General features: G+C 53.0%; 2 protein-coding genes across 2 annotated transcripts; both read right to left on the bottom strand.

Moving 5' to 3' along the window:
* Nucleotides 1-223: 223 nt before the first annotated feature.
* Nucleotides 224-30,173, bottom strand: NPTXR (neuronal pentraxin receptor). The gene is made up of 6 exons (XM_057508343.1): nt 30,126-30,173; nt 19,940-20,971; nt 9,742-9,967; nt 7,452-7,699; nt 4,752-4,931; nt 224-4,471 (listed from the first exon to the last, which is right to left on the bottom strand). Exons 1-6 carry the CDS (start codon nt 30,171-30,173, stop codon nt 4,247-4,249), a joined length of 1,959 nt encoding a protein of 652 aa, XP_057364326.1. The 3' UTR covers nt 224-4,246.
* Nucleotides 30,174-35,239: 5,066 nt separating this feature from the next.
* CBX6 (chromobox 6) lies at nt 35,240-45,999 on the bottom strand. The gene is made up of 5 exons (XM_036891500.2): nt 45,814-45,999; nt 45,592-45,635; nt 45,374-45,439; nt 45,166-45,232; nt 35,240-40,916 (listed from the first exon to the last, which is right to left on the bottom strand). Exons 1-5 carry the CDS (start codon nt 45,880-45,882, stop codon nt 39,915-39,917), a joined length of 1,248 nt encoding a protein of 415 aa, XP_036747395.2. The 5' UTR covers nt 45,883-45,999; the 3' UTR covers nt 35,240-39,914.
* Nucleotides 46,000-60,948: the final 14,949 nt, after the last annotated feature.

The following is a 60,948-nucleotide window of genomic DNA, read 5'->3' as shown; positions in this document are numbered from 1 at the left end:
TGTTCTTTATGTCCTTCCAGCATAAACCCTGGGCAATGGGCGGGTCCACATCTGAGACACGGCAGGACTTGGCAGGTTTGGGAGTGGGCACAGGTGGGGTTGGTGAGGCTTTGGGGCACCGTGGCTGCACCTCGTCCATCTTTGCCTACTTCCCCGACCTAGGCAGCCACCTCCCTTCCTGCCCGGCGCCCCCCAGGGTAGCACCACCCTTACAAGAAGAGCCTCAGAGTAAACATCATTTATTTTGAACATTCAAATTTACAAAAACAGAAAAGTAACAAAAACTATGACATATATCACACGCGCGCACACACACACATACGCACATGTTGCATCTCACGTCACTTTATGTACAAAATTGGGAAAGGAGAAGGAAGGGGGTTTGCCAGTAGGGTGCACTAATTTCACAGTGTCCGACAGCCTGAACATGCTCACTCACTCGTCAGCCTGGGCCCACGTGAGCCCCTTCCCCACCCAGCAGGGCCAGGGGGAGCGGGGAGGTGGGGGTTGGGGTGGCAGGCAGCTCAGACAAAGCAGGTAATGAGAATGACCTCATCTCTGGGAGGGAGCCCGTTCCCCAATTTGCTCAGGGCGAGGGTGCTGGGAAATGTAGGACAGGAGGGACCCAGTTCTGGGGGGAGAGGCCACTGCATCTTGGAGAGCACTGGGCACAGAGTCCGAGAGCTGGGTACAGGTCACCCGGCTGGGTGGCCCTACGGGCTGACCACCCTCCATGGCCCCGGTATCCTCATCTGTAAATCGAGGGCTTCAGCGCTCCCCAAGAGCCCTTCCTGCCCAAATCTGTGGTTCTAGGTCATCACAGTTGTGGCAGAGTGATCTGTGCCCTTGGGATGTTGACTGGAGCACAGCAGGCCACAGAGGTGGGAGGACCTGGCAGGTAAGAGCTGTGATGCACCTGGAGCAGGGTTTGGCCCAAAGCAGGAGTCTGAGAAATGTCAGTGTCCCTCCCTTGTCCCTCCTGGGGCTCTTGGGAGACATGGGGCTCCCTCTTCCCTCTCAGCTCTCTGGGAACTCCAGCTGGTTAGAGGAGCTGAGGCAGTGAGCACAGGTAGAGGGACGCGGTCCCTGAGGGGCTGAGACCCCTCCCACTCCCTCACCCAAGGGGTCCCTGGCCCTGGGGCTGGCCTGTCCTATGCCTGTTTCCCCACCTCAAACCCCATGAAGGTGGTGAATGGGGTCAGGCGCATCCCTTCAAGCCCAAACCCTCCAGGAGCAAAGATGCTCAAATCGCACTCCATAGAGAGTGAGGGGTAGGCTCAGGATATAATCTGTCTGGATTTGAACTCTGGGCTCTGTCACTTGCTGGCTGACAGACATTGGGCAGTTTACTTAACCTCTCTGTGCTGGTTTCCTCACTTGTATAATGGGGCTAAGGATTGTCCTAGCTTACAACTTTGTTGTGAGGATAAATGAGATGACTGATGCTCATAAGGTGCCCAGCACAGTGCCTGACACTTAAAAAGGATGAAACACACACAGGCTCCAGCATATTATCAGCCAGGAGCAGCTCGGAGCCACGACCGAGCGCCACAGCTCCCCTTCCCCTCTCACTGGCTGTGCCTGAGAGCAGCCGAGGAAGGTCAAAGCTGGAGTCTAAATGGCAGGTATTCGGCAAACATACAAGGAAGATCAATGGATGGAGGAGGGGTGGGGACTCTGGGGTTTCATCTTACTGGAATGGAAACGGCCCAGACTCCCGAGCCGACACCCCAACATCTCTAGTTTGTGCCTGTTTCCTCTGGAGGGCTGCCCAGGGTGACTCAGCACAGGAACCAGGCTGGGAGGTCAGACGTCTCATCATTACCATGACAAAGCATAAAGGACTTGGAGTGGTGCCTGGGTGGGCTCCAATGATCAGACAGGTTCTGTCACCTCCCTCCTGAGACACTTTCTTTTCCTCAAGGCCTCCATAAAACCTGCTTCCTTCAAAACAATAGCAGAAACCCAATTAAGCCCAGTGTCCCCGAAATCTAAGTTCCGAATTCTGCCGTCACCCCAGCAACAGCCTATGTCATTATGAGACGCTTTGACCCAGCACTTGGGCTGATGTCATTGGCTGTTACCAGGGCAACCTTGATCTCAGCAGGTTCGGGCTGAAGCACGCCATCACTCCTTCTAGGGGGAGTTGAGCCTGAGGTGCTGAATGGTCTATTTGTGCTCTCGAAATGGAGCCAGAGATCTGGGAGCAGGAGGCAACAAGTCTTGGAGACACCCCACGGCATGGGGCCCACGGACTGGGCTCTGCGTCATGTGCCGGGTTAAGGGGCCACGGTGGGTGGGGAGAGGGAGTAAAAAGGGAGGCAAAAGGCACCAGTACCCACTCGAGTCAGGTAGCCTCAGCTGCCTGGACACCTTGTAGGTGACTGGGTGGGGGGATGCCTGCGTTCTTAGTTCTCCATCCCTGCCAGAGGGACTGGGGCTCACACTTCTCCCCTGACCCCCTGGGGTCGGGGGATGCCAAGATGTTTGCATGTTTCATAAAGGAAGATGTTCCGGTGGTCATGTTGGAAAGCACTGTGACCTCTCAAATATCCATCCTCTTAGGTGTAGGTTGGACTCAAAACCTTCATGACCAGACAGTAGGGTGGGTAGGGTGGTGGGGAAGAGCACTAAAGAGGAAGTCGGGAGCCCTGGGTCCTAGTCCTGACTCTGCCTCATTATGCCATGTGACCCTGTGCAAGTCACTTGCCCTCTCTGAGCTCTTCCCCATCTGTGTAAGCAAGGGGTCGGACTGGGTGGCTTTTCTAGGCTCTGACATTCTTGCACTCTCTTGGGGAAGCTGGTGAGGACTCAAGGGTAGTGACCAGGAAGCTACCAGCCCTTTGAGACACCTTCAGACAGGCAAGAGTACCAGGATGAAGGGATCTAGAAGAGCTGATTTTTATAATCTGTGCATAAGGTTGATCTGCCTTGACCCTTGCCCTTGCCCTTCACCTATGCCAAGACAGATCCCAACTGCTGTCCAGTCCCAGGACCCGTGCCCCTTGGTCAACCGGCCAGGTTCTCAGGCTTGCCCCACCCTACCCACTGGGGATCACAGACCATCTTAAGTTAGATCTGGAGAGCTCTCAGAAAGGACCAAAACAAGGGCTTCCCCTCCTAAATGGGTAAGGGCAGCCCAGAGAGGGCAGGGACTTACCGAAGGCCACAGAGCAGCTTAGGGGCAGGGCTGGCCAGGACCCGAGGGCCGCTCCTCCTCACCCAGTGCTCTGCACACTGCCCCACACTTCTCCCTGCCCTCTCAGTCTCTCCCTTCCTCAGAGGCTGCAGGGGCATGCAGAGGGGATAGGTAATGTGCCTAGGTCAGAGCCTGGGTCTCTGGGGGCACCGAGGGCCTGAGCGGCTCCCAGCCCAGGCTAAAGTTGGCCCAGGCCCTACCCTGGGCATGGAGGAGAGGTGACCATGCCAGTGGGCACAGCTGTGGGTGGGCACAAGAGGTGACACAGCCCTTTAGCCTCCCAGGGTATTGATTCCTAACCCTCTAAGCTGGAGCCGGGAAGGGACTGTCCTGGGAGTTGAGGTGGGGTTGGGCCAGGCACGGAGCCAACATTCAAACCATTGTACACAAAGAAACGAGGAAAGAGGAGGGACAGAGAGGGTGTGGGCTGGCGGGGGACAGCGTGGCGGCTGGGAGAGGCCCCATCGGGATCCCGCTGCCCTCCCCGGCAGCTGGTGGAAAGGTGGAGGAGGGAGTCTGTGCCACCTCCGTCTGTTACCCCCTCCCCAGCCTGGGGGCTGGCTCTATAGCCTGCTGTGGCCCGGAATGGGCAGGGGCCAGGCCTGCTGCACGGTGGTGGGCACGGGCACCACCCCTGCCACTGAGACAGTGGGCCTTTCCCCGAACACACAACTCCGTGGGAGATGCTGTTGAGATTAGTAGAATCAGACATGGTTGGTGGGACAGGGTGGGGTTGGGAAGATAGACGGCTCCAACGTAATGCCAGCAGGGTGGTCAAGCTGTGGGTACTGCTACCTACCCACCAGCAGACCCTGGACTCACCCCAGGCTTGACCTGTTACTTGAGCTCCTTGTCCCCTTCCAAGTGCGGTCAGGGGACAACGTTCTGGAGGTACGGGTATAGGTGGCGGGGAAACAGGAGGCATGGCCAGGAGTGGGGCAGGAAGGGAGGGCAGCATGTGGGTCGGCTGAGGAGGGAATGTGAAGCCCCTCCCGATAAGGTCCCCAGGATGGCAGGCAAGGGAGGGGCCCTGGAGGAGGGGGCTCCTCACGCCTTGGTCTTCCCCTTGCAGACATCAAAGGTAGCCTTTGTCGCACCCCCAAAGGCCTCCACCAGCTTGTCTTCCCAGGGAAGGACGTTGCCCAGCAGCGGCCCAGTGCAGTTGGCAATGCTCAGGACCTGGGCAGGTGTCAGAGCGTGGTCCCACAGGTTAAACTGGGCAATGTCGCCCACAAAGGCTTGGGTGGCATCGAACCGGCCACCCAGGGTATCCTGGGCCGAGAGCAGCAGAGAAAAGAGAGAGACACAGAGTGAGGGAGCAGAACAGACAGGCAGATAGGTCCAGTCAGGCCGTCCCCCACGCCTGCTGGAGCCCCACCCCTGTGCAGGCCTCGGCTCTCGCTGGCTCTCAGTTCACTCATCTGGAATGGCTGGGTTGGACTGAGCGATCGCTGCTGTGCTTTCAGGGGCCCCCTGCCCCACCCCTCCTCCTCAGGGGCTTGGGCGGGGGCGGTATTCACTTGGGCCGCGGCCCCGTACACCTATGCCTTACCTGCTCCTGGCCCAGAATGAGGATCCCATGAGGCTTGATGGGGTGCCAGGCGGCCAGGTTTTCTCCGGAGCCCCGCAGCGTCCCATCCTGGTAGGCAGACCACAGGCCGTCCCTTGTGGTCCAAGCGATGCAGATGTGGTGCCAGGCATGGTCCTTTAGGCTCAGAGGCAGCTGGGCCACCTGGACACAGGTCCCCCAACCCCAGGTCAGAGCACCTCGAAGCCCACAGCTGGGACAGTGGGGTGGGGGACAGAGAGACCCACGTCCTTCCCTCCAGGAGCGGATCAAGGCTTTGGCCCTGCCCTTCCTCCCAGCCCAGTGCCTTTCTGACCACCCTCTCCTCTTTCCCTACAGCCTGACCAGGCAGTTTCACTCAGATCGCAGGACCATTCAGGGCTGGTTTCCAGCAGCTTCCAAGTCGTTTATTCACTCTCTAACAGGCCTTTAAGGTCATATGGGGCAGGAGCTGTCTCTCACAGTCCCCGAAGACCTCACATAGTGCCCGGCATACGACTGAGTTCAAGAAGTGCTGGCAGTGGTGGAGCAAGCCTTGGGCTCAGTGGCGAGGCCCTGGCTCTGGTTCTGCCAACCGTCTGTGGGGCACTGGGGAGGCTGCTTTTCCCTCCCTGGGCTCCAGTTTCTTCATCTGTAAAGTGAGGAGGGCAGGCAAGGGATGGCAAACACACAGCCACTTCTGCTTTCTCCATCCAAGGCAGACATGGCTAATCAGTCACGAGCCTGGGCTCAGCCTCAGAATCTTTCCCATCACCTTGCTCTGGGAAGCCGCTGCTGATCGATTATAGAGTTATAGCCTGTGAGACGAAAGGCACTTGCTGTCTGTGGATCTGGGACTCTCAAAGGGCTCTTTCATCTCCTAAGTTTTCTGAGATCACAATTTAATGCAACATTCTCTGAAACCTACTTGGCACCAGGCCTTGTTTAGGACACTGGGGATACACATCTAGTCTTGCCTTAAATTAGCTGAGTCTGCACAGGAGAGGAAGACTTTAAGGACAATATCACAAGACAAAATAACATGGGCCGTTTGGGAGGTACAGAGGCTGTGAAGGCCCAGAGAAAGAGGGGCTGTGGGGACAGTGGACGTGGTACCTAAATACGTCTGGAAGGACAGTGGACTCTGACCATTTCATTGAAAGACAAACCGAGCGGGGACACAGGAGGTGTCAAGGCTCAATGGCTGGAATGAAAGGGGACCTGAGCGTACCCTGTGAGGATGGCCCTCAAAAGGACTCCTGCGGTAACTCGGTATATGGCTGCTCTTTGCCCTGTCCAGGGTGCTGAAGCCTTTCCACGCAGAACTGAGTGCTGACCACAGGCAGGGCCAAAGATGGCCGCCAGGGGATGAATGAGTGGGACAGGTAACGGGATCTAGATGTAGTCCGGCTACCCAGGACTTCGTAGGACCTTTTGTGCTACAGGAGAAACTCACTGCTTCCGGGACCTATCTCCTTTCTCCTCCTCTAGGACACCCATGAAAGACACCTCCTGCTGAGCTGGGTTTTGATGAGGGTCAACACTCCTAGCAGTTTTATGGGGCTGTGGGCTGGTCACAAATGGGTGCGAAATGTGGTGTCTGCATTTCCAGGGGGGTCTCAAAAGACCATCATCCTGCAAGTCCCAAAGCAATATGGAAGGCAGGGGGAGGACATCTGGCGAGGAATGAGGGTGATAAGATGCTCCTCTTCCTCCCTGCTCAGTCGCCAGGTCCCAGCACATCACTCCCCTGAGGTCCTTGTCCTGCCCTGTAGCTAGGCCCAGCTTGGCACACAGCAGGAGGCCAGGGCACGGGGAAGATGGCCCAAGGGCAGAACAGTGGAGCGGTTAAGAGATGGCTTCTGGAGCCCAAGGCCCTGAGTCATATCATCACCCTTCACCAGCTTCTGAGCCTCAGCTTCTCCATTTGCAAAATGGTGATAATAAGGGTGCCTACCTCCCAGTGCTATTGGGATGGCCAAGGATAGTAATATGAGTAAAATGCACATTAACACAGGTTTTGGAATAATAAAGATGGGTCACATTTACTGAGGCTTATGAAATGCTATTTGCTTAAAGCACTTTACATGTGTTTAAGGTGCTTATTTCTCACCACAACCCTACAAGGTAGAGACTATTATCATTCCTGCTTTACAGATGAAGAAACTGGGGCACAGGGAGGGTAAGTGACCATCTATGGTTCTGCAGTGGGTAAGTGGCAGACTTAGGATTCAGATCCAGCATTCAGGCCCGCAGCCTGACATAGTGCCATTCCATTCTCCACTGGGCGGGGAGGGGCAAAGGGGCAGGCTGCAGGGGAGAAGAAGGTGGGGAGTCCACCAGCACTTCTCCCCAGCTAGGTCCTTGGACCTTACTTGCCTTCCTCTTTGTCCGGGAGAATGAGCAGGGCCCTTCCAGCCCCACTCCTACAGCTGGGTCACTGGGGAAGTCACTTAATCTCTTCGAGCCCCACATGCCTACTCTATAAATGGGGACATCACCACTTACAGCCTCTCTTGGGCACAGCCCCTCTTCAGCCCCAGAAGCCAGCTTGGCACACAGCAGGCATTTCATGTGTGCTGAGTACGCTGAGCAGGAGAACAGAGAGGGTGCACATGTCTGGGGCCCAGCACAGCGCTGGGGCTCCTGGAAGGGCAACCGTGGCCCTGTCCCCACGTCCTTCCCACTCTGCCCGGCCCTGCCTACCTTGTCATTGATCAGCAGCTCCATGGGGTCGTGGCCTGCCTCCAGCAGCACCATCTCGTTGGCCTGCCCAGGCACCGAGTAGGAGAAGGGGGTGCCCTGGCCAGTGCTGCCCGACCGGGACCGCAGCCACATGCAGACAGTGAAGGCGTAGAGCTCGGGCAGCGCCTTCCGTATGCGGGCATACATGTAGTTGTTGCGGATGGGGATGCTGATCTTGAAGGCATCTGGGGGGCTGTAGGCCGAGGACCCTGCGGCGGTGGGTAAGGCAGACACAGTGGGAGTCAGTGGACAGTGACGAGGGTGGGCGGGCAGCACATGCGCCAGAATGAGGGCTGAGCAGCTGATATGTGCCGGGTGCTTTCTCGGCTTCCTCACTCTGCTCTGGTGAGGAGTGTGGTTAAAGCACAAGGGCTCTGGACCTGAGAGGCCTCCACCAACTCCCAGCATGTGACCTTCAACAAGTTCAACTTAACCTCCCTGGGCCTCAGTTTCCTCCGTAAAATGGGGTGATATTATTTCCTCCCCCCTATGGTTGTGTGAGGGTTGAGATGAGCTATGTAAATGTCGGGGCCATGTAAAATGCTCAACAAATGTTAGCTATCACTATTATCATTTTTTAGAGTTCTTTGTCTATCAACAAGCACTCTACAGTGCTTTCTACATGGCAGGCGTGTTTGTTCTAGGTGCTTTTACATACACTATCTCATTCATTCTTATAACAACCCTATGAGGCAGACACTTATAATCCTTGTTTTACAAATGGGGAAACCTTGGCACAGAGAGGTTAAGTACTTTTCTCAAGGCTACACAGCTAGTAAGCGGCAGAGCTCGGATTTGAGTAAGCCAATCTTGGGATTCCTCATCAACAAGGTGTCTTTTAGCTCAGAGTTTTGGGGATTCTATGTCTTGAATATCAGAGGGCTTTCTGCAGGGGATAGACTGGGGAGTCAACACCTCCAAGGGGAGGGGATAATACCCCACCACTCCCCTCCAGGGTAGGAGTTCCCCTTCCCCAGCTGGTTGCTGAGGGCTGGGGGAAATGGGCTGGGGCTGGGAACGGTGCATCTAGGGTTCCCAGGGCTGGCTGGGGCTCTGAGCGAAGGTTGATGTGATGCATCCTGTTAAGAGGAAGGGCTCAGTGACTGTCTCTTTAAACCCATTTCATAGATGAGGAGGTTGAGTTCTGAGAAGGGACACAACTTGCCCACAGGCACACAGATATCCAGCCTAGTGTCCTCCCTCCTCTCTGTCCGGCAGCCTCTTGGGGGCCATTTCCTGCAGTCCCTTCAGATCCTTATCGCAGTGTAAAGGGACCGGTGGTAGGACTGAGTAGGGTGAGTTTCTCTTTCTTGTCCTTGTGCTCCAGACAGGATGTGATGTTGGCCCTGGAACCCACCAGGCCATGCCTCCCATTAGCTGTGCCCCTGCTATGGCTTCTCTACTCCAAAATCTACCTCTGCTTTCAAGGATTAGCTTGAGGTCTACTTCCTCCAGGAAGCCTCCTGGATTTCTTTCTCTGGAACTCCTGTTTCTGCACCCAAGCTAGTCCAAGCTAACTGCTCATGGTTTCCCCTGGTATCTCCAACTTGTTTATAAACCTCTTCAGAGTGGTCCTCATAGGTTTCACAGATAAAGGTCCCTAAGAGCTCATGAGCCTTAAATCCCTGCTTTTCAGATAAGGAAAATGAGGCCTGGGGAAAGGAAGTGAACTTCCTAAGTCATGAAGCAAGACAGCTGTGGAACCAGGATCCAGGTCTCCTGATACTCATACCTGGATCCTGTCCATTATGTCAATTATGTCATGTGTCTCTGACCCCTGGCAGTGCCAGGCCGAGGTGTAAAACAAATGACAATATTCTGATTCCTTGAAGGTGCCTGTGGGGTGATTAAATGCATAGAATTTGGGGTCAGAACTGATTTGAGGTAGAGATCCACTCCTTACTGGTTGTGTGACCTTGGGAAAGTCACTTGACTTCTCCGAGCCTCAGTCTCCTCATCTATGAGGAAGATAACAGTACCAACCCCGTACAGTTAGTGAAGATTAAACCAGCTGATGTTTCAAGAACTTAGCCTGGTCCAAGAACATATGGTGAGAAGATGTTATTAATAATAACAATAATGATATCCCCTAACGATTCTCTCCCTCATGTGTTTCGCAGCCTCCTCCTGACCATCCGTCTAACTTCAGCTTCTGGAGAGCATGAAAATGTTTTTCGAGCAAACCTGCCTCCCTGATGACCTGAGGACCAAGGTCTGGCCCGCTGTGCCCTCTTGGGGATCTGGGACCCACCATGCTCCAGTTCAGCTATGCGGTCCTGCAGGGCGTCCAGCTCCTTCTCCACCTCCTGCCGCTGCTGGTAGCTGCTGTGACTGAGGGCCACACGCTCCTTCTCCAGCGCCAGCACCTTGGCCAGCAGCTGCCCCTCCAGCTCGTCCATCTTGGAATGCAGGGTGGTGGGCACCGCGGGAGCAGGGGCCGGGGCAGCTGAGAAGTTCACATGGGCTGGGAGCTCCTGCTGCTCACAGGGAAGAGGAAGGGGCCTGTGAGGTCACTTGGCGGGAGGAAGGAAAGAGACTCAGGGCTCAGAAAAGCCCACCACCCAGGCCAAGTGACCCTATGTGAGCCTCAGGTTCCCATATGCAAAATGGGGACGGCAATACCAGTTCCAGGCAACCAATGTGTACTGGAAGTCTGGCAGGTTCTGTCCAGGGCTGGTGTGTAATGTTTTGGATGGTACTCTTAGTGTTCCCATTTCACAGTTGGAGAAACTGAGGCAGAAGACCTTTTGAGTTCTCTACAATGACGGGGCTGGGCAAAGCTGACACCTCTGGAGCTCTCCAGCAAAGCATCCTCCCCCCTGAGAGAGAGAGACCTGCCAGAAAGGAACAGGACTTCGAGTGCTATTTACACAGACGCTGTGGTGAGGAGAAACCAGGAAAAACGCGCAGGCTGAGGGGGGCGGGCGCCCAAGCTGTTCTTTTGTGAGAGCCACCAGCCCCACTGCCAAAAGGAAGGCCCGGGGGAGGTGGGCTCACCGGATCGCGTGGGCCCCTCCCCAGCCCAGGTCTGAATCAGAAGAACAAGACACCCCCGTTCCCCATCTGCTGAAGGCACAGGCTGGGCTGCGTGGGCTCCTGGCCTGAGGCCAAGTGGGCCCCTAGCCCGAGGACCTGAGTGGTCCTGATGAGGCAGGAAATGGGGCTCAGAACCCACTGCCTATGGTGCTGTGCGTGCAGGGCGGGGTTTGGTGTAAGTGTGTGGGGGCTGGAGTCACAGCCCGGGTTCTTGGCCAGCTTAGTGCTAATGTGCTGGGCTCATTAGCACTCACTGAGGAGGATGCTAACAGCGGCAGCTTTCATCGTCACGCACTGAGTGCCAGGTCCTGCGCCCAGGAAGCACTGCACAAACATTTCATGACCCTTCTCAACAACGTGGGGAAGTAAGAAAGCCCACTATACACATGAGGGGACGAGGCTTAGGTGAAGGCACCTGCCTGAGGTCACACAGCTGTGAGTCACAGAGCCAGGACCCCAGCCCAAGCCCTGTTGATTCCAGAACCTGTCCCATTCTTTGGTCCTACCCTGACAGTGCGGGTCTCAGTTTGTTGCTCTGCCAAGTGGGCACACTGCTGGCTGTACTGCCGGCCTCGAGGGCCATCAGAAGAGGTTCCAGTGGCCACGCAAAGGCTAGAGGGGCTGGCAGGCAGGCTCTCAGACCAAGGCGTGGGGCAGCTCACAGAGGGACCTGGATAAGAGGGCTCTGAGGCTGGGAGGCTTCAGGGGAGACCCAACCACCTCAACCCCTGGTGGGGTGGCTCCTTTCCCGTGGTGGGCGGAGGGAGGGAAGTCCTTTGGTGGACTTCAGGGTCAGGGTCCCATCCTCTGTGCCCACGCATGCACGCACACACACAGGCAGTGCAGGGCCCTGCTCCAGGGGCAGCGGGGAGAATGGAAAGAGAACAGGCTTGGTGGTTGCAGTGGGGGTTGGGTCTCCCCACCTCCCCCCATCTGAACATCCCCCAAGTCCTGTGTGAATCTGCTGGGGCTCATAGCCTGGCTCCACGAGCCCAGTGACCTCATAGAAAGCTGTTGTGCCTCAGTTTCCCTATCAGCAAAGAGGGTACAATAATGTCTCATAGCCCTGTAGTGAAAATTAAATGAGTCACAGATAGAATGCCTTAGAGTTGGCACCTGAAGTGCTATGTAAGTGTCAGTTATTAGTAACGCTACTCAAATAGCTCTTGAAGGGGCCCACCTTTCTCCACCTCCAGTCATACATCTTTTTGTTGAATCATTATCTTGAGAAAACAAGCAAGTCACAGAAGAATAGTTAGATACCATTTACATCAAGTGGCGAAGATTCAAAATTGGCTCGTGTATTTGTAAAAGCAAGAAGAAATGCTTGGGGGAGAGAAACATAAAGCAGGACAGTGGTGGCCCTCTCCTGGGGGTGGGTGGCTGGGGCTGGACTGGGGAGGCTCTGAGGGGCATCAGCTCGTTGCAGATGTTCTGGTTTTGAGCCTGAGTGGGGGCCTGGGTGGTATTCTTTATCCCCCTGTGTCTGTCTGAGATACTTCACAATGATTTTCTTTAAAAAACAGGAAAAATCCAAAAGCAGAGTCTCTGGGGGTAGAATCGAACTCCTAATCTTAACTGTAGCCTCCCTCCTTTGCCACCCCCGCCCCACCAACGCAGTCCAGGCCACCGTTACCTGGGCCCCTACTCTGGCCCTTCTCCACAGCAGCCAGAGGCAGACACCTGATCGCAAATTCAACCACGCTGCTTATAACCTTCACTAACCCCCTCCTCCCACAGAAGAGTCCCTGCGCCTCGGATCCCTCCTCCACGGCTACACTTCATTCCCTCTGGAAGCCCCAGCTGCCCCCGACTCCCTGTTACCCTAGGGCCTCCGCATGTGCTGTTCCTTCTGCCAAGATCACTCCTCCTGCCCACCCCACCTCCTCTGGCCAACGTCTGCTCCCCTTCCAGGTGGAAGCCTCCCTGATGCCTGAGCTAAGACGCTCTGAGAGAGGGAAAGAGGGCTTCTCTGGGGGCGCGCACAGCACCCATTCACCGTTCACTCACCCACGCATCCAGCCGTCCACACGTGCTGTGTGTGGCGCCGTGATGTCACAGGTACAGGCGTGAGACACATTATTTCCAGGCTCCCCACTCATTAGATTTTTGACCCCGGGGAAGCTGCTCAGCTCCTCTGACCCTCAGTTTCCTCAACTGTAAAATGGGGATAATAGTATCCACTTTGGAATCTAATGACAAAATGGTAGAATATATGTAAAATCTGGCACATAGCAAGTGGCTGATCAGTGATCATAACTGATCCCGTTATTCGCTATTGCAGAGAGGCAGGAGAGCATGGCGGGTGGTCACAGCTCCGGCCCTGGAGCCAGGTCATGTAGGTGGGCATCCCAGCCCAGTGAGCTGGGCCAGGTTCTTACCCTCTCTGAGCCTGTCCTCACCTGCGAGATGGGGATAGTAAGAGTCTCCTGTTTGTTGTGAGACTAAATCAAATTGTAAGGCCCTTAGAACAGGCTGGCACAGAGGGCACACAGCCCTGCTGCCTCTTACTAAGTGTCAGGCTGCAGAGGCGACTGAGGCCCGTGTCGCCCCCTGCGTCGCTCTCAGCCGGTGGCGAGGCAGGCGTGAGCAGAGACAGCATGAGTCCTGGCAAGGAGCCGTGGGCTCTGAGGAGGCAGGGGGCGGGGCGAGTCAGGGAGGGCCTCTCAGAGGGTCTTTTCTGCTCCCTGCCTTCCTCTCCAGAAGCCGGTCCAGCAGGCTGTTCTGTCTCCATCTAACCCTGACGCAAAAGAGAGGAAAGGAGCAGCCAGGGCCGGATCCACCTTCTGTCCTGGCCCACCGGTGCCCATGTGCAGCTGTAATGAAGACAAATGGATCTCTGTGCAGCAGAGGGGAGGGTGAGGAGGATGGGAGAAGGGTGTGTCCCATCCGCCCTCCTGGGCCCTGGGGCCCAGTGTGACAGGACATCCCCCGCCCCAGGCCCCCTGCCTCTCCAAGTACTCCCGGCCAAGTTGCTATGTTGAGGAGGCCACAGAACTCCCTCTCACGCCCTGCCTGCCCACACACCTTCTGGGCCCTGACCAAAAATCCGCAACAAAGATGACCCCACCCTCAGCCCATTTTAATAGAAAAATTTGGCTCAGCTTCTGCCGTGCTGTGTGGCCTTGGAGAAGTTACTCAGTCTCTCTGAGCCTCAGCTTCCCCTGGAGTCAAATGGGGGGGGTGTGGGGACACATAACTGCTTCTCCTTTGGGTTGGTGGCCTTAATCCCCTCAGGGACATGCACCTGTCCTCAGGGAGTTCCCTTCACATTCTCACTCGGCGAGCAGCGCCAGCCCCTGACCTCATTCCTCTTTCCACAGGCAAGGACTTCTCAAAATGGCCAATAAACATAAGAAAAGGTGCTTAAGATCATGACTCATCAGAGAAATACAAATTAAAACCACAATGGGTCCACCACACGCCTGCAAGAATGGGGAGTTTATTTTTAAATGACCATACCAGGGTTGGCCAGCTTCACACACAGGTGGGCGTGTGAACACCTACTGCTACTTTGGAAGAACGGTGGGCAGTACCTCCTAACACTAAATATACCCTCTCCCAGGACCCGGGCCTCCCACTGTGGGGGATACATCTGTGAGAAATGAGGGCCCATAGCGTACAAAAGATAGCACAGGAATACTCATAGCAGCTGCATTTGTAATAACCCCATACCAGAAACAACCCAAATGGCCCACTTTTGAGGAATGGGTAAGTAAGTGAAGGCACATCCACACATGGAAACACTACACAGCATTGAAAAATAAGCCGCCGACACATGCACAGTGATCGAATGTCAGACTGTTGAACAGAAACAACAGACAGAAAGGGGCACAGCTATCTGAATCCATTTGAATGAAGTTCAGACACAGACAAAACTGATCTATGGTGACAGAAGCCAGCATAGTGGTACCTCTGGAGAACTACTTTGGGAAACCAGTGAACTTTGGCAGGGTCACAGAGGAGCCTTCTGGGGCACTGGGAATGTTCTCATTCTTGATCTGGGTGGTGCTTTCATGGGTGTTTCCGTACATACATTTTCACTGAGCTGTACACTTAAGATTTGTGTTTTTTATAAAATATGTGAGCTCTTATGTATATTGAGTGTAAGATACACTTAAAAAAAAAAGGCCCCACAGGTCCTTCCCTGTTGCCCAGGCAGCTCCTGCCAGGCTTGGAACAGCTAAAAACGTCCCCTCTCTGGGGGGAAGGCCTGCCAATGCATAAGAGGCCTCAAGGGCACAGGATGACGGGGTCTCCTGGGTGTCCTGTCCCTCTTCCCTTTAGACAGATGAGGAAACCGAGGATCAGAGAGAAGGAATGTTCTGAGGTCACAGTGAGCAGATGGCTGAGCTGGGGATTAACAAGGATTCTCACTAGAGCAAAGGGGCTACTCTGGCGGAAGCAGGGGTTAGGAGCTTCCCACTGTGGGGATGGGGGGGCCAGCCACAGGGAGAGGAGCCATCAGTTTCCACAGGTGGCTGAGGGCACTGAGGTTTCACATCCTCAAAAAGGTCAGTGGCCAAAAGCTCTCTTATCACATTCTGCGGGCCCCCAAAGAGGCAGAGTCAGGGGAACCAGAAGGTTCCAGAATGGGCAGCAATGTAAGAGATAAGTAAAAGCAACCAAGAGACTTTAGAAAAGGCACCAATAGATGCTCTAAGCCACTGTATTTATCTGCAGAATTCTCTGAGAAACTGAAGAGCAGGGGCTACACTCCAGTGACACACAATTCCTGATCAGGAGGCATCAGCTCAAGAACTCAAAATCTAGAGTCCAAAGGGCCTGGACCAAATCTAGCTCCTCCTTCCAACCATTTTTGCAGATAAGGAAACTGAGGCCCAGAGAGGGAAGTGATTAACCTAAAGTTACAAGCAGGAAGAACTCAATTTTATGCCACACAGCCTTCCTATTTCAGAGTATTTAGAGATGAAAGGTCTTTAGGGAGCATCTGGCCCACTGTATCATTTTATAGAGGGGAACCAACACCAGGGCAGTGTGCCAGGGGGCTGTGGTTTGCCTGGCTGGTTCCTCCAGACTCTGTGCCTCTATTTCCTTATCCGCAGGATGGAATGTGTACAGCCTACATCATAGGGCCAAGGACTGAAAAAGCTAATATATGTGTAGTAAGTGCCTAACGTTACTTATTATTTATTGTTATCAGCAAAGCTTCTGCGTGAGCCTCGGGATTGTCTTGCCAGCCAGCAGGACAAGCCCCTGAGGACTGTCCCTCCTCACCTTCTCTCTGGGTGGGACACATCCAGCAGGGGGCACTGCTCTCACATGCCTTTCTCACTCTCCTAAAGGTAGGTGACAGCCAATGCCTCCAGAGGGATATAGAGTTGATGAAGAACAAGGACTGGAGCCAGATGCTCCACTGCTGTGTGACTGGGGCCAGTTTCTTAACCTCTCTGACCCTTGCTTGCTTCATCTATTAAAGGTGGATAGAACAGTGCTATACCTTCCTCAAAGCAGTTTTATGAGGATTAAATCAGATTAACGCACAGTGCCTGGCACGTGGTAAGTGCTTGTTAAATGTGAGCTACCGCTGTTACCAAGTCCAGGTTCTCTGTGGCCATCAGCAGAGTGTTCCTTACCATGGCTCCCACACCAAGATGGGAGGAGATGACCAGCTTGCCAGGCTGGGTTAAGGATGTGGTTTATGTTAAATTGCTCTTAAATCAATCTTGAAGTTTCATTTTATACATGTAATCAATTAATGCAAAAATGGAACACTGGAACATGTGTACATGGCTAGTTGCCACATAAATGGTCCAACCTTTTTGGAAAGTGGTTCTTGGCCACAGTCATAAAAAGTCAATATCCTCTGACCCAGAAATACTACTCCTGGGAATTTAGCCTTAAGAAATAATTCAACAGACTTAAAAACCAACTAACCAACCAAACAACTAGCTGCATGAAACAGATCCTGCAATGAGCATCTAGAAGAAAAATAATTAGAAACAACCTATATCTCTAGCAACAGGCGATGGTCAAGGGCCTGACAGATGGTGGAGCCAGAGATTGATCCCAGGATACTACGGCCATCAGCAATGCTGGCAACTCTGAAGCAATGTCTACATGTGGAGAAAGGACCAAAAGGGGGCTGCAAAAATGGATAAAATGGTGGGATTAAGTGAGATTTTTTCCCCCAAAATGCCTTTTGGCTTTTTTTTCAATTAACAGCAATTACAATAAAAACAAATAAAAATACTGGAAAGGAAACTTCCAGGAAAGAATTTCTCCTAACCCTCAAATGTGCACCCCGTTTGAGGTCTGGGGGAAAGGCTGGGTCAGGGTGAACTTCCCTCACCTTTGGTGGTTGACTGGCAGGGTGAGGGAGAGGGTGATGCAGACATGTGCCAGGTGGAGAGGGGCAGGGATGTGCTGAGGATTATAGGAGCACAGATATGGGTAGGAGGGGACAGAGTGTGATCAGGGAGGCCTCTGGGAGGAGGTGTCCTCAAAGCAGACTGTCCAGTGATAAGTAGGGATACGCTAGGGGTAATCTAGGCAGAGGCAAGAAGGAACTGGAAGATGGGCCAGATCCGAAATGACAACATGGGAGCAGGCTGAGGAGTCTGCACCACAGGGGGACCCCAGGATGAGCTTAAGAAGATCCCTGGGGCTGCCTGGAGGAGGATGACTGTGGGGGCAGTTATGCTTGGGGATAGGAGACCAGCGAGGAGGCTGCTGCAAACATCCACAGATCGATGAGGCCAACTGGAAAAGCGGGGAAAAGGAGCCACTCATGGCTTCTCAGAGTACACGTGAGAGGCAGGTTGGCAGAGGACCTGAGTTCAAATTTGGACACACTGAAGTTGGGAGGCTGGTGGACCATCCAGAGGGAGGTGCTCAGGGAGCCACTGGATCTACTGGTCTGGAGCTTTGGGAGAGAAACCTGGGCTGGAGGCAAAGCTGGTTTGGGGCACCATAGTGGAATGGGTATTGGACCCCTCAGGGTGTGGTTGAGTTCACCCAGATAAAGTGATCGGAGAGCTAGAAGGGGCACAGATGTTAAAGCAGAACTCTGAAAGAGGACAGAGAAACAGAGAGGGGGAGGGGCAGGTGAGAGGTATCCAGAAGCCAAGGGCATGGAGATATGTAGGAGTGAATGTTAAGTGGGGTCAAATGCAGGAGAAGGGGAAGAAGGGGCCGGCAAGATAAGGACTGAAACATTCCTGTTCAATTAATCACCTTTGGTGACGTCACCACGAGCACCTTCAGTGTGCCACAGTGGGAGGTGAGTGGTGGGAAAGTAGACCCTGAAAATCTGGGGCATCCTTTTGAGGATATTTGGAAGAGAAGAGAAGGGGAGAAACTTGAGAGTGGCCGAACAGTGAATGGGGTCCACTGAGACCAGTAGTTAGACCCCATATCTGCTGGCTCCGGGCCCCAGCCGCTCCCAAAGACTCCAAAAAGACTGGCTCTGGCTGCTACCAGACAAACCCTGCCTTTCTCTTTCCATGTCAACTGCACTCAGAAGGCAGGAGGGGTGTGTGTAGGGAAGCCAGGGCTCCCCCAGCCTGAGAGGCTGACCTGGTGCCAAATCCTGCCACGAGGATCCCCCAACCTCAGCAGGCTAACTGGAGGGGAGCCCATCATGCCAAGTGGAGAGGTGCTGGGGGCACAGGTCCAGGGCAAGCCCCGCCCTGCTGGCCCTTGGTGCGGGAGGAGCATGAGTACCATGTGTGTGTAGGGGCAGGCAGGGGCTAGGGTAGGCAAGAGGATGTTTATTGAAAACCAATTTTTTTTATGTTAATAAAATCTATTTCCTAAAAGGAGGGTTTGTTCCCATTTTTATTTTTGGCTATTTAAAAAATAAGCAATATTATAGCTTAATGACAAAAATAGCAATCACTCAGATTGATTGAACATATCTTTGCCAGACACTGTTTTGAGTCCTTCACAAAGATGAACTCCCTCAATCACCCTAACACCCCAACAAGCTAGGTTCTATTATTATTCCCATTTTACAGGTAAGGAAACTGAGACTTCCCTTTACTGCTAATTTCCAGCATCTCCCTAATATTTATGTTCTTGGCTCATCCTAGAAATCCTCCTGTGAAAAGGGGTGCTGGCTAGGCAGAGGCTCCCGCCTCTGAAACGCAGCTGGGAGGTCCCTGAGCCCTGGGTTTCTCACCCGTAAGGTGAGAGGGTTGGCTGCACTGACTGCACTCCAATACCCCGCAGGGCGGGTGCTGACACCAGCACAGACACGTTGGAGGGTCACTGGGCGATGGGCATGGCCAGCCTTCCGCGTGAGCATCGCTCATGCTGCCTGGCTAGAGATTTAACTGAAAAAGCCAAGGGAGGGGGGAGTCCCTACCTCTCCCCCTTCCAGCCTCTCCCCCCTCTGCCTTTGCCATCTGCACTCAGTTTCAGGGGAGGTAATGAAAGGGCCACCTGGAATTTGGGCATTTTTTCCCCCTCTCCTACAGATCCACCTTTGTTGCTAACCCCCTTCCCTGCAATCTGGAAATTGCGGTTGGCTGAGGGTGGCCAGTGTCTCCTGAATGCCTGTCCTGCCTCGTCTGTCCTGCTGCCCCTCCAGAGGACCAGAGAGGTTCTCACAGGGAGGTGGGGATTTGGACACTTCAAAAAAGAACTGACTGGTCCGGAATCACATGACAGCTAGGAGCCGACTTCCCCTGTCTGACCCCTTTAGTCTGATCCCGAACCTGAGCCAGGAAGTCTGAAAAGGTGAGTGGAAGCCGAGGAACCCGGGTGGGGTCTATTCCCTACTCAGCCCCCACCCCAGAGCTGCGGTGTCTGGGCCGGCAGCACTCTGAGCTCCTGCTGTAGCGTCTGTGGTCCCAGCTCGGGTGGGAGACGGAGGTGGGCGTCGGTGAGGGGCACCCGGGTTGGCTTATGGGACACTGTGGTCTCCGCTCTGCGGCAGGAGAGGAGGGCCCTGAGTGCCGTGGACAGTACGTCCTATCTCGTGAACATGGGGAGTGAGTGTAGGGCTGGTGCTGTTTTGGGGTGTCTGGAAGAAGGCAATTAAACGGACATTTAATGAGGTCCTGATACGGGCCAAGCATTTTCGCATACCTACATTTTAATCAATCCTCACAAGTGGACGCTGTCATACCCACTTTATAGACGCGGGAACCGAGGCTCACAGAGGTGTCCAGAGGAAAAGGGTGGCCCCTGCGCCTCAGTCACAGTGTCCGATTCCAGCCTGCGCGCGCTAGCGCTACCAGGATCCCCCCTGCTCCCCCGCCAGGAAGGGCCGATCACCCCTTTATGCAGTTACACAGACGGGAGCCCCAGGGCTCGGAGAACCGCGGGGACCTCTCCGGGGCCCCGCAGCCCGGCGGCGGCTGCCGACGCGGGACTCCGTCGAGCGGCCTCTCCAACCCCCCGTTTGTCCCCGACGGCGCTCGGCGGGCGCGGGGCGCGGCGCTCACCTCGATGCGGTCGATGCGGTCCCGGAGGGCGCGTACCGCGTCCTCCAGCTCCAGGATGAGCGCGGGCGAGTCCCCAGGCCCGTCGGCCATGGCGTCGCGGCGGGGCCCGGCGTCCTGGAGGCCGCGCGGCAGGCCGCTCTCGCAGCGGCCCAGCTTGCCGGTGAGCTCGCGGATGGTGTCCTGGTCGGCGCGGATGCGCGCCTCCTGCTGCAGCGCCGTCTGGCGCAGCTGCTCGGCCGTGCGCTGCAGCAGCAGCAGCTCGTCGCGCTCGCTGGGCGCCGCGTCCCCCTGCTCGGCCCCCGACGGGCAGGCGGCCGCCAGCGGCGTGCACAGGAAGCGGCTGAAGAGTGGCACCGGCGGCAGCGGGTGCGCGCTGGCCGCCGGCGCCCCTGGCAGCGCGGGGGGCCCGGCCGAGCTGCCCGCGCGGTGCAGGGCGCTCAGGCTGCGCTGCGGGCCCGGGGACGCGGCGGCGCCCGAGGCGGCCGAGGCGTTGTCGGCGCCGCCGGGCAGCGCCCGCGCCGGGCTGGCCGCCAGGGGCACGCTGGCGATGATGCAGATGACGGCACCGAGGAACGCCAGCATGCCCGCGGCCAGCAGCACGGCCAGGAACTTCAGCGTGAGGCGGGCGGCGGGGCGCCCGAGGCCCCCGGCAGGCGAGGCGGCGGGGTCGGGGCGCGGGGCCCGGGCGCGCGGGGCCGAGCGGGGCCAGGGAGCGGGCGGGAGGAGCCGAGCCGCAGCCGGAGGTGTTGCCGCGGCCGCTGCTGCCGCCGCTCTGAGCCCGAGCGGCGTGAGGACGAGAAGGCGGGGGGCGGCGGGCGGCGGGCGGCGGAGGGAGGGGGGCGGGCGCGGCGGCCCCGCCCCGCCGGCTCCCCCGGGCCGGCCCTGGCCCAGCCCCGCACCCGTTCCGCGCCGGGCGCGGAGGTGGGGGCACCGCCCGGGATGCTGCGAGGGGCGCGGGGCGGCGCCAAGAGCTTGGTCCCGCTGCTGTCTCGGCGCAGAGGGCGGCGACCTGGTGGCCGCGTGGCGGGACACCTAGGCCGCCCCCCTCCGCCCTTCCTGTGCTCTGGCCCCCTTCCCGAGCCGAGCCGTAAAGCCGGCAACTACCTGGCGGGGAGCTTTTCTCGGTGGCAGCCTCTGTGCTCAGGGAGCTACAAGCTCGGCTGCAATTAAGCCTCGCCGTGGACACGCTCGAAATGCAAGCGAGGAAACTGAGGCCCACTGAGGTCGGGTCACTGTCCAAGATCGAGCTAGTTTTATGCGTTGGAGCGCCATTCAAGCTCGGGCACATCTGAGTGGTCCTGGGGCCGGCGTGGAGAGAGGAAGAAAAGAGGCAGGTGTTGGAAGCAGGAGATTTTTGACCCCTTTAGACTATGGCCACCTCACTGTTACTTCCTGCCCCCAACCTCCTGAAGGAGCAGAGTTGACTCCCCTCTACCCCCATCAAAAAAAAAAGATCTTCCTGTGATCTCAAAGGGTAGCAGAGTGCCCTCCTCTGAATCCTTGGGGGCACAGAACATCAAGGGTCCCAGAAAAGACCGTTCTCCCAGTGCAGCACACAACAGGATGGCAAAGCCCTGATGGGCATATGGACCAGGCACCGGAAGGAAGAGCAGGCATGGGAGTGGGCTGTGGTGTGGGGGGGGTGGAGGAGCCTTTTTCTTTCTCCTGTCAAAAATGTCTATATATATTTTGTTGCGTATTAACTTTGCAATTAAAAACTTAAAAAAAAATCTACCATCCTTCACAATCCAGGCCCAGGTCCAATTTTCCACAAAGCATGCCCTGACCAGTGTGGTTTGCCAGGTCTGGAAGGGCGCTCAGAAGGCTGTGGATGTTCATGCTGCAGCCTGGGTTAGAGGAGCGGGGCTTCGGCTCATGGAAGTCACTGGCTAAGGTCACACACAGGCCTGTCTCCCTTCCAAGCCTGTGTTCTTGAGGTGAAGAGAAGGCTCAAACTGGAGCTCTGGCCCATCATGGTACAGTGTGGTCTCTGCCGAGGGCTGCTAGTGGGGAGAGACCAGAACAACAGCCCCATAGTCCCTGGGCACATGCTCCACAATCCCACCCCATCCCCAGCCCCAGATTGATGGCTGCCCTGCTCCATCTCTGGGAGTCAAGGATTACCTGCTGTAAAGGAGGGAGAACAAATGCAAGCTCTGTACGTGATGAACTCCCAGAGCAGTGTATGGGTGGATGTGTTAGTATTCGTTGGAGCAGAGACCTGGAAAACCAAACAGCCAGCTCAGCTTGGAGGAAGCATCTCCTGGTCAGAGAGGTGGGCCAGGCCCCCTGAAGGCAAAGGCAGGCAGTAGGGGGCCCATGAAATCCTGAAGGTACCAGAGGCCCAGGGACTCCTGGTGCACCTGCATGCGTTCTGTGAAGACAGAAACACACACACATGACATCCCAAGGAAAAGCTGTCATAGAAAATCTAGGGAAAGACAGAGGATGCTGGGAGAGTCCTCTTGGGCTGCTGCCAAGAGTAGCAGGGCCACTGTGGCTTGGGTACCAAATGGTGCCCCCTTGATGTGAGCTGTCCCATGAGAGTTGTAAACAATTGGTTAACTGGTCCACGGCTGGAGTTTAATCTTGTTTTAACTAATCTAGAATGACTTTTTAAACCTGGGATGTGAACATGTCAGTCTCCTGCTCATAGATCCATCAGCGGCTCCTCATTCCTTATGGAATAAAGCCCAGACTCTTTAAGAGGCAGTATTGCCTAGTGGTCAAGGGCATGAATTCAGGAGCCAGAGGCCCTGTTCAATCCCTGCCTCTACCTGTTACTAGTTGTGTGACCTGAATTACAAGGAAAGTAAACTCTCCAGCCTTTCACAGTTCTTGACATTCTCTTTGTGCCTCAGTTTTCCAGTCTGTAAAATGGGGGATAATAGTACATGGAAAGTCCCAATGAATGTTGGGTCTTATTCTGTTGGCTTCTCTGGGTTTGTAAGACCGCTGGTAATCCAGACACTGCTCACTCTTTCAGCCTCACCTCCTACCCCTCATTGCCTGGAGCAATGTCAGACTGTGCCTAACTCCCAGACACACCAGAATACTGCCTCTCTCTGCCTTTGTTCATGCTGTCCCCTGCCTGGGATGCTGCCCCATCCTTCGTTCTTGATTTGTCTCTATCTCCAGCATCCAGAATGGGGTCCCGCCCAGGCTAGATTCTTGGTGAGTGTTCATGGAACTAATTCCCGCACAGGCAGCACTGGCTGCTGCTAGAGGCTGACAGCAGTCCTGAAACCCACCTCTGTAGGGTTCTGGGAGAGACCCCCCCTTAATCCTAACAGAATTCTTCAAGAGATGGGCAGAGAAGGATTCTCAGGGGAACTTCTATAAGACTGCAACAGTCTCCACACTTTCCCTCGAAAGTGTCATATCTCTGAAGCTTTTTATTTCTTCACTTTCATTCCATTCTCAAGTTAAGGGAATTCAGCCTGAAAGGGACAAATATAGTCATTCATTCAAAATATGTTTTGAGATCGACCTTGTGCCAGGCATTATGCCAGGCACTGTGGAGAACTGGAAACAAGATAAGCTCACAGTTTATATTCTAGTGGGGAGTTTATATTTTTTTCACTGTAAACAAATGAGTAATTAAATAAGCAAGTTAATTTATAATAATAATGCAAAATACAAAGAACATTTAAAAAGTAATATAACAAAGTTATAGGAGGTGTGTGTGTGAGGGGGGAGTTGGGAGAAAAGGTCGACAGAAAAAGCCCGTAATTGAGTTGGGACCTGAATGACTTGAGAAACCATCCGTGAAGAAATCTGGGGAAAGACTGAGTGTTCTAGGTAGAGGGAGAGCTAGTGCAAAAGCCCTGAGGTAGAAGTAAGCTTGGTGTGTTTCAGCAACAGAAAGAAGGCCAGTGGGTTGGAGCCGAGGGAACTCTGGAGAGAGAGGAAGCTGAAGAGGAGGCGGGGCGACCTTATGCAGGGCTTTACAGGCTGCAGAAGGGAATGGGCTTGATTCTAAGGCATTTGAAGGCTTTAAGCAGGGAAGTGACATCACATGGTTTGTGTTTGTAGAAGATTTTTCTGGTAGTTGTGAGGAGACTGGGTTGTGTAGCTATAGGAGAGGAAGCAGAGAGACAAGCTAGGGGCCATGCAGCCATCCAGGTGAAAGGAATGGGGGCTTGGAGGTTGTGATAATGGAGAGAGTTGGGTGGATTAATTTTAGAGGTAGAACTTGTGAGTTGGGTCTTCCAGGAAGCAGACACTGAGAAAGTTAGATGTGCAAGTGGCTGATTGGAGGCTATGGCTTGTGAAAGATAAAAGGGGAGGAGAAAGAGGGGCAGGGAGGGCTTCAGACCTTGATGCAGACCTCACAAAGTCTTGGCCAAGCTCTGGGGCCAAGACTGCCTACTGGGGAAGTTTGGCATTGGGTAGTAATGCCTAGGCCCTCATCCCTTTTTCATACTTGGTCATTAGTTGGGAGCTGCCCCAGAAGAGGGTGGCTTCAGCCCAAAAGCTATGGTGATAGCCACACAAAACCCTGCACATGAATGTTTACAGCAGCTTTATTCATAATTGCTAAAACTTTGGACTCCCAAGCAGCCAAGAGGTCCTTCAGTAGGTGAATGGATAAATAAACTCGAATACCCATACAATATAGAATATTATTCAGTGCTAAAAAGAAATGAGCTATCAATCCTTGAAAAGACTTGGAGGAACCTTAAATGCTTATTACTAATTGAGAAAAGCCAATCTGAAAAGGCCACCTACTGTATGAGTCCAAACACATGACATCTGGCAGAGGCAAAACTATGGAGGCAGTAAAAAAATCAGTGGTTGTCAGGGATTCTGGGGAAGGGGAGGATGAACAGGCGGAGCACAGAGGGCTTTTGGGCAGTGAGACTTCTCTGTGATACTATAATGGTGGCTGCATGCCATTATACATTTACCCAAACCCACAGAATGTACGACACCACGAGTGAACCCCAGTGTAAACTATAGACTCTGGGTGATAATGATGTGTCAATGTAGGGTCACTGATGATAACAAATGTACCCCTGTGGTCTGGGATTTTGACAGTGGGGGTGGCTATGCATGTGTTGGGAAGGAGGAATATGGGAAAGCGTTGTGCCTTCTGCTCAATGCAGTGAGCCTAACATTGCTCTTAAAAGCCAACAAAAGCTGGGATGAATCCCGAAGTCACACTGCAGCTGGAGGGTGTTGGCTGACTGCACCGTGTGCAACAGAGTGACAAGTTCATTCTAGAAGAGAGAACTCAGCAGTGCCCCACCATGGCTGCCATTGTACACCCCCTGCAATTCAAAGACCCACTTCTCCAAGGTCCCCCTGGGCCTCTCTTCCTGAGGGCACATTTAGGAGCGGGGTTGGTAGGACGAACTACCAAAGCCCCGGTCATTCAGTTAGTCTCAGGACCCCTAGAGGCGTTCACTGTCTCCCTCCTCCACTACCCGTCTGAATTCCCGTTATGACCTCCCCGAAGGCGGGAAGACTATTCTTCCCTTCCCCAAGCCTAGTGAAGTCCACACACAACATATCTGCTCAATAAGTGTTTAGTGAACTGAGATACATTTTTAAAAGTCGGGGGTAGGAGGGAGGAAGTAGAATTGGGCAGGGAAATCCTTCAGACTCTAATAAATTAGTCACTCTAAAGGCATGGGAGAATGGCTGCTAGTGAGGAACTGGTAGTTTCTGCCACAAGCACATGCATGAAAGTCAGACCTTGAACTTGGGACTTAGAATGACCGACTCATCCCAGTTCAGCACTGCAAGTCCTGTGTCCCAGGAAACCTCTCAGTCCTGGGCAGATAGGGCCAGATGGTCACCCGAACTGTCTCTGAATCACAGTGTCAGTTTCGGTACGTAACAGATGTCCAATGGCACACACGTGTCTTCCCGCCTTCCTCAGCCCCCAGGCTTCCCTCCACTGCAGCATCTCCCACTGCATCTTTTCCTGCGAGACCGTGAGCGCCTCTGGTTAGGGACCAGTTGCGTCATCTTCGTCTCTGCGTCTCCAGCCAGCACTTGTGAATGCTCAGGCTTCTAGGGAATGGGGACAACTCCTTTGGGGTGTGCTTTCTTTCTCCAGGGGGTGGGGAAGGGGGTGCTAGGGATAGAGAGTTGCTCCTGTCCATCCTGGACATCTCCGTCCCAAGGGTCCAGTCTCCACCCAGGGATGGACTGTCCCAGGACCAGAGCCACCTCAGTGTCCTCATCTAGGAGTGGGCCCAACGTACCTACCTCACAGAATTGTAATGAGAGTTGGATAAGACCAGGTGAGTCATATGTAAGATAGCCCAGGGACTCATGGGGCAGGGGCCATTTCTTACCATGCTGTTTGGTATTCCCAGCACAAAGCACAGTGCCTGGCACTTAGCAGATGCCCAAGATGTGCTACCCACTTCCTTATTTATTCCCAGCGTGTCTTATGTGTTCAGTAGATGTTAATTTCCTTTTTCCTTTTTCACCTTTTATTCTCCAGGTGCTTCCAGTGCCTTCTTCCTTAGTTGCTCTGCCCTTTTCTGGTTCCCTTCCCATTTCCTTTCTGAGTTGGGGAATCATTCAATGGCTAAAGCTTCCATATGTGTTCAGTCACCACCTCCCAGCCTGGGGCCTCCCAAGGGGAAGCAGGGCTCGGGTAGGGCCCAGAAATGTCTGCATATTAACAGTGGGTGCTGGGATTAGGAGTGCAACCCAGGAGGGGCAGGAGCCAGGGAAGAGGGAGCGTCCCTCTCCGGGGAAACCCAGAATTTCCATCCAGCTCTTCTGCTTCCCTGGAAGCAACAAAAGGAGCCAGCCCACCTCTCAGGCTTCAGCAGGAAGAGAGGACATCTGTTCCCAGCTCGGGAGGGGCTAAGAACCGAGGAAGAAACGGGTGTCCTCCTTGCAGGGGGTCCTGGGAATTGGCTGGAACGTGTGCACCTGAAGCCAAGCCCAGCCAAGCACCGCCAGAAGGAGTGGCTGCCCAATTAGGCTACATCCTTTTTCTGCGGCTGTAAGGGCTGGGGCCACGACGCCTTCCGCCTCGCGGCCATCCCAAGCCCCCAGTGGCAGTCTGTCCCTCCTCTCCATGCTTTTTACTCTGCCAGATTCTCACCTGTGGCAACCCTGGAGCTCCATATTATAATCATTCCTATTTCATGATAAGAAAATTGAAACTCAGGTTCAGTAATTTGCCGGATGGTCAGTGGGTGTACACCTGGGATTCGATCTTGGAAGTTTTCAGACTCCACCGTGCACGTCCTTGCTGTCTCAGAGTCGCTCAGACCCTGCCCCAGGAGGAAGCAGCCCAGCACACCAAGTACGTTTCCCTCACAAGCCCAAGAACTTCTTGATGTCTGGCAGCGTGCCTGCCTCATATCTGGGTCACTGGCACCCAGTGTGTATTCAGGGTGTATTTGCTTCATGCATGGTGGAACCTAAGGGCTGGTGGTCATTTCTGCAGCTCCTCTAGAAAGGACAGTTTTCTGCTGACCCCCAGGATTCTGCAGACCCTGCACTCAGAGGCAGGGCTCCGGGGACTTGTCTTTCTTAGTCTGTGGGGTGGGTGTGAGCATGCCTGCGCTGCCTATAGATATCATGAAAGGCTGAGAAAGACAAAAGATCCCCTTGTGAAGGAGGATCAGGGACAAAGGGGCACTGAGGAGTCAGGACAGAGTTTTGAGCTGAGGCTAGAGGTGAGGCGGGTAGTGCCTGGGACCTCACCTGGATGACTGTTCGTGTATGTCCAGCAAGGAACCGAGTGTGCCTGGCAGCTACTCCTCAAATGCCATCTGTTTCCTGATTTAGCTCAGGGAACCCAAGGTGATGCCCAGGAGAGGTGGGGGGCAGGCTGGGGAGATTCTCCCAGAGGCTGGGAGGAGGGTCACTGCCAAGGAGGGTGGAGGGGGCAGTCCTGCTGGCTGGGCCCCTCTCCGCCTGCTGAGCCTGCCAGCCCTCTTCTCCACCCACTTGGGATGGGGTCTGGGCTTGATCTCTCCTCACTGAAGGTTGCCTGCCACCAGCATTACCTGCAGCCACCCAGACTGGAGCCACGCACAACTTATTTTTCAGATACAGAACTGAAAAGCAGGGAGGGAAAGGGAATTTCCCAAGACTACACAGGAAGGAGGCAGCACTTGGTGATAACAATAAACGTTCACAGGGAGTGGTTCTTACTGTCTCTAAACGCTTTATACATACCCACTTAAAACCTCACCCAACCCCAGTGGAATAGGTGTGCTACTCTCACCATCCCCACGTGACAGAGCGTGATGCTGAAGCACAGAGAGGTTAAACAACTTGCTTCAGGTCACTGAGCTGCCAGATTGAGGAGCTAGGATTCAACCCAGACATTCAAGTCTATGATGACTAGGAAATACTGTGTCTCTGGATGGATCACAGTAGCCGGCCTGAGCTCGGTGGACTGGGGCAGGGTTGGAGGGCAGGGCAGGAACAGCAGAAGCGAGTGAAGGGGTGGCTGAACCAGTGAGCAGACACAGAATGAGCTGCGCTCGGCAGGCTGCAGGCAGAAGGCATTTCACCCTTTCCCGGTGGCCGTTCTTGTTACCCTGTCCCGTTGACCCGATCTTTCCTACCTCTGGATGATTTCTCAGTCATATCTCACAGCTTTCCCAGTCACTCTAGGGTTTTACCTTATTTTTTAGGTACTAAAATAGTCTAGCCTAATAACAAAGCTTTAAGCTCTAATCAAAGCTTTCCTTCTCCTTCTCCCCCAGCTCAAATCTGCCTTAAACCTGTACGACAAGGAAGGAGGCCCGGGGGGCTTCTCCTCTAAGAGCCCGACTTGGTTTGCCCTCCTCCTGCCCCTCCCCTCTTTGGGTGCCTCTGGTTTATCCAGGGTTGGAGGTCAGGGCAGGGAGAAAGGAGAGCGAGATGGCAAAGTATTGGCTGACCCAGGAGTTCTCAGGAGAACCAATGTTCTCAGGTGGGTGGGGGCCTGGAAGCAGGCGTCTTCTCACTAGGGGCACTTTGATGAATTCTTCCGAGACCCACACCCCCCACTAGGAACTCTCCCACCTGTAATCCCCCTGCCCTCTGCCCCTGGGGCAAAGTGTCCCTGGGCTGGCAGGTGCTTATAATCCCCCTTCAGCATCTGTCTTCCAAGGGTCCACCAACATGAGTTCTTCTGATAGGATCACGTGTCCTTTTCCTGACCAACCCCACCCCAGTCCCCCACAATCCTCATTGGGCAGGATCCTAATTCAAAGTGACCTCAAACCAGCCGTACTCTGTGAGGTTCCCTCTGGGGGCCCAGGAAACACTTGCATCCTGGCCTCCAAATGCTGGGGTTCCAGGCTATTCCCAAAGCAGCTCAGTCGGTCCCCTCCTCGTGGAAGCAGAACTCTAGCCAGCCTCTCACCTTTGTCCCTAGTCACCTCAAATTCCAGTGGACACATGCCATGCTCTCAGGTTCTCTGAAGCCCCCTCACTTGGCTTGAGGTTGGGGAACCATGCCAACTGTCTGTGAAGAGAGTCCCCTCTCCACCTCCCGCCTCCCATGGCTACTTCGCCACACAGCCTTGGAGGGCTGGAGACCAGGAGCATTTCTTGTCCAGCCCCTTTGCAAGTATACACTTTGAAAAGGGGGTTCTTGGTATCCACTGTCCTCGGCTTTGGGGGTCTGGACTGGAGAGGGCAGCAGGGTTGAGGAGGCAGAGAGGGATTGGGGTGGTATTTCCATTCAGGGGTCAGTTAGTCACAGATGCTGGTGAGAGGCCACAAAGGGGTGAGTCACAGACAAGACTCAGGCTTCAAGCCCCCACCAGGGGAAGGTGTGAGTCAGGCGGACTCCAGAGGCCAGTTTGCCGTCCGGAGATTGGCTTTGAACGTGGAGTTTGAGGGCATCACATGCAGTTGGAGCACAGCGGTTGAAAGCATGGACTTTGAAGTTGGGCCACTTGGATTTCAATCCTAGTTCCACTACTTACTAATGGTGCCACCTGGAGCCAGTGACTCAATTCCTCTGTCCAGTGTCCTTGGCTGAGCCGTCGGAGGATTAATGCCTGCTCGAAACTCACGTGCGCAGCTCAGAGCCTGGGTCGGAGAGCCCTCAGCTGAGCTCCCTGCAAACTAATGAGGAGGTGAAAATTACCCTCACCCCCCCCATTTTATAGGTGGGGAAACTGAGGCACAGCAGAGCTAAGCAATATGCCCAGGGTCCCAAACAGGCAGGCAGTCTGGTTCCAGTGACTGTGTCCTTACCTACCATATTGTGCAGGGAGGATGTCGGCACCGTGGGCACGTCTGACCGCATGGGTTCAAACCCCACCTCTCCACTGGGCAAGTTACTTCACCTTTCTGGACCTTAGTTCCCTCATCTATACACCGTGGGTACTATACTCCCTGGGTTGTGAGGTTTTAATGAATTAATCCTTGTAAAGTCCACTCTAATCTCTTAGAGTGATTCTGAGTTGCAAAGGATAATTAGCCAAAGCCCTCTTCTCCATTTCACAGAAGAGGATACAGAGGCCCAGAGAGGGTGACTGACCAGCCCGAGTTCACACAGCTGGTAGAGCCTGGACTTGTCCACTGTTTTTCTTTTGTCTTCAAGCTGTTACACGGGAGAAAGACCTCAAGGATTGGTGAGCAGATGGCTGGAATACCTGGACTGGAGGTCAGAGGAGCGGTCAAGTCTGGCTATGCAGGTCTGGAAGATGTCTCTCCTTACCCATGCAGTGCTTAAGCAAACCCTTTCACACCCATCCTCCCAAGCAACCCTGCCAAGCAGGAAGTCACGGCCTCCTTTACTGCTGAGGAGCACGGAGACTTGGGAGAGGGGAAGTGACCTGGCTACTGGAGGCTACTGGCTACGAGAGTCTCTTCATGGTACTTGAGTTATGAAAGGCTGGCTGGCGGATGAGTTCCTGGGGAGGGAGTCAGGGACGATGAGGGCAGCAAGCCTCAGCTAGGATGCTACTGCCCGGAAACTAAGTGGGGAGCATCTGCAAGGATTGCCCAGGGAGCCAGTGAGATGCCCATCATTTTAATGAGTCCCCATGGGGGACAGAGTATACATGTGCCTTTTCCAAAGTGTGTCTCATTTCCTTGTTCATAGATGGGAGTATCCGGGCCTTAACAGAGAGCCCCTAGGGACCTCCGAATCCATCCCAAAAGACCGTGTTGTTCATGCTGGGATTTCAGACCATGAGGCAAGGTGGGCAAGAGAAGGTTGGCAGGGGGCTTGTCTTTATGTCACGGCACTGAAAACCCCTGCTGCCTACTTGTCCCATTTCCATCAGCCTATCCTGGCTCTGCATGGATGCTTCCAGACCCAACGCCTGCGGTTGTCCTTTAAACGGAGGCTCATGTCTTTGTCATACTCTGAGCTCATCCTTTGGTCTTTTGCTCTAATGAAGGTCACATCCCATTAAGGGGGAACTGTTCACATGAGCTTCAACTCAGATCGGCTCTGCACCTCCTGTGTGTCTGCTGTCTGTTAGCGTTTCACATCCATCCTTGAATCTCATTGTTCTGAAGAGACTGCAAGAGTTTGGGGAGGGAGCAGGGTGCAGGAGAATGAGACATCTAGGTTACTGCCAAACACATGAGGTTTTGTTTGCTATTGTTTTGCTATTGATTTTTAACTTAATTACATGTGATCTGTGATGCCAGTTCCCTGAAATTTATTGGGACTTGCTTAATGTCCTGTTAGATGACCTACATGATAATTTTTTGAGATCTTTAGTGCATGCTTGAAAATAACATGTCGGGTGCAAGATTCTACATATGTAGTTTGTTGGGTATTATTTGTCTCTCTGGCTTGCTTCTATGTCTGTCTTGTAATTTTGGACTGTGAGCTCATGTTAACAAGGATTTTATCTGTGAGTATCCCATGTGGCCTTTATCATGGTAATGTCCTTCCAGAGAGGCTTGCATTTGCCACTGCCACGTGGTCAGTGGGTGCAACCCATCCCACATTTGCTTTTCATATTAATTTCCAGACTTGGGAGTTCTAGGACCTGTAGGTAATTCAAGCCTTAAATTTGTGTTAGGGAAGAGCTAGACTTATAATTTCTCAAGAGAGACTTAATTTTTATTTTTCTAACACAGCAAAAACGAGACAATGTCTTTGACTTGTTTTTGCAAAAAGGCAATTTGTTTCCTGTTTGCTTTTGCATTAAGGATATGGGTCCAGCTTTTTTCAGGTGTCTTGGTTCCAAATCTCTTTTGGCAAGGGCCCAAGGCCTTGTCTTCATGATGACAATACTATGCAGATGTTAAATCCAAGCTCCTTGGCTATCACAATCAGCACAGTCAGCCCCTTCCCACCAGCAGACACACCCTGCAGAGCCGTTGGGGATCCGCAGCTTGCCTGTCACTCTGATTTTGGCTTCCTCTTTGTTTTGGACGCTGGGGATTTCTTTACTATCTTTGAAGCTCAGTTGGGTATTTAAAAGAATGTTCGCCATATTTTACCTAGTATCTCTCAGTATTGTGTAGCAAGCATGCTCTTCCACCATGTCCGAGACCAGGGTTCCACTCGTTCTGCCTATGAAGGACCTTGGGGAGCCCCAGTCCCCACCCCCACCTCACCTATCTGATTGGTTCATCCTCCCCAGCCACCTGCCTCACAATCACGTCCAGATGCCAGACACGCGACTGGGAGGCTCACAGCGGCCGCAGGGGAAGGAGATTCCAGTGGCCTCTGGAGCTAAGCACCGAAGTCCCTAGTGGTCCTTCCAGGATGTCTGGTGACCAGGCACCTCAGAGCTGACGTGCACCTGGGATAAAGGCAGTTCAGCGAACAGGACCGATTTCTCCAGCAGTGCCTGCATGCACAGGAAGTTGCTCTGAGCCTCAAATCCAAGGTGAAAAGCCCTCCGGACCCTCTCCCTGATTCACACCCACGGTGTCCCACACCGCACTCACTTTCAAGCTCCCCAGCCTACAAACGGCACCAACACAACATTTTGCCTACACTGGATGCCAGGGGGTTTTCAGAGGGTCCCTCTTGCAATACCACAAGCCAGTCACAAAATTCTCTATATTCCAGATCTCTCCACTCTGGCCATTACCTGTTGAACCCACCGCCTCAGCCCAGGTCCAAGCCCCTTATTATTTACCAGGGTTATTTCAAGGCGGTGGCCAGTGCCCTTCCAGTGCTCAGAGCATGTGTCCCCCGCTGTGTACCAGGCATTCTTGCATTTGGCCTCTCCAGCCAGAGGCCTTTTTGAATGGTGAACTTTCAGAAGCCAGCATCCTGAACAAAGAGGGTACAGATGGGCTCGCAGGCCTGTGATCTGGCTGGAGGAGGGCTCGGCATTTGATGCAGCCACTCTGAGGCCCCTCTTCACTTCATGCACTGACAGGGACAGAAAAAACACTACACATTGCTTCCGAAAAACAACCAATTTTGCACACTTGTCACTTCACCCCATCCCAACCTCTACTCCTTCCCTTGCTGCAATCCTGAGCACCACTGCATGGCTGACCTGTCCCCCTGGAGCGGCCCAGGAATAGGGTAAGGGGCAGGGGCTAGGTCAGCATTGCACAGACCCCACCCTGACTCATCTCGGATGGGGTGTCAGGCTCTCTGAGCAGCCACAAGCCCTCCCATCCACCTTAATAAGCTGCCACGGTCACACTCACACCTGTAACTAAGACACAGCCGGTGGCATGACTTGTGATAAGGGATAGTGACCGTAATCTCTGAGCACACCTCACAAGGGCAGCCCCGTATTCTCAGACTGAGTGAGCATGGTGCTTGGGAACAAGGAGCATGGCCAGAGGAATGCCCTCGACATGGCTGTGCACATTGGGCAAACGAACTGGGTGACTACTTCAGCTCTGACCTTCCTGGCATGGCACTGACTCACCCCTCGAGCCCTCACTGGGCACTGGGGAGGGGTGGCATAGGTGGCTGTAGAGTGCTCCCTGGTGCTTGGCATGTAGTAGGGTGCTGACAACTCATGGTTGCTGGGTTTTTAGTAGGTATTAAGTGAGGACTTTTGAAGAACAGAACATGGAGCCAGGCGGGGTGTCATGGCGGAGGCAAGGTAAGGGTGATACGGCAGGTGCCACCGAGGAGCACCTTCCCACCTACTCGTGCCCTCCTTTCCACCCACCTGTCCGGCTTCCGTGGCCCATGTCCAGGATGTTTGGACAGGGACTCGCCTGCATTTGTCTGCTGGCCCAGGGCCAGCTGGATGAATTGCACTGGGACCCCAGGTCTGCTGCTCATCAGCTCCCAAGCCTCACTGACCCACTGTCATCAAGGGAGGACCAAGCTTGGTGACAATCAGAGAAAAGATGAATGAAGGGCTTGCCCTGTGTCAAGTGCTGAGCTAGGAACTATGGGCAGAGTGGGGATGTCCCATCCTCAGGGATGGGGAGGGACAAGCCCACGGGCCTGTGCTGGGGGGAGTACTGAGGGGAGTGGGAGCCTCCCGCACTCCAGGTCTGCCAGGCTGAGGACTTGGGATGGTCTTGAGGCAGTTGGCTCCCTACAGGCCTGAGGCAGGGGCTGCCAGACCCAGTGGCTGGTGTGAGAGAGACAGGGGTGGTACAGGCAGGAACAGAGCCTGGCAGACCTGGGTGCCTTGCCAAGGAGAGTGGTCAGGATTGGTGGGGGATGCAGGGTGGGCCTATGCTCGAGAAGTGAGACATGGGGGATTTCATAAGGGGGTGGTGTGGTGAGCAAGGTGATTCAAGGGTGACACCCGTTTGAGGCCTGGTACATGGGTGGCCGTGGACGTACTGACGCACAGCTCACGGGCAGAGCCATGGGCCCTTAAGGAAGGTGTGGAGTTGGTCTGGGGCTGCTGCTTTGAACCCTGCGGAGCACCCTAAGTGGGGAGAGGGCTCCTCAAGTCTGCTTGTCTAACAGAGAAGGCACACAGCGCCCACAAAACAAATGTGTCTCTGAACCATGAGGCAGGTCCTTGTTATCAACATGGTGTCAAATTGGGAAGCACTGGAGAAGTGCCCAGGGCCCCCACCCTGGGCAGCTCTCTCCCAGGCTCTGTGCAGACAAGCCTGTTAGGGCTCCAGCCCCGCCATCCCTGTTCCTGGGGGCAGGATCTGGGGAGCGGGCAGTGGCAGGTGCCTGCCCAGAGATGCTCTCCAGGTTCCAGGAAGTGGCAAGGACCTGTTTCCCGTGGAGGGGGATCTGATCTCAGCTTTGCTCACTTACAGGGTGTGAGGCGGAGGGAGTGTGGGAGGTGGGGAGCGTGGGCCCGGCCAGCGTGCTGGCCGGCCACAGCTGGGGGGCAGGGAGCCCTCTCCACACGTGTAGCAGGAGAGGCAGGCCTGATGCTTTTGAAAGACCAGTCACAGCCAGAAGAAATGAGACAGACACACACCCATCCCCGCCGCTAGACCTTAGCTTCGGAATGTGACAATTTATTTGGGGGGTGAAAGCAGCTTTTCACCCCCCCTTCCTGGCATTGATACAATATTGAAGAGCAGCAGAACAAAACGAACAAGACAAGAGTAACCGGCACAAACCCCCCCTCCCCCAGCCCAGAAACAACCAAACCCAGAACAGAACCAAACCCACACCCAAAGAAGCCATCTTCTCCACCTGCAACCTCTGCGAGAGCAGCTAGGGGACTGGGAGACCCGCCCCACGCAGGGGCGGCGCCTCCGCTTCCGGTGTCCTGCCAACCCTACCAGTCTCCTGTCTTTAAGCACTGGAGGCAAAAAGTTTAGCCAGCTGGGAGCTGGATGGTTGAACCACCGACAAAGGCAACAGACACTTCATTTTTAAAATGAGAAAGAGAAAAAGGAGACAGTGTCCCTCCCCAAATATAGAGCTATATACGTATATTTTATATATATAGAATTCATTCGTGCACAATTCATTAAATGAACTTCTCAAAAATTAAAAAAAAAATTATAAGATACATTTCTTTAGGCCTTTGTGTTTTTAAATTAAAACCAACAGAAAGACATCTCCATCTCCACTCCACCCTACAGCAGGAGTAAGCCCAGACCTCGTTCCTTGTACCGTGGCCTCTTGAAGGGGGTCCCTTATTAGACCACTGGTCCCCCCTTTGCCTAGCCAAAGGGCGCCCACTCACTGTTGGGAGTGGGGCGCTCACTCCTTCAAGGCAGGGCAGGACCCCACAGGCCTGGAAGATGGGGTCCTCAGTCCCCACCCAGCCTGTCCCCCTATTGATGGGCTCAGGCTGGAGAGACCCTCTCCTGGAGTTTTAGCCCCTATTTGTAGGCTTTCTGGATCTGAGAGGAGATGGAGATGAAGAAAAAAACAAAACCTTTAAAACACTTTCCTTTCTTCTTTTTAAAAGTGATTCCTTAAACCATACAAGCCCCCAAGAAGATGCCTTGGGCTAGTGCACGGGAGCCCGAAATTGGGACTGACCGGGCAGGGCTCCACTGTCCGGCGTGGGCCAGGGCCAAGTGCAAAAAACCCCCCAAAACAAAGAAAAAACAAGAAAACTCGAAGAAGTGGGGAAGGTGGAGAGTCTACACGGGTCCCCAGAGGCTGAAAAGGCAGCTGGCAGCCCAGCTCCCGAGCTAAGTTTCCTCCTCTGGGCTGACCCCTCGCTCAGGGCCGCCTGGCTTGGGCGTGGCCCACAGGCTTTCCGTGGTGCCAGGGCCTGGGTCCCACCTTTGAAAGGGGCTTTTCCCAAAATGCCAGCAAGGCTGGGCGCTTCACCCCAGCGGGGCAGCTTTGCCCCTTGGAGCCCATCTCCTTGTCTGCTGAATGGGGTGATCCCTCCTACTCTGCCCCACCTCACACTGAGGTGGGGGACTAGGTCACCTCCTTCCAGAACAGAGCAAGGATGGAGCTCATTTTGACCCTTGCCCCTTTGCAAGGCGTGAACGAAAGGGGGCTGTGGGAGACTGGAGGCCCCAGTGCCTGCAGCCCCAACCAGACACCCCTCAGCAGCTGCCTGGACACCGGCAGTGCTTTACGAAGGGGCCTTGCCGCCCAATGCACCCATTTCACAGAAAGGCAAAATGAGGGTCAGGAAGGGGAACGAGGCAGGGATAGGTCCCAACTTCCCATCTCAAACCAGACACCAGATCTCACTGCTTCCTATGACACATGGGTGGGGAAGGGGTGGCACTGAAGGGGAGATCACTGGTGCCCTAACCATTATTAGACATGGAGATCAAGGCTTTGCAGAGTATTACACATATAAAGATAAAGCAAACCAGACTGCACTTCTGCGTGGTGATTAGGCAAATGGAGAAGCAGCAGGGGGAAGGGCCCGTGAGAGGCTGCCTGTGGAAGTGAGTTGTGTGGGGGCTCGTGGGCCCCTGCTCAGAGCCACCCTGGGAGAGAGGCAAAGGGGGGTTCTGCCTGCTCTTGACCCTGAGCCCACTCAGGCTCCGGCACCACATGGCTCTGCACGCGCCGAGGTGGGGCTGCATGGCCGAGAGCCGGGGGCAGCAGCCCGCCCACGGCAGAGGCAGGCAGGCATTTCCTCCTCCCCATGGTGGCACCCCACCACCCCTTAGGGGTGCCACCTAAGACTCTCTCAGAGCCCACAGCTCCTGTCTTCCTGAGGCCTGCATGCCCTCCCTGTCTAGCCAAGGAAGCTCAGGGGTATCATGGTCTCTGGGGGAATGGGGATGGAGAGGCCCCCATGGGGTGGCGGTGACAGGAACCAAATGGTCCAACAAGCTGGCAAAAGAACAGAAGAGAGCAACAAAACCACCTGTACCTACTTGCCAGCCTTCTGGACAAAGTTACCAACGATGGGTCTCAGCAATGACCCCCACCTCCCCACGCCCTGGCTCCGTTTGCCTGGCTCCTGCAGCTTCTGGCTAGTTCCTTTGGGAAAAGCTGTCATCTTCCCCTTTGAGCAAGGACAGGTGTGGAGTCTGGGCCCAGGACAGGAGGGAGGGCAGTCGGCGTGACCCCGGGCACCCGCCAGCCGGGCTGAGGCCTCCATCTCCTGTCCTAACATTGCCACCTCACCTGTGCAATCACTGCGTTACTAGTTTTTCTTTAAATATCTCTTTCTCCCCCCCCCCACCCCATAGGAATCCCACAGTATTTTTTTCTATTTCTTTTTTCTTTTTTTTCCTTTTTTTTTTTTTTTTTTGCAAAACTAATTCTTTCAGTTTCCTGTCATAAAATCACCTCTGAAAACACAGCTTCTTTACAAAAAAAGTCACGAATGACACAGACTCTCAGGAAAACACATTTCTATGGTCTCTGGAAACACCTGTAACTGGCACCCAGGTGGTCACTCACCTGGGGTGTGGGGTCAGGGGGGAAATCGCCTCTAAGGAGAGGAGAAATACCAGCCCTTATTTGGGGGGAAGCCAATTGGCACTTGGACGGCCACAGAGCCAACACAAAGGGCAGGGTGGGGAGGGGTCCAGGAGTGCCAGCCCCCAAGCCCTGCGAGGGCCCTCGTTCTACATCCTGGAGCAGGGAGGGAGGGGCAGGGGCCGCGCCACACCCCTGGACAGGGAGGCTCGGAAGCAAGAGTCCTCCCATACTTAAGACAAAGACACCTATTACCTAATAGGATTCCCTTTCTGCCGCCTCCTACCTTTCATCATCCTACTTCTGCACTGAGACACCTACCACTGCACACACCTGGAAAAAGCAACCTCGAGCCACAAAGACATGCCATTCACGCCAAAGTAGGCCCGACAGAGTCCAGGGCTGGCCAGTGGGGCTGCCTCCCCCATGCACCAGGCCCCTGGTCCTGCCACCCTCACTCTCCTGAAGAACACAGGCCCCTCTTCGGTGCCCTGCTTTGGCCTGCCTACCTGCCCAGTGCCTGGCCTAAAACTGGGGCTTTGGTCTCTGCCACTGGCGTGGATACCTTGGCTCCCTTGGCAACAGAGAGAGAGAGAAGCTGCCCAGGGTGCCACAAGCCTCCTGCTGCGCCAAGCGGGCTGGGCTGTGAGGAAGCCTCTGCAGTCAGCAGGAGGGAGGGGGTGGGAGAACCCTCGGGAAGGCTTCCAGGCTGCCTCCTTGCCTCCAGACTCCCGGGAGGAAGGGGATGCTCGGGCCAGGGATCTCCCCTCTCTACCTCAGTCCCCGCCGCACCATGTCCTGCAGTGAAGACCTGACTAGTCGGGCTGACCGCCCACAGGAGAAGGGCATGGGGTGTGCGGTGCATGCCCCCTGCACCCCCGGAACAGGAGGGTTGGCCTGTGGCCTCCACAGTGCACTCCTCAGACTTAGGTCTCAGGCGCAGCTGATGGCAGGGGAAGGTCCATGCCTTCCACCATGCTACCCCCCGGAAGCGCACACATGGATACATGTACAAACTGCCCAAGGGGCCGCAGCTGCACATGCACAACCCCAAGTTTCCACAGCAGGCGCTTGTAGCACCTTTGGTCCAAACAGGAAGGGCCTCTAGATGCTGGGAGGCTGTGGCAGGGTGAGTAGCTCCTGCCACTCCACCCACCTTCAAGACAGGGATTGGGAAAGAGATGGGATGGTGCCTAAGGGACCTGCTTGGGTCTCTTCTGAAAGTGGCAGGGAGACCCATGCCTCTAGCCCCGCTCCCGCCTACCTCGTTGCTGTGGAGGGAGGGGCCGAGGGCGGCCTCAACCTCTGTCCAGGCCTTGCCCTCCTGCCCTCCTGCCCAGCCATCTGGAGGAAGGGAAGGGGCAGTGCCCCCACTGGGAGGGGTCTCCTAAGGGGCCCCACAGCTGCCGGGGTAGCACCGAGAAGTCAGACGCTGTGCGTGAGAGCTGGAAGCAAGCTGGAGAAAGACCGTGTGGGATGTGGAGGGGGCAGCTGAACCCCAGGTTCTGGGGCTCCCCGGGAGCCTCCCAGCAGTCCCTACTGTGCATAGGCAGGGAGGAAGCTGGGACACAGGGAGTGTTTCCCAGGGCGCTTGCCCTACCCCCTGCCAACCCATTCCAGGCCTGCCCCTCCCACTGGGCTTCAGGGGCCTCCGGCTGCCCAGCCCCATCCCGGGGTCGACACCAAGCCACTTGAAACAAGCAAAGCACAGGCAGAGGTGTCTGAGGGTGGGGGTGGGGGTGCGAGCAAGAGTATGACTTTGGGCAGGAGGGCCCCCCCAAAGCCCCCCTCCTTGGTGGAGCCCCCTCACTTGCTCACCCCACTGCTGCCACCAGCCCCCGCAGCGCCTGCTACCCCAGCAGCCACCTTCTCGAAATCCTCAGGGTTGCAGAATTCCTTGATAGTGACTGTCAGGAGGTTGCTGGTGACATCGGTGACCACCACATTGGAGCAGGGTGACATCTCAGGGCGCCAGTCCCCAGCCTCAGGCTCGGAGGCGGCACTGGCAGGCTCAGGGGCCGTGGGAAGTGCCTGGCTGGTGGCAGCAGTGACCTCGGGGGGTGCCTGCTTGCTTGTAGCGGCCGCCTCGGGAGGGATGGACAGGTCGAGCACCTCAGGCTCCCGCCAGTCGGGGGCAGGTGGGCTCATGGTCTCGGGGAGCAGCTTGGGGGGCACATCGTCGGGGTCAGAGGAGGACTGTGGTGCTGGTGAGGGGCAGCCGGAGGAGCTGGAGCTGCGGGCGTCATAGGGGGCAGCGGGGGCGGCCAGGAGCAGCCCTGGGCCCGGGGAGGCAGCGACATCAGCCTTGCTGGCTGCTGGGGATGGCAGAGGGCTGGGCGGGGGCTTATTGTACAGCGCGAAGGTCCCGAACTTCATGTGGCGGATCTGGGTGCGCAGGATGCTCTCGCTGAACTTCTTGCTCTTGCCGATGACGCGGTTCCTCGAGGGGACTTTGGGGCGGGCGAGGCTCCCGGCCCCCTGCCCAGCACCCCCTCCGCCCGTACCCTTGTCGATCACCTTCAGGTTCAGGATGATACGGTTCCGCTTGGGCTCCCGAGGCTTTACCTTACGATTGATGATGCGCACTGTCTCAGAGAAAGGCGAGATGGGTGGGCGTAGGCCAGGGCTGCCACCCTGGGGGTCCGGACGGGGCAGGGGGCGGCGGGACATGCGGTGGCAGCGGCGGATGTCCTTCTTGAGCCGGTGCACTGCTGCGCTGGAGTGGAGCTTGGGCGAGGCGGCACTGGCGCTCGGCTTGACGGAGAAATGCACGTCGCTGATGCGGAGGGCCTCCGCCTGGGCCCGTGCCTGCAGCGCAGAGGAAGGGCTGGACTGGGGCACAGCTTCCCACCCGCCTGCTCTGAACTGCCAGCTGCCCACGAGGTCAGCCTCACTAAACCATCATGAGAGTAGGTAACAGAACCAGGGGTGCCTGTGACCCCATCTTAGAGATAAGAGGAAACTGATTCACACAAGTGAAGCCAAGTACATGAGGTTGGAGGGCATGTCAGGCCCTGGCCCAGGCTCAACTCATTACCTTTGGAAGCTTGGCTGTGGACCCCCAGGATGGATAGGTCGGTGGCTGCCCTTGCTGACAGAGTGTCCACAATAGGGACACTGCCCAGAAGAGAACAGCCCTTTGTTCAGAAGCCCCTGACAAAACCCTGCTCTGGCACTCCTCTGCGGACCAATTCCTGGTGACAGAAAGGAGAGGGAAGCCCCTCCGGGCTCCCTCCAGCCCCGGCCCTCCTGACCCACTTGCAGGGTCCCAAATGCACTGTGCTCTCTCCTTCTGCCTCCTCCACCTTCGACTTGCCTTCCTGCCTGCTCACTGCCCCTGTGACAGACCCTCGGCCCCTCCTTTGTACTCCCGGCCCCCTGTACTTCCCCTCTTGGGTCCGATATCTGTCTGCCTAGGGCCTGGCTCAGGGCCTGGGTCTGAGTGAGTTGGTGCCAAAGGATTCCAAAACCAGCACTTAAAGTCTGGGTTAGAATCCACCCCCGTTAGACACAGGTCTGGTGGGAACAGACTAAGCAGGATTGGTCACTCCAAATCCTCTGCGCCAGTATGGCCTAGGGGCAGGATGGCTGAGCAAAGGTCTGTGGGCAGTCAGAGGTAACTGTCCCAGGCTCCTGGCCCAGCTGCACTCCCAGGTGTGAACCCTATGCAGCCCCGGGGCTCTGTAGCAGCTCCCCTGCTACCTCATGGGAGATACGGGTTGTAGCAGGGCCCTCAGAGACCCTGCATTCAGGGTAAGAGACTCTCACAGCCATACAAGCCATGCTTCGTGGCCAGTCCTTCCTTCACTAAGAGAGTACTGATGAGTCACATGCCAGCTACTGGGGCTGTAAGTACGAACACAGTGTCTACCCCCAGGGGGGCTATGCTCATGGGAAGCCACGTAACAGGCAATTAGGATGAAGGATGATTCAATGCAGAAAAGGAAGCTCGGGCCTGGAGAAGCACAGCCCCAGTCCTGGAGGATGAACCCTAAGTAGGAGAGAACCCTGCTCTTTCCTGAGCTTGACGGGGCCCCAGGTGGCTGCAGAGACCCAGGTGGCCTGCAGAAGGACTACGACAAACAGAGGAGGCGGAGAGCCCAGGGGTGAGAGGATGCAGATGGGCCAAGGGACTGAAAGCAACGGCTGGACGGAGGGCAGAGGTGGGTGATCTGTGTTCTGCAGACAACCCAGCTCCTAGGGGACAGCCGGTTAGGCGGTGACGGCCTTGGTCCAGGTGGAGGACTGGTGGCTGAGAGGAAGTATTCCCATATTTAGTCTATAAGCTCCCTGAGAGTGGATCTGTGGTTTGGGGCCTCTCAACCTCCTACCCCAAAGTGCTGGATGCTTAACCACTACCTGGGATGTAACCTATCTGTCCCTCAGACAAGACTACATTGTATCTGGCCACAACCCCCAGAAGAGGTGTTTGCTGACTTATTTACTGAGTTAGGGTATCTTCGTTTAGAATGTGGGAGAAGCACAAGTAAGGCCACATGGCCCTCCTGGCCACACCGGAAGGCTCCTGGAGTTGCTTGGTCAACAATCTCTTCGGCCACCAGGTGGCAGCACACAAGGCCAGCCTGCCCGGGGTTCCAGGGCTGCCCCTCTGGCTTCCCCGCCAGCGGAGTCAGGGACTGGTTCCCTCACACCTCCTCCCAAAGGCTGGGGAAAGCCTTTTGCAGGTTTACCCCTGTAGCAGCTTAGGAAACTTCACCCTTTCTGATCCCCGCAGGGGGTGAGCATTTACTCCGTGTACTTACTGCCCGAGCTCCGGGACCCCTGGAATTTTAGTTCTGCCAGAGTCCAGCAATGGACAATCCCTAGGGAATGTCAAAGTGTGAGCAAGTCTCAGATCCAGGACGAAACCCCAGCGTGGTGGGCCTCCTGCGACCACCAGGTAAGAGTGTTATTTGCTTAGCACAGTGCCTGGCACCAAGCAAATACTCAAGGTACTAGATTCCTAAATCTTTTTAAAAAAGGGACTGGTTTACCCTTCCTTCTTTTCCCTTCCCAGGTTGAGAATTAAAAATGAACAATTAACGACAGCCAACACGTTTACTGCACTCTGACTGGCTGACAGGCATGGCTCTGAAGGGTTGGCACGTATGACAGACACTATGGAAGGGGAAAGACCTGGACTCTACCACTCACTCTCTGTGACCACTGCAAGTTCTTTAACCTCTCCAGCCTCAGTTTTCCCATGTGTACAATGGAGATAATGCAATCTACCTCACAGGTGCTTATTCCCTTCTGAGTTGTTCCTAAATCCTGAGTGTAATTTCTTTGCCACACATACTGCCTCTCAGAGCAATGGGTTCAGACCAAGCTGATCTCTATAACCCCTTGCAAATACCTTTATCACCCTCCTGCTGCCTGTTTTTAGGGCCCACATCAAGGTTCTGTCATCTGCCTCTCCATCCTCTGCCCTACCAACTCTGCAGCCTTCATAGTTTTGTTTATGTGTGCACCTTGCCGCCTTAATCTGACGTGCACTGTCTGAGGGACCAGCGTGAAGAAAGAGATAGGATGAAGCCAGGAAGCTGGGCGGTGAAACCTCAGGTAAATCATTTCCCCTCTCTGGGCCTTGATTTTCTCATCTGTGAAATAGGGATAATACTCCCCACTTCATAGAGTTGTTGAGAGGATTAAGAAGATAATCCACGTAGGGGCTCGGCACTGTTAGGCCCATAGCCAGCTCAGGCACTAGAGCTTTGTGGCGGCGGGGGTGGGGGTGGGGGGCATTTTTGAGAATCAACGTTCACGGTCATTACTTGCTTCACCGCTAGAGGGTGTAGCAGCTGCACTGAGGGGCAGTCCACAGCCCGCCCACCCCGCAGCGGCTCCGCCCCATCCCAGTTAAGTAGCTTGGAGGGTTAACGTCAGTCCATGATTCCCCTAAATGTGCATATGGGTCAGGAGTCACATAAATATGCAATTCTGGAAACCAACATTTCTTTTACTTCTGCTTTATGTCCAAAACAAACCTTTATACATACGCAGTCCTTTTTGGGGGGTGGGGGCATGTGGAGAGGCCCATCCTACCTTCCTTGAGCTTTGAGCCTTTTGGACAAACTGGAGATTCTGAGGTTCTGCATTCTGCATAGTCTCTTCTCTGCAGAGCTCTCCCTGCCTTTCCTATGCCAACTGCCACAAAATCACAGGCTGTTGGGTGGGAAGGAGCCCTGTGACAACTTTAGGACTAATGAGGAGACTGTGGTTGCCCAGGGAGGCCTGCCTGCAGCCTTGCCTGCCCCTTGGGTCATCTCACCTTTCCTTTCCCAGACCGTTCTTTCTCACTGAAAACAAAATAAAACCCCCAAAACTCTAAGATGGCTTCCCCTGGAGCTAGGTTTCCCTTCCTTGCCAAGGCTCATATGCTATGCTTTCATTTCCCCACTCCCCATCCTCATTAGAACCTCCAGAAACAGCCAGGGGTGGGGGGAAACTGAGGCTCAGAGCTCTGTAGCAGCAGCCCAGACCAGGTGATAAACTCAAAGCAAGGTGATTGAAGGTCCGATTCAAGTTGGATGCCCCAGTGAGGCGGGAGGCTCGTGGAGCAAATCCTAAGATAGAGGGATGCTGGAGGCAGGTCAAGTGCCTCCCGGGTCCCTGCCATGAGGAAGACCACAATTCACTCTCCCCGTCCGGTTTTCAAATTCCAGGTACAGCTCTACCCGCTCAAGGCTCGGGGAGGTGGGGGCTCTCATCTGCAGACGGTCTCCCTGCCATGCCCTCAGGTGGGCAGCCCCCACCTACCTCACCCCCCTCCTGGAGCCCTGCTGGCCTCCCCAGACCCTGGTTTTGTCTGCGAGGTTTACCCTCCTCCCTCCCCACTCCCACCCCCTCCAACTCCCAGCCCCTCCAGCCGGAGCTGGGGCTGGAAGTGGAGCTAGAGTTGGAGCGGCCTGCTGCCAGGGGCTCGCAAGCACCCCCTGCCCGGCTCGGGCCCCTCTGGAAAGGTCCGCCTGCGGCGGATCTGTCCCTCCCTCGCAGGCCCCGCGCTGAGCCAGGGCTAGGGGCCCGAGAGAGGGCTGCTGGGGCTTGGCCAGGTTACCTTCAGGAGGAAAGTTTTGGGTTTGGGTCCCCTCTTCTTGGGCCCATACAGCTCGCGCTCCCTCTCCCTGCGGCCGAGAAACGCCGAAGGTTAGGAAGAGCCCCTTCCCGGGCCCCACTCCGCGCTCTGCTCCCCAGCTCTCCCGCTTCCCCGCGCGGCGCCCCAGCCCAGCCTCGGCCCGCCGCCCCTGCCAGCTTCCCAAACTCACTTCTGCTCGAAGGCAGCAATGAGCCGCGAGTCCAGGATGTTCTCCTCGGGCTCCCAAGTGCTGTACCTGCCGAGTCACACATGCACAAAATAAAAATGAAAACCTGAGAGGCAGAGGCACACGCGAGCGAGCAAACGTGTGCACCCCCCACGGGAAAAAAAAGGCCCGGGTGTCCGCTGCCCCCCCTCCCCCTTGCCTCCGGACCCCGCGACACTTACTTGATAGCCCACCCCTTCCATTTCACCAGGTACTCGATGCGCCCCTGAAAAACAGAGAAGAGAAAAAGGGGGGAGTGGGGGCGGGGAGGATGCGGGGACGCCAGGAGGAGGAGGCGCGGGGGCGGACTGGGAGCCGGGGTTAGCGGGACCTCTTCGTCCCGACGGCCCGTCGACCCGGCACCGGCTGCTGGGTGAGGCGTCCCGTCCCGGGAGGCGGCTTACCTTTCGGATCCGCCGTTTGATGATGGATTCGGCCGCGAAGACCCGCTCGCCCACTGCAGACAGCTCCATCTTGCTCAGCAGCACCCACAGCCCATAATACTCCCTGCTCCCGCGGCCGGTGCTGCACCGCTCGCGCACGCGCCGCAGCGCACAGGCCCCGACGGGCGGGCGCGCGGCGGGGCGCGCGCTCGCGTTCCAGCTGCGAGCGTCACGTGACCCTCCAGGCAGTCGCGCCGTTACCAGGACTTCCTCCTCCCCAGGGGCGGTTGCTAGGGAAGGTGAGGGCCAGCGGGGCGGGGCCGCGCGGAACTCTTAAAGGGACCGTGACAGGCGGTGGTACTTGGACCGCGGCGTGGGGTGGATGCTTAGTTCGTGCGAAGCCGGGTTGGGCGCAGTGCAGTCTTACAAACACTTTATCACTCCTCTCTCCATCTTTCTGGCCCCCTATGGCTAGCAACTTCTGCTTTTATCCCCTGGGCCACGTCTCGCCTGGCCAGCAGGGAAAGGGCGATAGAGTCTCTGCAGCCGTGCGCATCCTCTCAGCAGAAGTTTGCAAACGGTTAAATATGATACAGCAGAAATGCATTTGCAGTTGCCTTGCCAGGCCCTGCGGGAATTTCTTTAAAACACCAACGACTCCCCCCCCACTCTTTATTTATGTATTCGTGGGAGTGTGGTTTTGTAACCAGTTCCGATGAATTAAAACAAAAACGCCACCGCAGGGAAGTTGGGGGTGCGGTGAATGGGGCCAAGGAGGGCCGGGGTGATCCTGTGCATCCGTTCTTAGGCCCGGGTAGGGGCGGCACCTGCCTTCACCCAGGGGGCCGGGTTTAGACTGCGGCCGGAACGGTTTGGCGGTGAGGGGAGGGAGAGAGGCCGTAGTGTGAGAATGGCACCCCGCACCCCAGATTGGGCACGAAGAGGGTCATCCTTGGGTCATTTGGCAAAAATCGCTTTCGCGGTCACGTCTGTATGTTTTCTGATTCCCAGGCCCCTGTCCACTTCACTCTCCTGCTGCCTGCGGTTCCTCTGACGGTTCCGCCATTGCTTACGCGGAGACCAGATCCCGGTTTCCTATTTGGGCAGGGATTGGTAGACATGGGCTGTCCCAGAACAGACACTAAGTAGCCATGACACACAAAAGACTCCGTTTCTTTTATTTTGAATTATTTAAACTTTATTTTTTATTGCACCAACCGTCTTGTACGTCTGTCCACAATCTCCATCAAGCTATTGTCAACATCCTCACGAAATATGTTCTCTGCCTATATAAACACACACACACACACACACATATATGGTATATATGTTTAATCTCTTTACAAAATGGAATCATGATTCACACTGTTTGGAATCACCCTTCTCAATGAAAAATGTGGAGCTCTTTGGTACCCTTAAATACAGATTTTACCATCACTTTAGCAGCTGTGGTGGGGCTGAGATGGAGGTGGAGAGGATTGGGGATGTGGTAAGGCTCAGGGTTATCCCTCGCTCCTGTCACTTGTTTATTGGAAAAGAGTATTTTTACATTTCTGTGCCGTAACACCAACTCTTGAGATTTCAAATCAACCAAATCAAAATTTCCACTTCTCACCCCTGCATCTTTACAGATAGGTCCAGTTGGGAGAAACCCCTGTAGCCCCTTAAAACCAACCTGCTCTTGAGAGTTAATTCTACTGGCCAGCCCAAAGTGGGCTTTGGTATAAGAATAGAGCTACCCTCCTGGTGGTGGCTGGGGATGGACAGATGAGCTGTGTGGATCTGAGTGTGTGTGTGTTTTCAGGCCAAGGGAGAGACAGGCAGCTGGATGAAGTAGGTGAGCAATCTGTCAGTACGTTCAGCAGCTTTTTTGAGTCTTTCTAAGGCTTTGTGTTAAACAATCAGAAACAAAGGTGCCCCAGGATTGAGGAACTCTCAGGTGAGAAAGGCACCTGGCATACAATGTGACCCGTGCTAGAATAAAGATGTATTCATTTCCTATGCTACTGTAGCAAATTACCACAAACTCCGTGGTTTACAACAACATGAATTTATAATCCTACAGTTCTTGAGGCCGTAAGACCCAAATCAGTGTCAGATATCCTCAGAGATGGTTCCTTCTGGCAGCTCTAGGAGAGAATCTGTTCCTTGCCTCTTCCAGCTTCTAGCTGCTGGCCCCGCTTGGCTCATGGCTGCACCACTTCCCTCTGTACTTTTGCCTTCCCCTGACTGAAGTCCTGTTTCCTTCTAATAAGGACTCTTGCAATTACACTGGGCCCACCCATAAAATAGAGGATAATCTCCCCATCTCAACCGCCTTACCTTAATCATATCTGCAAAGACCCTTTCACCACAGGCTAACCTAGGAGAACAGCTAACCCTTGGACAACATGGGTTTGAACTGCATGGGTCCACTTATACATGGATTTTTTGCAATAATAATATGGGACTTTTTTTTGAGATTTGTGGCAATTGGAAAAAAACATTTGCATTTCTCTAGCTCACTTTATTGTAAAAAAACAATATTTGGTGCATATGCAAAATATGTGTTCTCAGTAAGACTTCTGGGCAACAGTAGGCTATTTGTAATTAAGATTTGGGGGAGTCAAAAGTTATATACTTACTTTTGACTGCTTGGGGGGTTGGTATCCCTAATCTCCACACTGTTAGGTATCATATAGGTTCTGGGGATTGGAATGTGGACATCTTTGGGTGCGTGGGGTATTGTAAAACCTACCACAAAAGGTATATTTGGATGACTTTGGAGTCTAGATGTATTAGCCAGAATTCTCCAGAGAAACAGAACTAATAGGATATGGAGAGAGCTATATAAGAGGAGATTTATTATAAGAATTGACTGACACAGTTATGGAGGCCTGGGAGTTTGCCATTTTCAAATTGGAAGACCAGGAAAGCTGGTGGCACCAGGCCTGAGAATCAGGGGCTACTGGTGTCAGTCCCTGAGTCTGAAGGCCTGAGAACTAGGGACTCCAGTATCTGAAGGCAGGAAAAAGCAGACATACCAGCTAAAGAAAAGAGAGAACTCACCCTTTCTCTGCCTTTTTATTCTATTTGGGCCTTCAGTGGATACTATAATGCCCCTCCACATTGGTGAGGGTACATCTCTGCTCAGTCTACTGAATCAAATGCTAGCCTCTTCCAGAAACACACGCAGTGACACACCAGAAACGATTACGAGCTCTCTGGGTATCCCTTGGCCTAGTCAAACTGATGCATAACATTATTGTTCAGGCTGGATAAGGGAGCAGCCCACTGTCTGGAGGAGAGGAGCCTGGGAGGTGACATTTGATTTGGGGCTTGAGAGATGAAGAGGAATTTGCCTGCTAGTGAAGAATAAGTAAGCCATGCCAGGGAGAAGGGTCAGCTAGAGCAAGAGAAAGTCCCTGCTACCTCTAACAGATAATCTGTAGTCTCTGAGAGAAAGTTCCATTCACCTCAACCAGGCTGTCCTGAGATTCAGTCCAACACCACAAGAGAAAACACCACAGGGCATTTCAGTCAGCCCATGTTATGAAACACCAACATTTGGTAGCTAAAAACACAAGAACCCAGTTCTCATGGTTCTTTGGCTGCACTCAGCTGGACCATTCTTTTACCTGGTCTTGCCTGGCTGCAGTCAGAAGCATGGCCAGGGTTGGCTCACAGGTCTGGGGGCTCCGTACTGAGTGTTGGCTGGGTCCCACTCTCCTCGTGACTTTCATCATTCAGCCATCTAGCCCAGGTTTCCTTACAGGCCTGCAGGAGCCATTTGAGAAGGTGGAAAGCATTGCAGGGCCTCTTAAGAACTACCCTTGGAAGTGACATAACATCACTTCCACTGTATCCTATTGGTCAAAGGAGGCAGAAATCAGGGCCTTCAAGATTCTTGCCTCCTTGTTACCCCGACCCCCTGTACGAGTCCTATATAGTCTCCTCCCCTGAGGCTATTTATGAGGGTAGGATTTATGGAGTGTAATGGGATTTTACTTCCATGAATAGGTAAATAGAAAAGGTAAAGGGATTTTTGCAGATGTAATTAAGGTCCCTAATCAGTTGACATTTAGTTACTCAAAGGAGAGCCCTGTGATCTATTTCTGCTCTTGCAGCACTTCTGATACCAAATGTATGGGTTTTCTCCTCTACAGACCCAATCAATTTTCCAAGTCTTCAGACACCAACTGAGTTAATTCAGTTCTGACACTAGTACCCAGAGTTAGCACAGGACCTTACAGTTTAAGGGCTCAGTCCCACAAGCCTGCCCACTTCAGATGCCCATAGCAAGTCCAGGCTATTGTACTTCTGACCAATTGGCTATAAATCAGGGGTTCCCGCTATCCTGCCTCAGTTTCAGTAATTTGCTACAACAGCTCACAGGACTCAGGGAAATGCTTATATTTCCCAGCTTATTATAAAGGATACAACTCAAGAAAAACCTAATGGAAGAGATGTACAAGGCAAAGTGTGCATAAGTGGGTGGGGATCTGGCATGTCCTCACCGGACATGCCACCTACCCGGCACCTCAGTGTGTTCACCGACCCAGAAGTTCATCGATCTTGTTGTACAAGTGTTTATAGACCTCCAAGTGCAGCCTCTGCCCCCCTTCTCAGAGGTCGGAGGTGGGGCTGAAAGATCCGATTCTCTGATCACTTGGTCTTTCTGGTGACCAGCCTCATCCTGAAGGTACCCAGAGCCCACCAAGTCCCCATTAGCAGATACTCAGGGGTGGGTGAAAGCAGCTGTTATGAATAACAGCAGATGCTCTTCTCACCCCTGTCACTCGGGAAGTTCCAACGGTTTCGGGAGATCTGTGCCAGGAACTCAGGAAGAAGAACAAGCATGCATTTCTTATTATATCGTGATAGCCCACGTTTATCCAGAGATGCCTTTAAAGAGGATCCAGGCCTATGCTGCAGGGAGGGATCTGAAGCAGCAGAAATGCTCTCCAGTAGCTCTTGAGGAAGCAAACAACCATGACTTGGGGAGGGCCAGGCAGCAGGATTGCCGGGAGCCCCAGGCCCTGAGGGCCTCAGTCCTACGGCCACAAGGAGCTGAGTTCTGTCAATAGCCAGTGAGCCTGGAGGAGGACCTGGCTTTCAGGTAGGAGCGCAGCCCTGCTGAGCCCTTGACAGCAGCCCGAGACCCTGAGCAGAGGACCCGGTTAAACTCTTCCTGCACCTCTCACCTACAGAAACTGACCTGATACTCGAGTGTTGTTTTAAGCCACTGAGTCTGTGGGGATTTGTTACAAAGCACTAGAAAATGAGTATCTAAGGCCATTCCAGATTCAGGGATGGGGAAACAGACTCCCCCCCTGGATGGGAGGAACAACAAGGTCACGTTGAAAAAGAGTCTTGTGCCACTTTTGTAATGATGTACCGAAAGTGGGGCCCCAGTTGGAACACACCTCACGCTCAAAGCTGACGGGTTCCTTGGGGCCAGATGCTCCTTGCATCTTGGAACTGCAGGGTCCTGGGCACCTGCCTTAGTGCCTCCCACCGGCTGGCTCATGTAGGTGCTTAATAAAGGTCTGCTGGTCAAAGGAAGGAGTGGACACACTGAAACCTGGGCTATGCATGGTGGGTGCCAGGCCTTTGCTAAAAAGGATTTGCCTGTACTTGGGGCAGGGGAGGGAGAAGGTGTGTGGAGAAATAGCTCTGTCACAGGCTTACAGGCCAGCCCAGGGTGGCTGACACCCTCAGACTATCTCTTGAGATTTTCAGTAACTTTAGAATTGGAAAAGAGTACCTTTAGCTCCCATCGGCCTGAAGAGGTAGCCAAGTTCACTTTCTAGAGTGGACCCTCCTGTTCCTGATGACAAAAAGCTTGGAACTCGGAACCACAAGCCCCTGGCTTTCTGCTGCCCCCAGTCTGGGGTCCCGGAGGGCTGTAGTGTGGGTTATAATGGGGGATAGCACCTATGTGTGTTTAACTCAACACAGGAAAGTCTGGGCATTGGTGGCCATTACTTAAACGATGTAAAATGATATTCTGCAGATGTATTTACTACGAGGTACTGCAACCCTTGTATGCTTGTCTGAGTGACCTGGGAAGGACCGCTCCCAGGGAGAGTGCTGAGGGAGTGGGTGAAGCAGGACAGGAGAGGGGAGAAGCCGAGAGGATAGCAAGGGTGTCGCGTCAGGTGCGGGTCCACATGGGAGGCCCAGCTTGATGGTGCAGGGGAGCTTGGGGGCAAGTCCCTCACCCGGGTTTGTCCCCACCTGCCAGAGGGTGAAGGCTTCAGGGGGAGGGTGTCAGAGGGCAGGTGTCAATTCCCATGCACTTCCGGTTTTCCACCAGCGTGTAAACTGGCTTCAGGGCCCCGGGGAGGTCTTTGGAAGAAGAGCTTAAGGTACTGGCTTTTGGAAGGAAAGGCACAGAGCTGGGTGCGGTGGGAACATGACAAAGGGCTGTGCCGCAGGGGATCTGGGTGGAGAGCAGCTGTTACTGTACGGGGGTGAGCCGCAGCACCCTTATGTGGCACTTTGGCGGCCTTTAGTACTTGCCGTGTCCTCTGCCTGGAGCACTCACGTTTTCTCCTGATGGTCACATGGCTTGCTTCCTCACTGTTTTCAATCCCTGCTTAAATCTCACTTCTTCAGAAAGCTGTCCTCCGATCTCATCTAAAGTAGCCCCACCCCCACCCCCGCTACCTGTCACTGCTCCCTGAGCCATCTTACTGTTTCTTTCCAGTCCTTCATACCACCTAATGTTACAGTAACTGTTTAGTTACAGCCTCACTAGGCTCCAAGCTCCGCGGGGGCAGAGTTCTGCATATCTGGTGCACTTTTTCTCCAGCTTTAGCTCAGGGCCTTGCACACAGTAGGTGGTCAATAAATATTTGTTGGATCCATGAGTAGCTGTTGAATAGATTTTCAAGAGTAATTCTGACCATACTGCACGTACAGGGACTCAGACCCAGCAAACACTCACTGGGTGGCTTCTTCCCTCCCCATCTCAAGCTCCTGGAATGCAAAGATGGAAAAGATGGGATTTCTGCTCTCTAGGAGCTGAAGTGTACGAAGAGATGAAGAGTAAACAGATGCAGTTTGAGCTGTGCAACTTTTAGTTCTCTACCTCTCTGAGCCTCAGTTTTCTTCATCTGTAGAACAGGATAACCATTCCTATCTTGTAGGTTTATTGTGAGGGTAACAAGCTAACACATGTGTGGCACTGGGAACTCTGTTGGACACATAGTGGGTCTTTGATAGTGGAGGTGTATGTGTGTATACGCACCAGGCTGGCTCATAGCTAAAGATGGGCATACACACACACACACACACACACACACACACACACACACACACACAATGTATAGACTTACATGTTTTTCTTCCACTGAAACTCAGTTTATTGGATCAAGCCTAGAAATTGAAACTGTTGGTCAAAAACACCAAATACTTTATATAGCACTGTCATGTTTCAAGGACTCTGCCAAGTGCGTTATAGATGATATTAACTAATTGAATCCCGAAAACTGTCCTACAAGGTAAGTACTATTATTCTCCTTCACCGTTGAGTTCACTGGGTTTCTACCCAAACATGGAAGATGCTGAGATGAACAAAGCATAAGTTCTAGTCCATCTATCAATGCCCTTTATCTCCTCCCACTACCTGATGAGATCTGTCATGTGATGTAATTTGACTTATGAGACTATGGTCGAAAGCTGAAGACCAACAGTCAGGTGACAGATACTATGAGTCCCAAAGAGCTGAACTATGTCTAGGTCCTTCTGAAATATTGCACTGCAAACTTATGTGCCCCTAAAGAAAGGCTAACTATTTTTAGAAAGAGGGCAGTAGAGTCTTTTGGAAATGTGCCTGAATATGGTCATAATTGGGCAAGGGACATGGGGAGTTCCAATTCTGGCTGAGGGATCTTTTGGAAATGCAGTCCTGACCAAGTCACTCCTCTGTTTACGAGTCTTTCACACCAGAAAGAGCCAAAATAGCAACAGGGGAAAACAGCCTCTCAGCGGCTCATCTCTGTACCCAGAAGCAAGACCAAGCTGCTTGTCCTGGAGCCAGGACCCTTGCCGATGGTCTCCCCTCCCTGCCCGTGCTTTGCCCTGCTCTACCCCTTCCTTTGGTCTCCTTGAACTGCCTGCTATTTCCTGAGTGGTCCCTACTTATTTTCACAATTTTGCACTTTGGGTTCACCTAGGAAGCACACTACGTATGTTTCAAGCTCAGTTCTGGGGTGTCCTGTAAGAAGCCATCGCTGCTGGAACTGCCCAGCCTCCCTGTGCCTCGTCTGCATGTCTGCAGAGGTCCAGGAACACAGAAGAGCTCTGTTTGGTCATGTGTCCTCTCCTCCTGTAAAGGACAGGGCCCTGTATCCCTCAGTTCCCTGATGCTGGAGAGCCATTCATCTAATATTTACTGGGTGCTAACCACGTGCCTGTCACTATTCTAGGCACTGGGGATGTGGCGGAGAAAAGACCTGTACTCTCAAGAGCTTAAATTCTTCTGAGGGCAGCAGACAAACAGCAAGCACACAAGACAAGGAGATGATTTCCAGGCCATATATGTGTTCTAAAAAGACTGAATAAGGTCACGGGATTCAGTGACCTTATTTTGGAACAGCACATGTGGATGGGGTGCTCAGCTAGGGTGTGTTTTGAGGAGTCACAGCTGAGGTGAGACCTGCATGAGACAAAGGAGGCAGCTGCGAGCTCTGGGAGAAGAGCTTTCTGAGCAGAAGGAGCAGCTAGTGCAAAGGTCCTGGGGCAGGGCATATCTGAGGGACAGAAGGAAGTCAGTGGGGCTGGAGTGGAGTTGTTGGGAGACTGAGGTGGGCAAGGAAGTCAGGAGGCCCACCGCAAGTCCTCACAGGCCTCAAAGGAGAGCATGAGCTCTGGTCAGAGTGCAGTAAGGAAGCTCCAAGAGAGAACTCACTGCAGGAGGAAAAGGGGCCTGGAACAATGAGCCTGATGCAGAGGCAAAGCCATGGCTTGTCGGAGAGGTCCTGAGTACCTAGTGGAGGCTGCTTCTCATACCTGCCGCAGGCCAGCCTCCTCCTTGTATGTCCAGGGAGGCAGAAGGCTGTAAATAAACATGGAAGAGCTGTCTCTAAAATCTCCAAGCTTGAACATCCCCTAGCAGAGAGGCGAACAAGGGGGAGAAAGCCATTCCCCAGGTCTGCTAGTTTGGGCAAATGCTAAGTTTCTCTACCAAGACACCCCGAAAGGCAATGATTTGTTTCTCTGATAACAGGCTGTTTGTTGAGGCTGGTGGCCTTCAGCAAGGTCAGCAGGACTGGTAAGGGTGGTCAAGGCCACCACTGGGAGAACTGACTCCTGAGCAATTACAGATCAAATCCAGGATGATTCTGGCTCACAGGGGCCCCCTCACCCTGATAAGCCTTCCCTCTTCCAGTGAATGCAAAACAGATGAGAAGAAACGCCGAGTTCCTGGCTGTTTTCTTTCATCTCCCAGCAGAGCGGAGCCAGCTCTGTGCAAACTTGTCCTCTTGCTGCTCTTCCTGTTTTGCTGGGAAACTTTTTCGAATACTTTTCAGTTGTTGGGTTGGGGATGCGTGTGGTGATTTCTCCAGATTCTTTCTCAATGCAAGGAAAGGTGAGGGCCCCCCGACAGGTGGGGGCTGGGGGGCTGCATCTGAAAAAGGGTGAGCCAGCAGCAGGTGCCCCTTTAGGTTCCGTTCCGGTGTCTGTCAAGCAGTGTGGCCCTCTCCTCTGGAGCAGGGGGCCAGCAGGGAGGCCAGAGAGGGCTGCTGCTGACCGCTGCTCTCCCAGCGTCCTGGCCATGGTTCCTTGCTTCTGCTCCTAGAGGGGACGGACCACTGTCACTGCAGGGCCAGCTGTCCTGGCTGGAGAGCATCTCACTGTGTCACATCACCTTGGCTTTTTCCTCCTCCTCTCTGTCCGTTGTGTCTTAAGGGAGCCCCTCAGGGTGGGTGATAATAAAGAACAAAATCTTACTGGCACGTAGCAGTTCTGGGACTGTTTGAGCAGATAAACTTTAGAAAGAATCCTTCTAATGGATTCCTTGAGCTCTGCCTCCAAACGCATGCCCAGCGGAGGAAGCATGGAGAAAGAACTGTGCTCAGCAAACCAGCCCAGATCCCGTGCAAAGGGGGTGGGTACCCAGGGCTTGGGGACACACCTGGGCCTCCCAGACGTTACTGTGAGATGTTTTCCAGGGGCGTGGAGTTCGCAGGTTAGCAGGCAGGCCACAGCCAGAGGACAAAAGAACGTGTTGGCCTGATGATGTGCTGAGTTCAGAAGCCACACGCTGGAGACTGCCCCTGCTCCGGAGTCCGCCCTGATCTTTGTCACCAGCGCAGTTCATCACCCTTCCCCGTGTGACTCTCAGAAAGTCTTTCTAGTATTGCGTGTATGACCCAGATTTGTAATTTCTCCTCTGCACCCGCAACCGGGCCTTCTTGAGGTGGACTCTCCCGGCCTGGGCGGTCTGCCATCCCATGCGGGGCCTCACGTAGAGGAGGGACCCAAGAGGACGCGGCTGAGGGAACTGCATCCTGGTCTCCTTGTTCCGAGCCATGGAGGGGGCAGGAACCTTGGTGCCCCCGAGCCTCGGATCTGGGATGGGCACCCCCTCCACCGTCTCGCACACAGAGAGGGCACATGCCTCTCTAGGGAATGCGGTGAGCCACAACCTCTGTCCCATACAGGCTGGGGACACTCTGTCCTCTGGGTCCAGTGTGACCTACAGCTGGTGATAGGTGTGTAGAGCAGGCAGTCATAACTCATGGCCACTTCCTATGCGAATTTAAGGGGGCTGGGTGGTCAGCCCAGGGGCCTGCTGGGAATATGTCCTGTTGTCAACCCCACAGGAACAGAAATAAGAGGTGACAAGATTGTCTGAAATAACCTTAAACCCATACACACATGTACACATTAATGTGAATTCTTTGATGCCCTTAAAATGGTTTTTTTTTTGTGTGTGTGTGTGCTAAAAAGATTATTCAGGGGTTTACGTAGATTTTTAAAATTAATATTCAATTTATTTAACTTAATACATGAAAGGAAAACACCTAGTTCTTCCTTCAGCTCTTAATTTCAGCCCAGATAACACTATTTTAATTATAGATCTAGCAAATTTTAGCAATCACTTTTAAGGAGTTTTTGATTAATTATGTTCTCATTTACAACTTTAACTTCTTTAATCATTTCATTTCGCACTATTCATCACATATATTTGCTCAACTTTCTAAGCATAACTGGCTGACAACTCTTCTCAAGTACGTAAGCAATTCTTATAAGCCTAACACATTTAGCCTATAAATATGGTGACTTTGAAGTTTGAAGAGCTGTCCCAATACCATGTATAAAAGAAAATCTTAAGTTCAGGTCAATTACTCAATTATGTATTTTATATTGGAATCACAAGGCAACCTATTTTTCTAATAGACCATGTTCTCTTAAATATTATAAAGATATAAAATAACAAACTGTCTTAACATAAAAACATTAACACTTCAGTTTTTGTTTCTTTTATGTTTCTGTACTTACTTCATACCTTCCTGGGGGTAAAAAGTACTCACTAGGGAAAACCATTCGGTCATTTGAGGAAAACTTTGAGGCTATCTACTCAGCCATTTGATGTCACATAATGGCCCAAGAGCTACAGGCCAGAATTCAAACCCATGGCCCTGGTGGCCCATTCAGAGACCTATTTATAGATACTTATCTCAAGACCTTCCATATGGGGTCGTCTCAAAGCCTTCAGGACTGCCTTGGTCCATATCCTTACCTAAATATTCCCTCTGTTCATGGAAATCTGTAATTCCCACCTTAGTTTCTACATCATTGATTGGATTAAATTTTTTTAAATTAAGTTATGATTGATATACACTCTTATGAAGGTTTCACATGAAAAAACAATGTGGTTACTACATTTACCCATATTATCAAGCCCCCACCCATACCCCAATGCACACATTGATTGGATTTTGTATTTCTTCACCACTTAAAATATAAAAGTGTCTAAAGACCTTTTGAACTTCATGATATTAATAGCTAATGTTTATTGAAGATTTACTATGTTCCAGGAATGGTTCTATGTGATTTTCATGTATTAATTCATTCAATTCTATCGATTCTTGAGGTAGGTACTATTATTTTCCCCATTTTACAGATAAAGGAACTAAAGCAAAGAGATTGGGTAATTTGTCCAGGATCACATGGGCAGTTAAAGAATGATCTGGGATTCCAAGCCCATGCTCTTATCTGATAGAACATTTTTTAAAATCCTAGTAGGACCACTTAACTCTCATAACTATTAAAATAATTCTGGCTCTCTCTCAGGACTCTGACACACAGACACACATACATTCACATGGGTCTGATGGCTGCTATTTAGACGTATTCCTGGGTGGTGTGTCTGTGATGCGCTAGCTCTAACAAGTTGATCTTTATGTTTTGGGAAATGGCCTTGCTTCTGAGTCTGAAGAGATATTGGGGAAATGGTTCACAGCAAAACGTAAACAGTGGGGATGTATCAGTAAGCATTTGCAATGGAACAAACACCCCTAAACTCAGTAGTTTAAAACAATACTCCTTTGTTCTTTATTAAAAATAGCTTTTTTGAGCCATAATTGACATATAAATTGTATATATTTGTGCAATTAATGAGTTTTGACATCTGCACAAACCTGTGAAACTGTCCTATTCAAGATAGTGAACATATCCATTACTTCCAAAAGTTTCCTCAGGTTTCTTGGTAATCCCTCCCTCCAGCCCATCCTCACCTTCCCCAAATCCCAGGCAATTTCTCATCTACTCTGTCATTATAGATAAGAGTGCATTTTCTAGAGTTTCACGTAAGAATTTTTATTTGCCTTCTTATATTCAGCATAATTATTTTGAGATTCATCCATGTTTTGTTTATCTTTTTAGTACTAAGTAATATCCTATTCTATTTGAACAGATATACCTCAACTTATCTATCCATTTGCCTGTTGATAGGTTAAAACAGCTTGTGTATGCTTTTGAGGCTCCGGCACTAGGTGGGTGGGGCCCATGTTTGCTCCACGTGTGTTTCATCCTCCTAGGACTGGCATGCTAGCCACAGAATATTATTCCTTCGGCAATGGCAGAAGCACAAGTGGGTAAGTCCCACTGCGCAAGCAGATTTCATATCTTCTTTCCAATATGACCAGAAACATCCCATTGGCTAATGCCTGTCACATGGCTAAGCCCACTATCAATAGGATGAGGACATTTACACCACCCACGGTGGGGAAGGAAGGGGCGGAAATATTAGCTGAACAATGCACCAAAATAATATCGCAAGAAGGCATTGTCCTCCTATCCCTGGACAATCCCCACCCTGACGTTCTCATTCTTTGAGTTTTGGCTATCTTCAGTACCTACATTTTATGCTCTTTGAAATGTCAGTAAAAAGCTACCAATCCCAGGCTTTCCTGGGTACCTAAAATCCAGCATCATCTATCACACGAATTACCAAACCAAGGAACCATGTTTACAAACTTTTAGGTGAATATGCCTTCCAACCCAGCTGGACTCATGCAAAATGTTGTTTGGGATGATAGCAAAATTAAGGTGATTTTGCACGTGCAAAAGATATACCAAGTTTAGCTCTAGGCAATATTGCAGGAAAAAGCTTTTCAACAATCTACTCCAGAAAAAGAGAAGGGAATCCAAAACAGATGATGCAAGTTAAGAATCAACCAGTAAAATGTATACTAAGTTCAAATAATTGATGTGACTGTTAATTTTAATATAAATTAAGATAAAACATTTATCGAGTGCTTGCCTTAAGCCAGGCATAGTTCTAAGTGTTTTCTGTAACTGAATCAACTCATATAATCCTCCTGATAACTCTTAATTCTATGAGGTAGGTATTATTATCATCCCAAATTTAAATATGAGTCAAAGTGCAGCTAAGTGACCTATTCAGGGTCATGCTTGAACCCAGGCAGTCTAACCCCAGGGCCTGGCTCTTAACTCTTGCAGTGTAATGCAATTGTTAAGAAAGAATTTCGGAAATGGAAACAGCATAATTATAAAACAAAAATCTTGGACTTCAATTCCAGTTGATTTTAATGAAATCTATGTGGAGGAATGAGGGAAAGGGGGAAAAAGTGTACTGAAGTTTAACCATTTTTAGGATAAAATTGTATACATATTGATGAATTCTTTTCTTAAGCAGAGAGAGATAATTGACATATAACATTATATTAGTTTTAGCTCTACAACTTGATACTTTGATATATTTATGTAATGGGAAATGATTCTATTTGAACATTTCAAAAATGCTAATGGCAAATTTTATTTATTCCAAAATGTGAATGACTTTATTCTGATAATAAGAACAAAATATGCTCACAGTAAAAACTTAAATAATACCTACAGTGTAAATAAGAAAGTAAAAATCACCTTAAATTCTATCTACCACCCAGTGATAATCTTTGGTGCAGTTTGGTGAATGGCCTTCTGGAAATCCTCTTTTTTTTTTTTTAATTAAATTAAATTTAATTAAATTTAATTAATTAATTATTTATTTTATTTTGGTATCATTAATCTACAATTACATGAAGAACATTATGTTTACTAGGCTCCCCCTTCACCAAGTCCCCCCCACATACCCCATTACAGTCACTGTCCATCAGCATAGTAAGATGCTATAAAATCACTACTTGTCTTCTCTGTGTTGCACAGCCCTTCCCTTGCCCCCCACACACATTATACATGCTAATGGTAATGCCCCCTTTCTTCCCACCCCTCTCTTATCCCTCCCTTCCCTTCCATCCTCCCCAGTCCCTTTCCCTTTCTTAATCCATTCTTGGGTCCTGTGAGTCTGCTGCTGTTTTTGTTGCTTCAGTTTTTCTTTGTTCTTATACTCCACATATGAGTGAAATCATTTGGTACTTGTCTTTCTCTACCTGGCTTATTTCACTGAGCATAATACCCTCTAGCTCCATCCATGTTGTTGCGAATGGTTGGAAATTCTCTTTATGCAAATACATACACATATGTCTGTCTGTCTATCTATCTATCTATCTATCTATCTATCTATCTATCTATCTATCTATCTAACTCTCTATCTCTATGTATGTATGTATGTATATATCTATCTATCTATCTATCTATTTATCTAGTTATTTATCTCTTTCCATGTCAATAAATATAGCTCTCCATTTTAATAGTACC

The sequence above is a fragment of the Manis pentadactyla genome, chromosome 10, assembly GCF_030020395.1.
Source record: "Manis pentadactyla isolate mManPen7 chromosome 10, mManPen7.hap1, whole genome shotgun sequence".
NCBI lineage: Eukaryota > Metazoa > Chordata > Mammalia > Pholidota > Manidae > Manis > Manis pentadactyla.
The sequence above is the reverse complement of the archived record's forward strand: the minus strand, read 5'-3'. Positions and strand labels throughout refer to the sequence as shown.

Bases quoted from the DNA above. Each gene is read 5' to 3' on its own strand.
- NPTXR (XM_057508343.1), bottom strand. From the start codon at position 30,173: ATGCGGTCAGACGTGCCCACGGTGCCGACATCCTCCCTGCACAATATG. The intron at 9,968-19,939 runs GTGAGCGCCGCG...CCCTGTGAGCAG, and splicing joins ACCGCATCGACCGCATCGAG to CAGGAGCTCCCAGCCCATGT. The intron at 4,932-7,451 runs GTAGGCAGGGCC...ACCTGTGTCCAG, and splicing joins AGCTGCTGATCAATGACAAG to GTGGCCCAGCTGCCTCTGAG.
- CBX6 (XM_036891500.2), bottom strand. From the start codon at position 45,882: ATGGAGCTGTCTGCAGTGGGCGAGCGGGTCTTCGCGGCCGAATCCATC. The intron at 45,440-45,591 runs GTAAGTGTCGCG...GTGACTCGGCAG, and splicing joins TGGAAGGGGTGGGCTATCAA to GTACAGCACTTGGGAGCCCG. The intron at 40,917-45,165 runs GTAACCTGGCCA...TCTGCGCTGCAG, and splicing joins CCAAAACTTTCCTCCTGAAG to GCACGGGCCCAGGCGGAGGC.